The following is a 70,212-nucleotide window of genomic DNA, read 5'->3' on the forward strand; positions in this document are numbered from 1 at the left end:
GGTAAGGAAATTCCCCCTAGTTAAGGAACTCTCCTCTCGGTAATGAATTATCCCCTAGTTTCGGAATTCTCCCCGGTTCAGGAGCTCTCGCCCAGTTCAGGAGCTCTCGCCCAGTTCAGGAGCTCTCGCCCAGTTCAGGAATTATCCCCTCGGTAAGGAAATTCCCCCTAGTTAAGGAACTCTCCCCTCGGTAAGGAATTAACCCTTAGTTCAGGAATTATCCCCCAGTTTCGGAGCTCTCCCCCAGTTCAGGAGCCCTCCCCGCCCGCCTCAGAGCCGTGCTCGGGCCGGGCAGTCCCCGCTCGGTGCCCGCAGTTCCGGGCGCGGCCCGCAGGGGGCGCGCGGGGCGGGCGGCGCAGGCGCGCAGGGCGGCGGCCGCGGGCGGCGGCGGCAGCGGGGCCGCAGCGAGCGGGGCCCGGCCCGGCCCGTCCCGACCCCCGCCCGGCGCCTCCCCGCGCCCCGAGCGGCCCCGCCGAGCCCCGAGCGGCCCCGCCGAGCCATGGCGGCCCGGCCGGGCGGGTGAGCAGCGACACCGCGGCGGCCCGGCCGGCCCCGATGCGGAGCGGCCGCCATGCAGCCGCCGCCGCAGCCCTACGAGTTCCTGGGCGAGGAGAACGGCCCGAAATGGCGCGGCCTCTTCGTGCCCGCCCTGCGCAAGGTCAGTCCCGGCGCCGAGCGGCGGCACCTGCTCCGAGCCGGCCCCGCGTCCCCGCGCTCCGGGCCGGCGGAGCCGCGGCCCCCGCCCTGCCCGGGGGCAGCGCCCCGAGCCCCCCGCGGCTCCCTCAGCGCCGCCGGGGCCGCTGCGGGCCGGGGATGCTGCGGCCGTGAGGGAGCGGCGGGAGCTGCGGCTGCTCCGGCACCTGCGCTCGCTGAAGTTCGCTCTCCGCTTAACTGGGGCTCTCGCTTCCAGGGGTTGGTGTCCCGGTTTGGTTTGGCTTGGAGGGGATCTTAAATCTCATCTTGTTCCAACTGCCTGAAATGGGCAGGGACACCTTGCACTGTCCCTGTCCAGCCTGGCCTTGGGCACTGCCAGGGATCCAGGGGCAGCCACAGCTGCTCTGGGCACCCTGATAGCATTGCTGATGTGCAGGGGAATGGCATCCTTCATCTCTTCCTTCATCCCCTCTTTTATCTTCCTTCATCCCCTCCTTCATCTCTTCTTTCATGCTTTCCTTCATCCCCCTTCCTTTATCCCTTCCTTTACCCCTTCCTTCATCCCTTCATCTCCTGTTCCCTTCCTTCATCTCTTCTTCATCCCCTCCTTCACCCCTTTCTTCTCCCCTTCCTTTATCCCTTCATCCCCTTCCTTCATCCCTTCTTCATCCCCTCTTTTATCCCTTCCTTCGTCCCATCCTTCATCCCTTCCTTCACTCCTTGCTTCACCCCTTCCTTCGCCCCTTTATTTTTCCCTTCCTTTATCCCTTCATCCCCTCCTCCCTCCCCTCCTCCATCCCCTCCCCAGGTGTTTCTCCTGACACGTTCCAGGCTCTTTCCCGAGCCGGGTTCCTTCCCCGCGCTGTTCCCGACCCTCAGGTGACACCTGGGACAGCGGCCACCTGTGCTGCAGGGAGAAGCCACCCTGTGGCACATCTGCCACTGCACAGCTGAGAGTGGGGAACCACACAGGAGGTGAATTTGGGGTTTTTAGGATGTGTTTGCACAGCAGGGAAGCTCCAGCCCACCCCCTTTTCACCCCCAGTAGTGTAAAAAAGTGATAAATTGAGGCTGCAGGGAGCAGTGCCCTGCTGTAATTTGTAAAAGTTGAGGGTTATTCCATAATTCTGACCATCATTATCTGCTGTTCTGCATCTCTGGTGCTGCCATACAAATACTTTAGGCAATGGTGAGTTGTTTGTCTCTTTTTTCCCCAAGAATAGATGTAGTGATGCTGTTGGATAATGATTCTGTGTTATTTTTTTAATAGAATAAAAGATTTGCATTTGTTTTTGGTGTCTGTCTAAGTGGTCTTGTGGCTGGCATAGAAACCACTAATTGCCTGTCTGAAGAATCTGGATTTTCTGCTCTTTGCCCTAAAATCTCCTGATGGAAGCTGCTTTCCAGTGTCTTAGAGAATGCCAGGCTGTTCTTTTCCTGATCTCTCTGGAGCCTGACCTGAAGCAGCCCCTTAACCCCAACCAGCATCTGCCCAAACGTGAGCTAGAGCTGCAAAAAGATTCCCTTAAAATTTAGAGGTGATTTCATCATCCTCAAACACAATTACTGCAAAAGTTGTTGGGTTCGTGCTGCTTTACCAGTTCTATTTGTGCATTTGGTTTTGGTGAAAAAAGCAGAGGAAACAGGTTTGTGATGCCAGTAAAAATGTGTATTTGCTTATAGCCAGGTTTTTCCTCCCTGGGAAAGTTCCTTGTGTGCAGGACCCACCCTGGAGCATGAGGCAATCTGGCTGTAATGTGAATTTCTGGTGTGAACACACAGTATCAGTGAGTCAACCCAAAATTGTATCGTCAGCCTGCTGGGGAAGCACTCTCAGTGCTAACACATCTAAAAGATACTCTTTAATAAAAACAAGCGCTGGAGATCTTAAAATGGGCAGGAAATTATTCAAAATAACTATTTCATCATTTCTAGGGGAGCAGAAGAACTGGCACTGAATCCAGAGTGTGAAATCATCAAATTTTCTGTTAATTTCCCTATTCATTAAACATCATCACTACTCTTGGCAGATAATTAAAAATCCACTTGTTGGCCAGCTGAGATGGGATTTTTCCAAGCAGGTTGCTTTGTGATGAAAACTTTAAATAAACTTTAGTATTTTTTTAGTTAAACACCTGGAATAAGGGTTTTTTGAACTCTTAAGCTGTGTTTTTAATATCCTGGGCGTTATTACCCATTCCTGAAAGCTTTTCCTTTAAATGAGCACTTCTTGAAGAAAAGAAACAGAAAGCAGAAAAAGAAGATAAATTCTGGTTTTCTTTGTGCATGTTAAAGTGGAAAAAAGATTTAATTCTAAAATGCACAAAGATGTGGAGCTGGGTAAGGAGCCCATGCAGTTCACTAACAATAAAGAATATTTCTTTATTGCTTGGATTTTAAGTCCAGAACACGCTTTGAAGAGCTCCAGTCTCTTTATTATGCACTCAGCAAGTTTAAGGTAACTTCTTTTTATCAAACCACTTTTAAACTCTTGTTTTGCTTTAATTCTATGCAGTGGACACTTAAAAATGGTAAAACACATCAGTTCTTTCTTTAATATATGAAAAAAGGATGAGAATCTGTTTTTTGAGCAGTATTTTATATGCATTTATACTCTTTAAGATGAGTAGAGAGTGCCAAATTTTACCTTAGAGTGGGAGTCTTTTTAGGAAAAACCCAGAGCTAAATGGTAAAACATCTTTAAACCAGATTTTTTGTATTTTTATGCCCACATTCCTTAGCACTGGCACCTGGGAATCTTGTAGGTTGGAAAATTAGAAGCAGTTTCATGTATTTGCCTCTCTTCCAGCTGGGAGATGGACAAGCACATCCTTGCTCTAAACCACTTTATTTCTTTATTTTCTTCTGCTGCTGTGCTGGAAATGAAGCAGCGAGTGAGGGTAATTTGATATAAAATCCTTTCAACGTTAATGAATCAGAAGAAAACATTATTTTGATGTGATCAGTGAGGTTTGGTGACTTGAGCTGCCCTTTGGAGCAGGTAAATCACCTCTGACAGATCCTGAGAAAGGTTTTAACCTGGCAGCTGGCTTTGGGTTTTGGTTTTGGTTTTGGTTGGTTTGTTTGTTTGTTGGTGTTTGGGTTGCTTTTGCTTTGTTTGGCCTTTGTTGGGGGAGATGTCAAATGGTGAAACCCTTTTCTAAAGCTGCATTTTGGGTTTGGGACCACCTTTCCTTTAGATCCAGTGCCACAGCTTGTTCTTGCTGAATTCCAGATGGAACTCCCAGAGCTGAGTTATTTTACAGGTGGAGACTGGGATTCCAGTCCTCTGTGAATTATTGAATGGGATTCCAGTCCTGCATTAATTATTTTAGAGGTTCATACTGGGATTCCAGTCCTGTATGAATTATTAAATGGGATTCCAGTCTTATGGGAATTATTTTGCAGATTGATACTGGGATCCCGGTCCTGTGTGAGTTATTTTACAGTTTGAGACTGGAATTTCAGTCCTGTATGAATTATTAAATAGGATTCCAGTCCTGTATGAGTTATTTTACAGGCTAATACTGGGATTTCAGTCCTGTGTGAATTATTTTACAGGTTCATATTGGGATTCCAGTCCTCTATGAGTTATTTTACAGTTTGAGACTGGGATTCCAATCCTGTGGGAATTGTTAAATGGGATTTCAGTCCTGTATTAATTACTTTACAGGTTCATACTGGGATTCCAGTCCTGTGGGAATTATTAAATGGGATTTTAGTCCTGTATTAATTATTTTACAGGTTGATACTGGGATTTCAGTCCTGTGTGAATTATTGAATGGGATCCCAGTCCTGTGGGAATTATTTTGCAGGTTGATACTGGGATTTCAGTCCTATGTGAATTATTGAATGGGATTCCAATCTTGTATTAATTATTTTGATGATTGATACTGGAATTTCAGTCCTGTATGAATTATTTTGCAGGTTGAGACTGGGATCCCAGTCCTGTGGGAATTATTTTACAGGATGATATTGGGATTTCAGTCCAGGATGAATTATTTTACAGGTTGATACTGGGATCCCAGTCCTGTATGAATTATTTTGCAGATTGATACTGAGATTCCAGTCCTGTGGGAATTATTGATTGAGATTCCAGTCCTGTATGAATTATTTCGCAGGTTGATACTAGGATTTCAGTCCTGTATGAATTATTGAATTGGATTCCAATCCTGTATTAATTATTCTGCAGATTGATACTGGAATTTCAGTCCTGTGTGAATTATTTTGCAGTTTGACACTGGGATCCCAGTCCTGTGGGAATTATTTTACAGGTTGATATTGGGATCCCAGTCCTGTGTGAATTATTGAATGGGATTCCACTCCTGTGGGAATTTCAGAGGCAGCAGCTGAGTGTGTCACTCCCTCCAGCCCACTGGAGGTCCCAGTTTGAATATCCTGGATGTGAGTTGCATAAAAGGTTTTTGGGAATTGTAGTTGAAAAATTCACTTGTACCAAATACCTTCCATTGGTACCTGGAATAAATTTCTATTCCTTTTATTTTCTTTTCCTGATCACTCTGGAATCTGACCTAAAGCAGCCCCTAAACACCAACCAGCATCTGCCCAAACGTGAGGCAGAGCTGCAAAAAGATCTTCCTGGAACAGATTTTTAAAATAAACCCCATAGAATTAGAGTGTAATTTTGAAAATAGTGAGAAGGGTGAGGAATTATAGATATGGATTTATTCACCTTAAAATATTTTTGTGTGTTCTGAGCTTACATTTTACAAGGGATGGAGGGACAGGAGCCAGGGAATGGCTCCCAGTGCCAGAGGGCAGGGATGGGTGGGAGATTGGGAATTGGGAATTCCTGGCTGGGCTGGAATTGCCAGAGCAGCTGTGGCTGCCCCTGGATCCCTGGCAGTGCCCAAGGCCAGGCTGGACACTGGGGCACCCTGGGACCGTGGAATTGTCCCTGCCATGGCAGGGGTGGCACTGGGTGGGTTTAAATCCAACCCAAACCATTCCAGGATTCCATAATTAGGATTTGTGTCCACTGGCAAATTCCAAATGTATTTCTGTCAACAAGAGCTGTGTGTTCAGCTGCTTTGCTCTTTGTTTTTTTCTAAACTAAGTTCAGGAGCATCTCCCAGGGATTCTCCTTTTGGGTTTTCTCTGTGCTCCACACACAGTTAAACCCCACAGCTCTGCAGGCACCACATGTTGGGATAATCCTGGCTCTGGGCACTATTTGCATTTTCTAAAACAATTCCACCATTGCTCTGGACCACTCATCAGATTTCTAGAGCATGACTAAAGGGTTTATTCTTAGCAAATGTTGCACAGACAGATATAAAGGACCATTTTGAGGACTTTTTTTGAGTTTACATTAGTTCAGTGCTTCTGTATTTTTAAACATGTGGGAGTTTCTCTGTGGTGATGTGTGAGGTTGGGGTTGAGGTCAGGAGGTGCAGGGGTGTCCAGCTTTATTCCATGCATGTTTTCCATGGCAGGACCAGGCTCCCCTTGGGTTAGCATTATTTAATGTATTTTAACCTCATTATAATGGATTATTATTTAAGGCATTTTAATTTCATTAGCATCTATTATTGTGTAATGCATTATAATTCCAACAGGAAAGTTACTTGTTAAAAGAAATAGTTACATTTAGGTTTGAAATCTCTCAGGTCATTTAGCTTCTCATAAATACATTTATTTGAACTCAGAAGCCTGGACCTTTGCAGACCTACAGTTGCTCCAAACATGGATTTGAGTGACCTGGGCTAGTGGAAGGTGTCCCTGCCCATGGCAGGGATTTGGAATGGGAGGGTTTAAAGATCCCTTCCAACCCAAACCAGTGTGGGATTCTATGGATGCATCAGCCTGGAACGAAAGGGGGCTGCTCCTTTTATTTAAATCTTATTCTTTTCATGCTTTTTTGCATTGTAACAAAGTTGCTGACACAGGAATCTGTGGTTGCCAAACAGTAACAGGAGAGTTGTGAGCTGAAGGTGGATTTTAGGTCCCAGGTGTTCAGCAGGAACACGGGGATTTCATTTGGCAGCTCCAGCAGAAGGAACACTTCCCACCTGTGTTGTTCAAGTGGGAATTTGTGTTTGCCTTGGCTTGGGGAGCAGGCACAGGAGTTACAAATCACCAGAGCTGTTGGCTGCTGGGATTCACCTCCCTGTGGTGCCTTTGGGCTCCATTCCCAATCCCAACCCCAAAGGTGGGTGCTGTTCCCATCTTCTCATCCTCTCGCCTCCTGCAGTGTCTCCTGCCCGCCTCCTCCCGCTCTCCCTGGGTTTCAGCTCTCTTTGCACAGTGCAGCCCTTATCTAATCAGTTCCAGAGGAGCTGTGCAGTCTGGGATTTGCTTTTCTAATGACCTCACTGATTGCCTCTGTGCCAGCCTTTCCCATCAGTGCTTCCTGAGGTTACTCATGTGCAAAACCTGCTTTTCCTGCCCCCATGGCTGTGCTGCTGTTCACAGGGGTCCCAGGACGAGGGAAGAGATGAGGAGCTGACTCTATGTTTCAGAAGGCTGATTTATTATTTTATGATATAATATTAAAACTATACTAAAAGAATAGAAGAAAGGATTTCATCAGAAGGCTAGCTAAGAATAGAATAGCAAAGAATGATAACAAAGGCTTGTGGCTCGGACAGAGTCTGAGACAGCTGGGCTGTGATTGGCCATTAATTAGAAACAACCACATGAGACCAATCACAGATGCACCTGTTGCATTCCACAGCAGCAGATAACCATTGTTTACATTTTGTTCCTGAGGCCTCTCAGCTTCTCAGGAGGAAAGATCCTAAGGAAAGGATTTTTCATAAAATGTGTCTGTGACACGTGGCCCTGCTCTCCTGACTTTCAATGTCACCTCAGTGACCACTTGGTTCATGGGGAAATGACTCTGAGGGCCTTCACTGTCTCCAGATAATAGGAATTGTTCCCTGGCACAGGTGCCCAGAGCAGCTGTGGCTGTCCCTGGATCCCTGCAGTGTCCAAGGGATGGGGTTTGGGGCAGCCTGGGATGCTGCCAGGTGTCCCTGCCATGGCACAGGGCTGGGATGAGATGGGATTTGAGCTCCTTTCCACCCCAAACCATGCTGGGATTCAAAGTGCAGGTTGGACTAATTCAATGTGCCTCACTGAACCGTGCTCCTTGGGAAGGGTGGGGTGTAAAAAGTGGGCAGAGGGAGCCCCTGAGTGCTGAATTCAGAGCCCAGAGCAGCTCTCAGCTCCCTGTGAAGAGTTCTGGGAGAGCTGGGAGTGTCAGGGTTTGCTGGAATCTGAAATGCAGGGAAATCTCAGAGCTTTGGGCCTGTGAGCCAAAGATCAGAATTAAACCCAGGATTTGATCTGAGACCTTGGGAAAGGCTCCCAAACTGAGGTGCCAGAAGGGAGAATGTGGATTTGTAATTTAAAGTAGAGACACATTAAGTTCAGTGGAAGAAAGTTTCAAGTTTAGAGTTCAAGATAGAGAAATAAAAGTAGTTCCAGAGGTGAACAAGGAGTTTAGAATGCAGCACTGTGGGTTTGTGTGCCATAACATGAGTGTCTAAGAAAGCTCACACTGTAACATGGGTCCATAAGGCAAAATATTTAAGGATTGGGTGAAAAACATAAATATCCTTGTTGGCTGTGGTTTATTGGTCAATAACTCCTTTAAAGGTCTTGTACCTGAGGGCCTTGTGACCTTCTGAGCCATCAGTGAAGATGTGAGCCCAACTCACCCTTCCTGTACAAGATAAGGAAATAAATCACATCATCTAAAATCTCAGAGGTCCCATCTCTAACTCATTCCAAACTCCTTCAGAAATCCCCCAAGTGTAAATTCAGATGAGGGCACAGCCACCTCGTGGTGTTTCCCTCCCCTGTCACAGCCAGAGGCTGTGCTGGGCTCCCTCAGGCTTTATCTCAATTTCAACAAAGCATTTTATGGTTGGATCAAATCCAAACACTTCATTTTCCATCAGGTTTGAAGATTAAAATGCATATATATATATAGTTTGTGGATGTGTGAACAAACCCACTTTCAGCTTCTCCTTGACTCTATATAAAAGAAAACAATAATTAATTGGAGAAAGAAGAATTTGTGTGTATTTGTGTCATTATTAATGTTTTTTTCTGTGGGCACCAAGCAGCTTTCCCAGGAGATTTTAGGACAGCCTTTGATGCTGTTTCAGAGTCAGATCCTGTCTGTACCACTCATCATTCCTGCTTTAATTCACCCTCCCCTCAACTTCAATATACTGTAGGAGAAGATTATTTAAATAGCTAAAGATGGAAAAAAAATCACATTTGCACCAAAGTGGTGGAGTAAGATGATTTTTAATACCCCTGTACAGTCAGTTGAGGGATAATTTTATTTTGCTAACCATGCTTCAGTAAAAAAGCCAAATGCTGTACGTAGATAAAAATTCTCTTTTCCTGAAGAGGCTGCTTCATGCTGTTCCTCTCTCAGCATGTTCTAGTCTGATTTAAGAAAGACAGGCCAGCCAGAAATTGCTGTGCTGGAAATAAAATAAGAAATCAGTGTGGTTATTTTAAAAAGCTTGACAGTGCATTTTTATTGGGGATTTCTCTTCAAGTATTTAAATATTTGTGGTTCTTTCTAAAGAATAATGCTTGAAAATTGGGAATATCAGTGCTGTCCCCTTTCAATGAATAATGGAACCTTTAAGTTGCTCCATTTGATTCCCTTTGTCCTCTGGAGCATCATCCATATGAGGGATTAAAAATGCCTTTGGAGCAGATGTTTTGTGTTTCTTGTGGTCAGAGTTATCTTTAGGAGAGAAAAGATAAGAAGGAATTAAAACACCGATTAAAAAAATAATAATTAAAAAATTAAAAAAAATTAAATGAGAAACTTCTTGTTCTGAAATCTCAGGTAATACTGGAATTCCATTTTCTGAAAATGTAGTTTTGAATATGAGTAGAAGACTGGGATATTTTTACCAAATATTTCAGGAAGGTGAATCCAAGTTTTTGTGGTGGAATTTGCTGCCTGCAGACTCAATGTGCACATCATGGATTTGGGAATTTTCTGTTCTTGGAGGTTTTTTAAATGAAAAATCTCTTGTTTTGCTCAAGTGCTCTCTGTGGAACAGCTGGAGCTTTCTGGATGTGTTTTCACTATCAAAATAATTTATTAAGTAAAAATATATTCAGGTGTTGTAGCCAAGCTGTTGGTTTGTCTCAGAAAAGGCTAAAAAGAATTTCCTTGCAGATCTCTATTTTTCTCTAATTTTTACCTCACTTTTTTGTCATTTCAAATGAAACCCTTTGATAATTTTTTTTCTACTCTGGACTTCTGCATTTCCCAAAGTCTGAGACCCAGAATTCCTGTGAATTCAAAATCCTGAATTCAAATCCTGAATTCAATCCTGAACTCAAAATTAACCCTGCCATTATATTGGTTTAAAAAAAAAGGAAATAAGATCAGGTTGTTTCTAGTTTTAATACCATTTATCTCCATGAAAAGTTTTCATCCTCATCTTTTCTCAACAGACTCCTTGCTCTGAGGATTAATAATATCTCACTGAGAAGGAATTTTGAGGAGAAGCTTTTGAGGATTTTCATCAAATGCTCAGTGGAAGGGTGGGAGAATAGGGAAAAGTTGAAAGGCAAGAGAAGGAGCAGTTTAGGAATTTCAGTGTAAAATAAAATTATGTCCCCAGAAAGGGCTTAAGGCCAATTTTAAATGTCACCCTTGCACCTGTTATTTAATTTCTTTTCATTGGAACAACTTGGACTAAACCTGTGTAAATGACACTAAAAATTAGTTAGTTCTGCTAATCCTAATCTCTCTTTAATGACTCCAGACACTGCTATTTCATAGATAAAACAGGTAAAAAATCTGATTTCTGTGCTCCCTTCTGCTCAGACCTTGCAGCAGAGCTCTGGCTCATCAGTGCAACACCTTGTGGGTTGTAAAGGGTATTTTGACCCTTAAAAGAAACAATTCCCAGACAGAATTCAGCCTGGGCAGCTCTGGTGTGTTTATTCCATGCCAGTTTATATAATTGTGCTCAGATATTTCAGTGTGGAGCAGAGATCAGTGGATGTCCCTTCTGTGAGTACCATCCCCAGGAACTCCTCCTGCTTTTTTCCATACCCCGAGTGTTGATCAGTCTCTCCTTGCTTTTCCAGTCCCCTCAGTCAGGATTTGGGGAGTTCTCTGAAGAATAAATGTTCTCAGTCAGGATTTGGGGAGTTCTCTGAAGAATAAATGTTCTCAGTCAGGATTTGGGGAGTTCTCTGAAGAATAAATGTTCTCCCCTTGATCCAGTGGCATCTCATTGGATCAGCTGGTGCACAGCTTTTATTACATAGCGTTTTTGTTTTGCTCTGAAAAACACTGTCTTGAAATGGAATTGGTTTTTTCTTCTCAGCATTTATGTCAGAATGACTTCTCTGAAAGCCAGGGAGTGCAGAAGCACCTCTGGGAGCTTTCAGGATGCTGCAGACTCATTTCAAGAGGCAGCTGAGCTTCCAAATCCCCTGGGGAGAGTTGTCTCAACCAGGAGATGTTGGGCTTTGTTCTTGGTTTTGCTCCTTTTGAAGGAAAATTGAGTCCAGGACTTAGAGAGGGCCACGGAGGTGATTTGGGGGATGGAACAGCAATGAGGGAAGGCTGGGAGAGCTGGGAATGTTCATCGTGGAGGAGAAGGCTCCAGAGAGAGCTCAGAGCCCCTGGCAGGGCCTGAAGGGCTCCAGGAGAGCTGGAGAGGGACTGGGGACAAGGGATGGAGGGACAGGAGCCAGGGAATGGCTCCCAGTGCCAGAGCCATGGGATGGATGGGAGATTGGGAATTGGGAATTCCCAGATTTGCTATGGCTGCCCCTGGATCCCTGGCAGTGCCCAAGGCCAGGTTGGACACTGGGGCTTGGAGCAGCCTGGGGCAGTGGGAGGTGTCCCTGCCATGGCAGGGGTGGAATGGGATGGGTTTAAGGTCCCTCCTAATCCAGGATTCCATAATTTTGTTCCTAAAGTGAAGCTGAGATTCCCTGGCACTGTGGAAGGAGGGCTCTGTGCTCCTCTGCTGCTCCTCAGCCTTGCTGCACATCCATGTGCTCCCAAGGAAGTTTAGGGGATGTGCTGTTTTTGAAAGTTTGTGGCATGAGCTGGTCACAGCTGGGAACTGAAGTCAGGTACAAATAAAGTCATTTTCTGTGCAGTGAAGTCTGAAATAAGTGACTGGAGGGAGAACAGCTGAGGTCTGATTAGGGAATGGGAGTTCCCATCTTCTCCTGATCTTCCTCCTCTCCTGACTGCTCCTGTTCTTGTCAGTTCTCTGGAGCACCATTGAGGGTTCACTGCAGGGACACAGAATTTCACTGGATCTCCTTGCTGGGTCCTGCTCTTGCTGCAGTGCTGCTCCCTGGGACACGTGGCAGGACCTGAACCCAGCGCTTCCTGGTTTGCCATTGTTTTGTGAATTAAACTCTCACGTTCAGGAAGAACACAAAATGCCCTGGCTGTTGTTGGAAACCTGCCTTAAGGAGGAGCTTTCAAGGAGTGGGTTTGGTTTTCTTGAGGATTTTTTCTTTCTTTTTAGGATCTTGTGTCAGCTGGGAATCAGTTGTGTGAAGCAGAGATTCATGTTAGAGGCACAGAAAGCAAAATTACATCTACAGGGCTATAAAATAACTTTGTAACAAGACTGGGCAGCTGGATTCTAGCTCACAGAGGGCAGGGTTAGATGGGAAATTGGGAATTCTTGGCTGGGAGGGTGGGGAGACCCTGGGATAGAATTCCCAGAGCAGCTGGGGCTGCCCCTGCATCCCTGGCAGTGCCCAAGGCCAGGCTGGACAGGGCTTGGAGCACCTGAGCCAGTGGGAGGTGTCCCTGCCATGGCAGGAGAGGAACAGGATGCTGTTGAAGGTCCTTTCAAACACAGACCATTCTGGGATTCTCCTTAATTTGGAGGAAGCCCTCAGAGCCCCCCAGTTTTTGGGACCTGCTCCCTGGGCTTTGGAAGGGGCTGTACCTTTATTTCAGAGCATCAGAATTCAACTCAAAGATGTTTTTGTCTTGCCACCCCATTTGTCCTGTGAATACCAATGTGAGTGTGTCACATGAGTTTTTGGAGGTGATTTACATGGGATTTGTATGGGGAGAGGAGGGAATTTCCCTGGATTGTCTTCCTCACAAATCTTTTGGCTGTAGTTTGAGATCTAGTGAGCACTTTCCTGACTGAGAGGCTGCCAGGGAAAGCTGAGTGTGGACACCAACCCCTGAGTGCTTTTTTTTGTTCTTTTTAAGGTGGGATGGTTTGACTGGGGGGATTTTTAGTAGCAAAAGAGCCCTGCTGACCCAGGATGAGTTAATTGTGGCCCTTCCTGTAAGGGCACGTGCTGAGTTTGCCTGGTTTGGGTGTTCTGGTCTAGTTTAGCCTGGGAAAGCAAAGCTGGGATTAATCTCCATGAAGTGAGATAAGAGGAATTATCCTGCCTTGCCTTGGAGAGAGGAGGGAAGCAGCTTTTCCTTGCTCTTCCCTGGTGGGTCTGGGCTGCTCTCTGTTCAGTGCCCCAGGCAGGGTGAGCTGCTGCTGCAGGCAGTGACTCCATCATTCATTTATTCATCACATTTCTAGGGTTGGTAACGTCAGTGCAGTTACTCATCCAGGCATGAGTAACTCCCAGGTACCCACAGGGATGGTTTCACTCCAGTGCTGGCAGAAATCTGCCTTGCCTTGACACTCCTCCCCACCATCATGGCAAAACACAGAGTCTGGAATTCCACAGAGGTGCCAGCTTGGCAGGAATGGGAATTACCACCTTAACTCCAGAGGAAAACTTGTGAGAAACATGAAAAGTGTGTGAATTTGCAGCACTGTAATCCACAGCTATCCTGCTTTTGGTGGGATTCCTTTATAGGCCCAGCTTTCCATGAAAAAAATCCTCATTTGTGATATTTGCAGGGTCTCCAGGACAAAGGAGGAAATTATGAATCTGGCTCCATGTTCTTAGAAGGCTGATAAGATATATGATATATGATGTATGATATTACATTATACTGTATTCCATTATACTATATTACATTATATTATATTACATTTTACTATATTATATTATTATTACATTGTATTTATTATTACATGATATTTAATAAATTTAATATATATTTAATTTAATGTATATAATTTAAATATAGATTTAATATATTTAATATTATCATTACATTATATATTATTATTACATTATACTATACTATACTAAGACTATACTAAAGAATAGAAAAAGGATACAGACAGAAGGCTACAAAGAATGATAATGAAAACTGGTGACTCCTTCCAGAGTCCCAACACAGCCTGACTGTGCTTGGTCATTAAGTTAAAACAACTCACATGAAACCAATGAAACAATGACCAGTTGGATAAACAATGTCCAAAGCACATTCCACAGCAGCAAAACACAGGAGAAGCAAATGAGATAATTATTGTTTTCTTTTTTCTCTGAGGCTTCTCAGCTTCCCAGGAGAAGAATCCTGTGCAAGGAGGATTTTTCAGACAATGTGATGGTGACACTAATTCTCTGAATTGCTTTGGCCAGGTGCAGCAGCAGGTTCACCCCAACCTGTCAGCAAAGGAGGATTCCCTGTACTACATTGAGGAGCTGATCCTGCAGCTGCTGAACAAGCTGTGCATCGCCCAGCCACGCACTGTGCAGGACGTGGAGGTAGGACTGGGGCTCAGAAACCAGCCTTGGCCTCTGGAATTGCTGAAATTATTGGGGATATTTTGGGCAATGCAGGCTGCAAGCCCAGAGGGTTGAATTTGCAGGGTGCCCAGGATGGAGGAAATGATGAATCTGACTCTGTGTTCTTAGAAGGCTGATCTATTCTATTCTATTCTATTCTATTCTATTCTATTCTATTCTATTCTATTCTATTCTATTCTATTCTATTCTAATTATCATTCTAAAGAATAGAGAAAGGATACAGACAGAAGGCTTAACAAGAATGATAATGAAAACTCTGACTCTCTCTTCCAGACTCCCAACACAGCTGGGCTGTGATTGGTCATTAAGTAAAAATAATTCACATGAAACCAATCAAATAATGACCGGTTGATAAACAATCACCAAACCACATTCCAAAGCAGCAAAACACAGGAGAAGCAATCAGATAATTATTGTTTTCCTTTTTCTCTGAGGCTTCTCAGCTTCCCAGGAGAGAAATCCTGGCAAAGGGATTTTTCAGAAAATGTGCCAGTGACACCCAGAGCTTCCTGACACGACTTTGTGGCTGTCCCTGGATCCCTGGCAGTGCCCAAGGCCACGCTGGATGGGTTTGGAGCAGCCTGGGATAGTGGAGGGTGTCCCATGGCAGGGGTTGGAACTGGATGAGCTTTAATGTCCCTTCCAATCCAAACTATTCAGGGATTCTCTGATTCTATTTAGATTTTTAAAGCAAATTTAACTGGAAACTCATTTTTTTACCCAGTGCTCCAGGATGGAAATTGTGGGAATTTTTCCTCTTTGAGTGTGGGGAATTGAAAATCTGCAATTAGAATTTGGGAAGGATTCTGCCAAGTCCTGCTCCATCCCAGCCCAGGAGCTGCTTTAGCTGCACCTGTGGTTTGGAGGATCTGAGCTTGGAGCTGCTGTAAATTCCTCCTGTAAATGCAAAATGCTTCCAAGGATTTCCTGCTGTTGAATCCACAATAAATTTAAGAATTTTTCCTACGTTTTTGACATCAATATGCACAAAAAAAATTTAAATATTTCATTGAAAGGTTACTGTTGTCAGGCCTGGGTTGTGCAGCTGAGGGAATAGAGTTGGATGTTCCTGGGACTTTATTGGGCTCACTGAGGCTCTTGTATTATTGCAGCTGTCAGCTTTTGGGTCAGCATTCCAAAATGAGGGTTTAATGGAGTCTGGAGGGAGAAAATGCTTCCATGTGGCTGTGCCCCAATGGAGCTTTGTAGAGCATTAATTTTACATCAATCTGCAGGTCCAGGATTTTCAGCCTCATCCAAAATAATGTCTTTGTATGGGATCCTCTACGTGGAAATTAAAAATTACATATATATATATATATATATATATATATAGATATAGATATATATATATGACTATAAATTATATGTGTGTTACAATTAATATATGTCTGTATTAATATAAATTATATGTTTGTGTCATGGGAATGAAAGAAAATTTTATATATACTTAAATGTATATAATTGTATATTTTAGTATATATGTATGAAATGTATATATTTATGTTAATAATATATATATATAAAATAAATATTTTATATTTTTAAATATATGTATGTATGTATGTATGTATGTATGTATGTATGTATGTATGTATGTATTAGCCCAATCATTGCCCAAAGGGTTTTAGATTTTTATTAGATGCCCTTTATTCAACATGAATTATTAATTTATGGGGATTTTTTAATACTGATGCATGAAGATTATTGTATCACTAAATTAAAAGCAAAATTTAATAGTTCCTGAAGAACTCTTGGGATTGGATCTGCTCCTCAGCTGTTTTTAGCTGTAAAGGGAAAACATGAGAGCTGTGATCTCTGAAGTTTATCCTAAGATATTTACATAACAGCCTGCAGCTAATGGAACTGTTTGTCCAAGATGTTGTCCTTAAGTATTTGCCAGATCAAGGTCTAAAAATCTCAAATTAAAAATGTTTTATAAATAGAAGCAGCCCTTCAAATGGTTCCTAAAGGAGCAGAGGGAAGCAGTGTTGGAGCACAGCAGGCTTGTGTTGGGTTGGATATTGGGAAGGAATTCCTGGCTGGGATGGAATTCCCAGAGCCTGGCACAGTGAAAAGTGGCACTGGATGGGATTTAAGTCCCTTCCAACCCAAACCAGTCTGGAACTCCCATGATTTTAAGCTGGAGGATGGCTGAATGCCAGCTTAGCTCCATTTTTGGGAGGATGTCCTGGTAGGATCCCAAGGAAGGGTCATTTGGGGGCTGCTCTCCAGGTGGGAATGTCCCCTGGGGGCTGGTCAGAAAGCTGGGCATTAAATGGACACTGCAAAGGTTTAAAAGCTGCCTCTAAGAAAATCTGCTTTTCTGTTAGGTCTTGGGATATGTGCAAAAGTCATTCAATCAAAGGGGCATAAAAATTACACCATTTTTTTCCAGCTCATCCTTCAGCTTTTCATTCCTGCCATAAACTTGATCTGATGTAGGGCAAGTTACACTCTTCTCTCAAATGGGAACAATATCAATTTGGGGTTTTTTGTAGGCTGTAGACTGTTCAGTACTTCCTGATGGTGTTTGCATTTTGGGATCCTGGCTCACGGAATAGTCTGGGTTAGAAGGGATCTTAAAAACCATCCATATCCAACTCCCTACCATGGCAGGAACATCTTCCACTGAAGTGGAGACTGAAACCTCCCTGCTGCTCTTGAAAAGATCAGAGATTTTAGGAGATTTGAAGGATTCTTGGTGCTCAGGGGAGGGAGCTTGTTCAGCATTGCTGAAAGAGAGAAGCTGAGTTGGGTAAGGAGAGAACAATTAGGAGAACGTGTTGCAAACACTGAGGAGGAGGATCATTGCCTGTCCTGGAGGGGAAGTATTTTGCTGTGCTGATTTATTTAAACCTCCCTGGTGGCTGTGGCTGGGCTCAGAGCTGTCTGTGTTGGCAGGAGCGGGTTCAGAAGACGTTTCCCCACCCCATAGACAAGTGGGCCATCGCTGACGCTCAGTCGGCCATCGAGAAACGGAAAAGGAGGAACCCCCTCCTGCTCCCTGTGGACAAAATCCATCCCTTACTGAAGGTACCTCTCACCTTTCCTGCCCCCCAGCATGACCTTTCTTGTATTTCTTGAATTTGTATGAAATTAAAAAGTTTCTCTTCTTGGCAGAGGGAGTAAAGAATCACCACAAAGCTGAATTTATTGTAGTGTGTAGTGAAAGTAAATCCTGAAATTCATCACCTTCATTACATCCATGTGTTAATCCATTACTCTACTTTGAAATAGGATTAGTTAGTTTTTAACATAAACAAAACTCAAATACCTTCACTACTTCAGCAGGGCTGCTTTGATGCCTTTATTTGTTTCAAAATGCTGCAGAAGCCCAAATAGAAGAAGAGGGAACAGCAGATCCTGTTCCTTGTGTACTGTCAACCAAGATGTGTCAGTGTCCTTTCAGTCACTGCTGAATGTCACTGCTGCCTCAGGTTTAAAAATCAAGAGATCTGCAGAGGTGTTTCCAGCTGTTGAGAAAACTTAAGCAGAAATTAAAGCACTTTTTCAGGTCTCCTTGCTGTGTTCACTTACACAACATCTCAATTCCTGAGGACTAATGAGAGGGGGAGGGATGTGAAGAGAGGACACAGCATTAAATGAGATCTTCCTAAACACCACTGGTGTTCCTTGGTGAAATCTGGTTTAGAAGTGTGAAAACAGGCCCAGAATGTGATTTTTAGAGGATGCACCAACACATAATGAGAACAAGTCTGCCTTATTCAAATGCACCAAGTCAGCTGCATTCATTGGCAGCTGAAAGGCTGCAGGGTGCAAGCTGTGCAGGACATGGAGCACGTTCCCAGGGATGATGTCCTACATTTTGTCTCTTCAGACCTCCATTATTAAAGTTCCATTGTTTTATGGAGTGCAGAGTGCTCAGTTGGCATGGCAGGGGGTGGAGGAGATGATCTTTAAGGTCCCTTCCCACCCAAAATTCCTTGAAAGTGAAGCCTACTCTGTTCTCAAGAGTCCACATTAGGGTCAGAGTCCTGCAATAAGCACAGACAGAGATGGAAATTTAAATACAGGAATAATTCCACTCAAGTCTCTTCCTTAAATTAATTCTATTTTTAGGACTGTCATTTTTAGAAGAGGGATTATTTCAAGTTCTGTAGCTTTTCCTCTCTTAAAATACTGCAAAATAACACAAGTATTTACAAGCATCTCCTTGCAGGCAGATGTTCCAATTTCCATTTGATGTCCTCAGCCCTGGGTGTTCCATTACTGTAAATTATCACCACAGCCAAAATCCATTTCAGTAGAAAATTCAATGTGTTCATTGTCATTCTAGACAAATTTCTGGAATAAATTCCATTTGTTTTCTCTTGTTTTCACTTTGCAGGAGGTCCTGGGCTACAAGGTGGATTACCATGTCTCTCTCTATATCGTGGCTGTCTTGGAATACATCTCAGCTGACATTTTAAAGCTGGCTGGAAATTATGTTTTCAATATCCGACACTTTGAGATCTCCCAGCAGGACATTAAAGTATCAATGTGTGCTGATAAGGTAAGGGCTTGGGATTAAAACAGTGTTTAGAGGTGATTTGTTCCATTTTAGTTGATCTGGAAGGTGTGTTCAAAGGAGGATCAGTGGGAGAGCTTCTCTCCTTCTTCATGCCAGACCTGTCACAGCAAAAATTTTAAGTCAAAGGCAAAGCTTCTCTCCTTGTTCATGGCAGATCTGTCACAGCAGAAATTTAAGTGGAGCCTGCGTAAATTTTGGAACAGCAGGAGCCTTTACAAGCAGTATAAGGCCAGAAATGGATGTTGTCCTTCATTTCTCTGCTGTCACACCCTCCTGATGTCACTTTGTCATGGCAGCTCTCCTTCCTAGCACAGAAAAGACCTTTAGTTTTCATGCCCGTTAAAATGAGAAACATTTTTGTTCGGTTTTATCTTCAGCAGGAGGTTTTGTCCAAGGCTTATGCAAGATTCCTTGTTTTCCAAGTTGATTCTGCATGAATTGTAACTTGTTTTCTAGGTCGTGCTCACTTCCAAGGGGGAGAATGGCTTTGGCAAGTGCTGCAGCCTCCTGCTGCCAAAGTTGAAATATTACTCCCTTGTGAAAGTGAACACAGCAAGGATTGTATTAAAAACTCCAAGGATTTCTCTGAACACATTGAAATAGCTGAGCTGGAGGCACGTGTGAAGGCCTGGCTGGGTGTAATTCCTGGATTTCTTTGGCAGGTTTTGATGGATATGTTTGATCAGGATGAGATTGGGTTGGTTTCTCTGTGTGAGGATGAGCCCTCTTCTTCTGGGGAGCTCAACTACTACGACCTGGTGAGAAATGAGATTGCAGAAGAGAGGCAATACCTGAGGGAGCTCAACCTGATCATCAAAGTATTTCGGGAAGCTTTTCTGTCCAACAGGAGACTCTTCACACCTCATGTGAGTCCTTCATTGATCAGCAATGCTAATTGCTCCATTAGCAGCCAGAACTTACCCATTTTGCATTAACTGTAGGAGGTGAAATCAAATTTGATTTATTGGCTGTCAGTGAATAATGAGAGTTGGCTGTGTGTGAAATCCAATGGGGGAACTGCCATTAATGGAAATGGAGTTTAATGGACACAATTCCCTGTCAGATCCAGCAGCAGCTGGATTTGGTTATTTAGGTAGTAGTTTCACTTTTGCTTAAGACAAAAATTGTCATCTACCTGCATGTGCAGTGAATGCTTGAACTGACATCTACAGGCTACCCCTTATGTGGAGAAATTCCAATTAAAACAGCCCTTGGCTGTGGATTCTCTCACTGTGAAGGAGTTGGAGAAATGATTGAAATATTTGATTGAAATTGTCCTTGTGGCAAATTCTGTTCTCAGGAGGAGTAAGGAGGGATTGGTGGATCCTTCACAGGCCAGCAGAACCTGAGCTGGGATTTGTAGGTGGTACCAGCAGGTTCAGAAGAGGCAGCAGGAGCCATTCCCATCCCATGGATGTGGAAGTCCTTAGGAGCTGATGGAATTGTGCAGATGTGGGGTGGAATTCCAGTGAAGGTGATGGGAGCAGAAGGGAGCCATGCTTGGGAGCTGAGGAATATTTTTCTGGGAATGGGAAATTTCAGGATTTCATGTTCCCACAAGAGGATTCCCATGCTCTGTGCACTGCCTGGAGGTCAGTGGGAAGTTGGGGCAGAGAAATTTCTGAGCAGGGAATTCAGAGGAGGAATCCAAGACACTGAACTGGGGAAGGGACTCCCTCATTGAGTGTGGGGAATTGAAAATCTACAATTAGAATTTGGGAAGGATTCTGCCAAGTCCTGCTCCATCCCAGCCCAGGAGCTGCTTTAGCTGCACCTGTGGTTTGGAGGATCTGAGCTTGGAGCTGCTGTAAATTCCCCCTGTAAATCAGCTCCTTCCTCCTGTCTTGGGTGGGACAAGAGGAGCAGAGGGAGCAGGGAGGGCCAGGAGTGCTTTTCCAGCAGCTCCTGGGAAGGATGCTCTGGAAATTGGGCAAGGCTGGATGGGCTCAGGGAAGCCTGGAGGGCTGGGAACACCACAGAGCTTCACTTTTCCTGCTTTCTGATGGTTCCTATCTGCTGGAACCCTGGGAATTGCTGGGAATTTCAGACTTTCTGTGCTGCCAGGCTGTGACCCCCAGGAGAACACTGCGCTGACCTGAGGCCCTGGAGGAGCTTCCAAAATAAAATGATAGAACTGGGATTGTGGGTGTGGGGTTTGGATAGAAGTGTGTGACATCACAGGGTGGAAAACTTGGAGCTTGGGGTTTTAGAGTACAGAAATATATATAAAAAAAGATAGAAGTTTTAGGGTGGAGGCTGCTCCTTCACCTTCTTCTCCATGGGTTTGGGTGGTTTTGTGTATTTGGATAAAAAAGTCCCCATTGCAGGCAGGGGTGGTTGGTTATTGGGTTAAAAGTGAAAATAATTGAGGTGTCATTTCTTAATGGGACAGTTTATCCTTAAAAGGCCTTGCAGAGAGAGAAGTGGGGCTCCATTTTTAGTTTGTTAAGAGTGAAGTGCTGCAGAACTCAGGGTTTGTGAGACTGGGACAGAGATAAGAACTAATAAACATCTGAGTCCCAACAAGAAATACCATCTTGCACATTTAATCCCAGCCTTGGCAAAAAAGAAATTAAGACTCAACACCTCTCCATTTACCTCCTGGTTCAGACAAAACCCACTCCAATATTTACATGCTCCAAATAAATCATCCCAGGCAGGACTCAGCCCTGTTTTGTGTTTGCAGGACATTGATGTGATATTCAGCAACATTTCAGACATCCACGAGCTGACAGTGAAGCTTTTGGGCCTGATTGAGGACACTGTGGAAATGACAGATGAAAGCAGCCCTCACCCTCTGGCTGGCAGCTGCTTTGAGGACCTGGCAGAGGTTTGGTGTTTGATTTGGTTGGTTTAGGGGGGTTTTTTATGTTTGTTTTTATTAAATCACTCACACTGGGTGTAGTGGTTTTGTGACAGTGTGCACAGGGGTCTGAGGATGAGGGAAGAGACGAGGATCTGACTCCATGTTTCAGAAGGCTGATTTATTATTTTATGATATATATTATATTAAAACTATACTAAAAGAATAAAAGAAAGGATTTCATCAGAAGGCTAGCTAAGAATAGAAAAAGAAAGAATGATAACAAAGGTTTGTGGCTCGGACAGAGAGTCTGAGCCAGCTGACTGTGATTGGCCATTAATTAGAAACAACCACATGAGACCAATCACAGATGCACCTGTTGCATTCCACAGCAGCAGATAACCATTGTTTACATTTTGTTCTTGAGGTTTCTCAGCTTCTCAGGAGAAAAAATCTTAAGGATTTTTCAGAAAATATCATGGCTACATGGTTTTGGTTCACCAGTTTGAGATTTGGCCAATTTTGAGATTTCCCAGCCAGTGCCCCAAGGAGTGTGGAGGGTTCAGTGCTGGCCAATCCCCAGCACCCATTTCTTGCTGGGAGGGAGGACTGGGAGAAAGGCAAAGCTCAAAGCCTTCAAAGCGTCTAAAGAAAACTTCATTAACAGTAACTAAAAGAAAGAGTAATAATAATCACAGCAAAACCTTCAGAACACTTCTCCTCCCCCACAACCTTTTCTTTCCCACTGACAATGTGAAGAAACAAGACCTCAAATTTCAGTCAGTTTGCCTCCTCTAGAACAATCTTTTCTTCAGTTCGCTTTGGGAACTTTGCATCACTTCCCTGAATGTCTCCCCAGCAAAACCATGACCCAGGGATTGCATTCCAAATTCCCACCTGGAATGGGAAATACCTTCAGGGGCTCCAGGAAGGAGTGAAGTATCAGAGCAGCAATTTATGGCTCAGGATTGTAGCAAAAGTGCTGCTGATTCCCACTGAGCTCCAAAGTGGGTATTAAAGACAGAAATAAGGAAAAACTCTGCACTGGAATACAGTGTGGCTCCTACTGGAATATTATTCATTATTTTCTCAGTTTGTTTTGAATGGGCATTGAAATACTGGAAGGAAATTTTTTAAAATTCTCAAGTACTCCATATTGAAATTATTAAATATTCTTAAATATTATTTTACTTTAATCTGTCTTAATATATAATATCATGTAATATAATATAATGTAATATAATATAATGTAATATAATATAATGTAATATAATATAATGTAATATAATATAATGTAATATAATATAATATAATATAATATAATATAATGTAATGTAATGTAATGTAATATAATGTAATATAATATAATATAATGTAATATAATATAATGTAATATAATATAATATAATATAATATAATATAATATAATATAATATAATATAATATGAGATATGATATGATATAGTGGGCATATTATATTATATAATATAATGGGCATAATATATTTAATACAAAATATATTAATGTTATTTATTAATGTTATTTATTAATAATATTACATATATTAATTATTATTTAAGACCATATTACTATATAATACATTTACTATATTTTTAATCTATTTTATTTAATATTATTGTAATATTAATATTATTCTTAAATAATGTTTGGTTCTATTCTGAAATACAGAAGGGAGTCACAAAGCTGAAGAGGGCTAGAGCTCAGTTTAGTCAGAATTCCTGAAAAGAGGTGCAGAGTGACTCTGGAATTCAGCAGGGAGGTGCACAGGGAAAAAGCAGCATCTCAGAGGCAAAAGGACAATTCAGCTCAGAATAAACCACACAATTTGAATTGTCTGGGGGAAAACTCCTGGAGAGGATGACCAGGGTAGGGATGGAAGTTTTGCTGTCCTTGGATATGGCCTAAATGGAATCTCCTTTTCTTTGGGATGTGTATTAATCCCAGGTTTTGGCTCTAAAATGGGAGAGCAACCATATAAACAACAATTAGAGAGGAAATTAATTGTTCTGAGCTGACAGTGAAGGTATCAGGTGAACCATGTGGTGAATGGCAAATTTTTGGTTTTATCTTAAAATTATGATGTTTATTTTAAAAATTAAATTTTGTATTTATATTTGTATATAATTTATATCTATTTTATATATTTTAATAAGTTTCTATTAATTAAACTTTTTATTATATTAACTTTTAATTCTACTTTTATATATCTTCCATTTTTAAGATTTAAGGATTGCATGAACACCTCAGCACCACCTGGAGAATAATTACATTTTTGTGGCTATAAAAAATAGTGATTTTTGGGCACAGGTGCCACTCATTTAGGAAAAGACCATAAAGTTTGCTTGGCATTGCTTCAATAAACCACTCATGTAGGAAAGTCCAGTTGACCAAATCTTAGCAGTTATTGAAGCATAATTGCTTTATAATGATAAGGAGAAGTGTTTGATCAATGGATTAAAGCAGTTATGATATTGAAACTATTTTAAAAAACCCCTTAAATTTGAAATAGTGCAGCATTATCCTGGAAAAAAAAATCTGATTTTATTGCAAAAGCTGCTCTGAGTCATCCAGTGCTCTAATGGAAACAAATCCTTTTCAGTGAGTGAAAATCTCATCTGATTTTTCATTCACTGAAAAACTTGCAGAGGAAATGAAGCCCAGATTATTTTTCCAAGCTTTTTATGAAGGTAATATATTTGAATTTGTGAATTCAGTTCATATGGGGCAAGACCTGCTCAGTAAGTGAGCTGTTGGTTTGATCATCTCACAGTGAGATCATCTCTGTGTCAGTGTTTGCAAAAGGAATCATTAAAGAGAGATAGGAGAGTGTTTATTTGCTCTGCTTATCTCCCTGCCAGCATTGTTCATTTAGTGTTTCCATTGAAAAGATCCTTCAACTTCTTGGGAAGGATAATTAAAACCAAACAAGCCTTGCAAGCTAGAATCTTCCTGCTTTGTCTGTTTTTTTCTGCATCAGCTCCCTGGAAGGTTTATAAACATAAATATTGTCGTGGTTTTGAGATAAGGAAGTGTGGGGGAAATAAAACATTGGGTTTGTGTATGGGGAAAATAAAATATTTTTTGCTGGTGTGGAGGAAATTCAGAATCTGACGCCCAGAAGTGGGAGATGGATGGTTGAGAACAGGGCAGAGGGTTCCTCAGAGGATCTTCTCAGGGCAGCTGCTGAAACAAGGGGATTGTCAGCAGGTTGTAAATTTATTTTCTGCTGTTTGTGTTTCCATAAGAGGAGTTTTAAGTATCCACAAAGGAGTAAAGGTGGGAAGCAGTGCACACAGCAAGGGGTGAAATGGGCAAACCCCAATGCAGGGCCACATCCCGCACTGGGATCATTGCAGGGACATCAGGGTGATGCTTCCATAGAATCCCAGAAGGGTTTGGGTTGGAAGGGACCTTAAACCCCATCCCATCCACCCCAGCCATGGCAGGGACACCTCCCACTGCCCCAGGTGCTCCAAGCCCCAATGTCCAGCCTGGCCTTGGCACTGCCAGGGATGCAGGGGCAGCCCCAGCTGCTCTGGCAATTCCATTCCAGGGCCTGCCCACCCTCCCAGGGGAGAATTCCCAATATCCCATCCAACCCTGCCCTCCTTCAGCCAAAAGCCATCCATTTCAATATTCCAGAATTCCATATTTCACTCACTTCTGCAGCATTTCAAGCATAAAACCCTTTTTAAATAATTCATCTCTTTAGGAAGATCCCTAATGCCGTTCATTTTAATCTCATGTTCATAAAACAAACCCAAAACGTAAAAACACTGATTGAAGTCTAAGTGGAAGAAACTAAACCCACTTGTAAATGCAGTAAAAATATAAAATAATTCCAGAGGACAGCACAGAGTCAGGAAATACTGGCCTGGCTCCTGCAGTGGGTTTGCCCTGTGGATTCCACTGTGACTTGAGACCTCACCAGTGTTCAAACAAGCCTTTTGTGGGGTTGGCATTCCCAAATCCAGAGCCTGGCAAGCACTGGGGTGAAGAGAGGGATGTGCTGAGCCCAGCAGTGACTCAGGAGTGAATCAGTCCCTGCAGGGACTGGGATCAGCCTGACAGGCCCTGGCACAGCCCAGCTGGGAGCCAGGAATGATCCCTGCAACCAGAAATGGTTCCTGCAGGGATTCCTGCAACCAGAAATGATCCCTGCAACCAGAAATGATCCCTGCAGGGATTCCTGCAACCAGAAATGATTCCTGCAGACAGAAATGATTCCTGCAGACAGAAATGATTCCTGCAGGCATTCCTACAAGCAGAAATGATTCCTGTGCAGCCAGAAATTATTCATGTGGGATTCCTGCAACTAGAAATGATTCCTGCAGGAATCCCTGTACAACCAGAAATTATTCCTGAAGGTATTCCTGAAATCAGAAATTATTCCTGTACAGTCAGAAATTATTCCTGTGTGATTCCTGTACAGCCAGAAATTATTCCTGCAGGGATTCCTACAACCAGAAATGATTCCTGTGCAGCCAGAAATTATTCATGTGGGATTCCTGCAACCAGAAAAGATTCCTGCAGGAATCCATGTACAGTCGGAAATGATTCCTGTACAGTCAGAAATGATTCCTGTGGGATCCCTGCACAGCCAGGAATGATCCCTGCAATCAGAAATGATCCCTGCACAGCCAGGAATGATCCCTGCACAGCCAGGAATGATCCCTGCAATCAGAAATGATCCCTGCACAGCCAGGAATGATCCCTGTGCCTCCAGGTTTCCCTCCCATCCTGCTGTAGCTGATCCTGTGGAGTCACAGCTGCATTCTCCAAACCATAACTTTTGCATCCAAACCCTTGATGGCACTTGAGGACTTTCCCCTGGGACTGGTTGCTCTGTCCCAAATGAGATATTTTCACTGGAAAAGTGTCCCAGGTTTCCACATTGTCCATCCTTATGGACAGAGGGGAGGTAAAATTGCAATTCCGTGTGAAATGGGGTGAAAAGCAAAAACTTCTCTTGGTTCCCACTGCTTCAGTACAACAAACTTTGTGTTGGCCATGAAGATGGGGAGGTTGAGGAATTCCAAGAAAATTGTGGGCATTTCAAAGCTGGAAGTGAAATAAGATTGTGGTTTATTCAATATTTATTTTGCAAAATCAATATTTTCTTGGAAAGTTCCATCAGCTTATTCAAGGAAATTATTGTAGCAGCTGGGACAGAAATTGCTTGGATCCTTCACTCCTGTGTGTAATTCTGTTTTTATTTAGGAGCAGGCCTTTGATCCATATGAAACCTTGTCCCAGGATATTCTCTCTCCACAATTTCATGAGCATTTTAACAACTTAATGGCCAAACCTGCTGTGGCTCTCCACTTCCAGGTGAGTGCAAATGAGAAACACTGAATGGCTTTAATTCTCATATTTCAAAGGTTGGAATTCTGTCAGTAATTCTTTGCTTCAACTAAGGAAGAATTCCTCAAGGTCCTTCCCTTCCTTCAGTGTGGGATATTTTGACTTTGCCTCTTGCTGGAAAAGCAGGGCACAGCTCTGACCCATCCATGGGTGTTCTGCAGGTTTTTTCCTCCTCACATCCTGTATGAGAACAAAGGGTGAATTCTTACACTGCCACTTTTATTTTACCTTTTAAAGCCAACCACAGGCACACAAACACCATATTTTCATTTTCTCATGTGCACATCCAAGGCCTCCTTCAGCCCTGAGGCTGTGACTGGTTCTTTTTCTGGAATAATTCTGCAGTAATTCCTTAGTCACTGCAGGCCAGCAGGATAATCTGTGATTCTTTTATTGCTTTATTGCTTCTTTCTGCCTGTGTAGCAGATTTATTAATTAAAATTATTTAAAATTATTTTAATAAATATTAAAATTATTAAAAATACTGCTCAGGCTGGCTTGGTGTTCAGGAATGCCCTTAGAGAAGCTGCTGAGCAAGTGATGGGGCACTGGTGCTCCCAGTTAAACCCAGTTAAGCCCAGTTTGGTGGTACTGGGGCATCTCTGCAGGATGAGATCCCTCTGAGCCATTCATTCTGGGGGTGTTTCCTCTGCAGCTCCTTGCTGAGCTGGATCATCTCACTCTTAAATATTCCTCAATATTAAATTCAATATTCCTTCAATGTTAAGGAAACTCCTATTCAATATTCCTTCAATGTTAAGGAAATTCCTATTCGATATTCCTTCAATATTAAGGAAGGCTCTTTGCCTCCTGCCCCCCTAAATTTAAAGCTCAAAGCTGGAATTGAATTCTTTTATTCCAGATTAAATTGATATTTTAGTCAGGTGGTGAATCTGGCCTCCTTTCTGTCCCTGAGCTAATTCAGCTTCTCCTCAGGTGGAAGGAGCAGGAATTTCACCACTGGCTGGAAAAATCTCTCCTCATCTTACAGCCTGAATTACTGCCTCAGTAACCACTGGGAATGGAAAATATTTCTCATTTTTTAAGTGATAAACCTGTGATTCTCAGTTTCTGAGGATGATACTGTTTTCTGCAGTACCCAGTGAGGCCTCCATATTTCTGTGGGATATTGGACATAGTGGGAGTACAGTGAATATTCTCAATATTCCAGTGTAAATAATCCTGGTTTTTTTCCTTTCCAGTCCACAGCTGAAGGATTTAAGGAGGCTGTCCAGTATGTCCTGCCTCGCCTCATGCTGATCCCAGTCTATCACTGCTTGCACTACTTTGAGTTGCTGCAGGTAAATGGAGCCACACTCTTTATTTCTGACTGAAAATAATTATTAATGTAGAAAATCTGAGCTTTTAAATAGCTGGTTATATTTTACTTACTCTCTCTGAAAATTAAAATTATTTGACACTGTTACTTGGTTTCTGAAAAGTAAAAACATATTAAAAAAATCTTTAAAAGCATCTCATATGAACATCTAAACTACATTTTATTCAACAAATCTTTATTGAACTTGAATTCTAATATAGTTGAAAAAAATTTAAATTTCAATTTAAGTTTAATTTAAATTTTAATTTAAATTTTTTAAAATTAAAAATCTAAAACTTGAATGCACAAATCTAATTTCTTCCTTCTATGAGTTCTGAATTTTTTGTCCATTCAGAAGCTAAGCAGGATTCAGTCAGAATTCTCAGTCTCAGGTCACACTCCAGCTGCAGCTCTGTTTGTTTTTATTATTTCAGAATAATCCATTCTTAATATTCAACCACTTCTCCTGAGTCCTAGCTGGAATTAGCTGAGTATAATGTAAAAAAGGTTCTGTTTGCCCCATAGTGTGGAGGAAGTTTGTAATGCTTGAAGGGTAAATGAATTATTAACTAACAGGGATGAACTTCAATTCAATGGGTTAAACACCCTGTGGCTATAGCTGACATTTGGAAATAGCAGCAGGAATGACTCTGGGAGGTTCTCAGTGTGAAATCTGGTGCTGCCCAGGTGAGTTACAGGGATTTCCTTTGTGTTCTAAAAGATTTCCTTGAAGGAAGGAAGAAAATAGAATTTATCGAAAATCCAACCTAAATATTTCTAGGAGTTAAGACCAGGTCTGTCAGCAATATTTAGCACAAACTCCTTTTTTTTTTTTATTTCTACTTCATTTCACTCTTGTTTTCCTCATGTCTGCTGTGATTTTTTGCATATCCTGATTTAAATAAGTAAAAACAAGAGATTATTTCTTTTGACCTATCCCCAGTGAATGGATTGCCAATATTTTGCAGAAAAGTTGAAATTCCAGAATGGTTTGAGTTGGAAGGGACTTTAAAAATCATCTGGTTCCAGCCCCTGCCACGGGCAGGGACAGCTTCCAATACACCTAAATATGTGTGATTTCAGTACATTTTCAACTATTAAGCATTTCTAGTGATAGTCAGTGTAGAAAACAGTTCAAAAAAACTTTAAAAACCCCAAGAAATCTTAATTTTCTACAACTTCCTGACAGGAGGGTGGAGGACAGGAGGGTAAAGCTCTGCCAGGGCAGGTTTAAATTGGATATCAGGGGAAATTTCTTCGTCAGAAGAGTGTCTTCCAAAAGAATGGAACTTCCCTTTCCGTGATCATCACCTGTGTGGGACAATTCTCTGGAAATTGTGAAAATCTTCCAGGTTGAAAAGCCAGAACTGGGGCAGGGACCTGCCTGGTGCTGAAGGTCAGGCTGATTAATGCCCCATTGTGTCTCAGAGCTGGGAAAGTGCAGCAGGAGGAAATTTAAGGATGAAATTTAAGGATGAAATCACCTGCTGCCACAGCTCTGGGGGATTCTGAACCTGGAGCTGGTTTTACAAGTGTGAAATATGTGGGGTTTTCCCCTTTTTAGGGAAACATTACCACAGGTGCCCTATAGAGCAGAGTTTTTCTGCTATTTTTGATAAATGAGGCCTGGCAAAATCATTTTGTCGTGTTTTTATTTATTTTGAAGGATCATACATCATGAAAGATGATCATTTTATCAGTGAAAACATTTAAATTTGACCTTTATCTACAGTGTATGAGATTTCTGAGTAGAATCTGACACTTGGCTGTGTGACAACCTTGTGAGCACAGGACAGAAATCTGAAATATCACCCTGGAGAAATGGTCAATCCAGAGTATTTTGTTATGTTCCCATTAGTTACAGGTTTCAAATTTGCATTTTATGTTGTACTTTGAAAAAATCCTGAATATAAAGCAGGGATTTTTAAAAATCAGAGGGGTTTTGGGTATAAAAAAAGTATTTATTCAACAATTTTAATATATTATTGTAATAATTATAAATATTATTATTATTATAAATATTGTATTAATATATCATTATTGTTAGTATTAATAAATATTATTGCAATACTATATTATTGTATTATAATTACAATAATGTTATATTATTATTCTATGTTACATTAATTACATGACATTAGATGCTATATTAATACAATATATAACATTAAAACTGGTGGTGTTGCTTCTCTGTTGCCATTGCATTTGCCTCTAGGAATTATGGCTGAAGAAGACCAAAATGAAGCCAAAAAAGCAACAAAACACTCATATTTTCACAGTTTCAGTAGGTAGAGAAGCTCAGATTGAGACTTTTATTCCTTGAGAAAGTTACCAAAGGCCCCTTCTGAATTGGCAGGTGAATAAAATAATGATTTACACAAACAGGCCTCAATATCTGCTTTTTTTGCAAAAACAGCTAAACTGAAATGAATAAAATTAAAATGTGAAAAGCCTGAAAATTCTTTCAGGCTGTGGAACTTTTCCTCCTTGGTGGAAAAACCTTCAGGATCTGCATCAGAGCCTCCTCTTTGCCTGAGCAAAGGGCTCAAGGTCCTGGATGAATCCTTCCATCCCACAGGCACAGGATTGTCCCTGATTGCTGCTCCTGACTCATCCAGCAACATCTGAAATTATCCCTCAATTGCTTCTCCCACCTTCAGGATTCTGCATTTCACACCTTTTCCATGCTCTTTGCATTTCCATGGCTGGCAGCAAGGAAAAAATAGAATTTCCAGAGGTAGACATCTGATTTTTCCCTTCCCTGTACTGTTCCTCAGCTTCCCAGAAATTTTGAGCCACAAAACTCTTCCTTTCTTGAATATGGAGGTTGTTTGGGCATGGAAAACTAAAAATTTGGTAATTTAAACAACGTGGGAGTGGTCAAATCCTGTTCTCTCAATTAGTTTTAGAATAAACTGAGGGATCCCAGCTGAGGGAATGCAGTGGGGAAGGGAAAAGAAGGATTCTGCCTTGCCAGTGAGTGTAAGGAAGATTTCTCTTCAAGTCTGGAGGTAAAACAGAGTTTATCCCAAACTGCATGGCAAGTTGTCATAATTTTGCCCACCAGTTTATTAGCTTGAATTTTCCTTTAAAAAATTCACAGAATCCCAGACTGGTTTGTGTTGGAAGGGACCTCAAAACCCATCTCATTCCAGCCCCTGCCATGGGAAGTTCAGATGATCTTGGATGTAAAAAGGGTTAAAAAGAAAAATCTTCTATTTTTTCAGATTTTTAAAGTTTTTTAGGTACCACCTTAAAGAACCAAAAAGAGGAACTTTCAGGTTTTGCTCAAAGCATGTTGCTACCAGGTGGATGGAGATGATATGAAAATCTGTGGAATTCCCTAATTCAGGAAGTTTCTGCTGAGTGGTGGAGATGGATTCAGCCTTTATACAAAGGCAGTACACTTGTTCTCACTGTCTTTACATTTTTCTGTAGTAGCAAATCTTAAATTTCAGACTTTCTTTAACTGTTTGCTCTGTGCAAAATTCTTGAGTTTGCTGAAGGTGGCAGAATTCAGGATGATAAGAAGCAAACAGAGTCTTGCTCCTGTGTTAAATTTGGATTCTTGAGATGGACTCATGGAAGGAAGATAGACAGAGTTCCATAAACCAGCTCTGAACCCTAGGCTATTTCAAACCTTCAAATTCTTGAATTTAACCAGTTTGAAACAGGATGATGTTGATGATATAACAGGCAAAATAATATGTGACAATTAGCATTAAAGGGTTAAAGGGTGGGTAAATTAAAGGGTAAAGGTTTCTGAACTTGGTTAATAGCCACTGATTTTTCCTGAATATTCCTGATTTCTCCTGAATATTCCTGATTTTTCCTCTGACAGATCTTTTTAATTTCATGCACATGTGCTTTTGAGTGAGGTTCTATAAAAAGTCAGACTTTTAGTCAGTGAAATTTCACCGAGTGCTGCTGATAGCACCATGTGAGAAGGTCTTTCAGTCTTCTTACCCTGCTGGAAATGAGGCAGATCTGAAAGAAAATCAATGTTTGTTGTGTGGCAGCAATTGCAGGAGTGCAGTGAGGATGAAGAGGACAGGGAGTGCCTGAAGCAGGCCATCACTGCCCTGCTGAACCTGCAGTGCAGCATGGAGCGCATTTACAGCAAGCACTCCCCGCGCCGCCGGCCCGGGTAAGCACCCCAGAGCCTCCCCACAGCTGCCAGGGAGGGACATAAATCCCCTTTTCCTGCTAGAAAATCTCTGTATTTCTTTTTCAAGGCATGCCTTGTTGCCAGTTTTCTTTGTAGATGGGCAGCAGCTCAAAATCTTACCCACTTGTAAGAATAATGTGAATATTTGTCTTGGTTTGAAAGGACAGGTGTCTGTTAAGGAAAGCAGGAGTCTCTCCTGATATGGAAAATGTAAACTGCTTCTCTATGAATTATTATAAGTTTGGAATTAAGGGGTTTTCAGGTGAAGATGTGGGAGCAGAAATAACAGTTTTTATTAGAGAAGAAAATAAAAATAACATTTAAAAATGCAGTAATACAAAACAGTGACAGAGTCAGAGCAGTCCCTGTCCCCCTGTGTGTCAGGGGGTGGCACAGCCCCATCCCATGGGGGCTCAGCCCTCCTGCAGTGCCAGCTGTGCTGCTGCTGGAGCAGGGATCCTGCACAAGGGGGGAGTTTTCCTCTGCAGCTCCAGGGCTGCTGCAGATGGGCCTGGGCTCCCTCTGGCAATGCAGGGCAGCAGAAAGCTGCTCCTCTGGCAATGCAGGGGGCAAAGGCTGCTGTGCTGCTCCAGGCTCAGATTGGATCCAGGTAGGAATGCTTGGCTCCTCCCCTGGGCGCAGCATCTCCCCATGGGATGCTGGAATTGGATCAGCCCTGCAGGGACACTCAGTGGCCATGGACAGCAGAGATCTCCTGGAGGGAGGATTGGCTGTGGCAGAGATAAAGAAAAAACTGCTAATGAACAGAAAATAACTGCCCCAGCTCTGACAGATAGGAAATAGAACACACACCCCTAAACCACATCTTACAACCCAGGACAATATTCTACTCCTGCCCACCCAAAGCAGTGTATGTGGCTTATTTGGAACTTGATTAGGGCATTTTGAGGGAAAAAAAATCCCAATTTCAGCAATTAATTCCGTTGATTATTTTAGTCTTTTGGGATGGCAAATCTGGAACGTGCCCCCTGTGACTTTTTCTGTTCCTCCTGGCAGGGAGCCGGTCTGTCGCTTCTATCACCGGCAGATCAGGAGCAAACACTTGGCCATCAAAAAAATGAACGAAATCCAGAAAAACATCGACGGCTGGGAAGGCAAAGACATCGGGCAGTGCTGCAACGAGTTCATCATGGAAGGAGGGCTGACAAAAATCGGGGCCAAACACGAGCGCCACATCTTCCTCTTCGACGGGTTGCTGATCAGCTGCAAGGCCAACCACGGGCAGTCGCGGCTGCCCGGCTACAGCAGCGCCGAGTACAGGCTCAAGGAGAAGATCGTCATGAGGAAGATGCAGGTGGTGGACAAGGAGGACACAGCAGAGTACAAGCACGCCTTCGAGCTGGTGTCCAAGGACGACAGCAGCGTGCTGTTCGCCGCCAGGTCGGCCGAGGAGAAGAGCACGTGGATGGCGGCGCTGATCTCGCTGCAGTACCGCAGCACCCTGGACAGGATGCTGGACTCGGTGCTGCTGCAGGAGGAGAACGAGCAGCCCCTGAGGCTGCCCAGCCCCAGCGTCTATCGCTTCGTGGTGGCGGACTCCGAGGAGAACATCGTGTTTGAGGACAACCTGCAGAGCAGGAATGGAATCCCCATCATCAAAGGGGGCACCGTGGTGAAGCTCATCGAGAGGCTGACCTACCATATGTATGCAGGTATCCTCACCTTTGGGTTTTAATCCTTTCATCTTTAGGGTTTTTCCTGCTTGTAATGAAATGTAAAATGAGATCTGCAGGGAGTAAAAATATGTTATTAAATCACCTGGCTTTGCAGGCAAAGCTGTAAGAAATTCTGGGTATGCAAACCTTTCATCCCCAAAAATACCCACAAAAAAATTTCCATGTTTCATCCTGGCCAAAGCAATGGAGCTGTTACAGGCTGAGGCTCTGTGAAGGAAGAAAAGGGTTGAAGGTTATATTTATTATAGTTTTTTTTTTTAGCTGTATTTTTTATATTTATTACATTCAGCCCGGCACTCTGTGAAGTATCTGGGTTGGAGGTTATATTTATGGGTTTTTTTATTTTTTAAATTTTTTTGCTGTATTTTTCTATTTATTACATTCAGTCTGCCATTCTGTGAAGTATCTGAGTTGAAGGTTATATTTGTTTAATTTTTTTAAATTATTATTATTTCTTTTATTTTATTTTTTTTTTTTCTGTGTTTTTATATTTATTACATTCAGCCCACCACTCTGTGAATTATCTGGGTTGGAGGTTCTATTTGTTATATTTACTGTATTTTTTATATTTGTTACATTCAGCCTTCCACTCTGTGAAGTATCTGGGTTGAAGGTTATATTTATTATATTTACTATATTTTTTATATTTGTTACATTCAGCCTGCCACTCTGTGAAGTATCTGGGCTGAAGGTTATATTTATTATATTTATTTTAATTTTTTATTGTTTATTTCTTTAATTTTTTTGCTGTATTTTTAATATTTATTACATTCAGCCTACCACTCTGTTAAGTATCTGAGTTGAAGTTTATATTTATTATATTTTTTATTATTACTTACTTTTTAATTTTAATTTTATTATTTATTTTATTTTTCATTTTGCTGTATTATTTTATATATTATATTTAGCTCGCCACTCTGTGCAGTATCTGGGTTGAAGGTTATATTTATTATATTTACTGTATTTTTTTATATTTATTACATTCAGCCTGCCACTCTGTGAAGTATCTGGGTTGGAGGTTATATATTTCTTAATTTATTTTTTAATTTTAATTTTATTATTTATTTTATTTTATTTTTCATTTTGCTGTATTATTTTATATATTATATTTAGCTCACCACTCTGTGCAGTATCTGGGTTGAAGGTTATATTTATTATATTTACTGTATTTTTTTATATTTATTACTTTCAGCATGCCACTCTGGGAAGTATCTGAGTTTAATGTTATATTTATTATACTTTTATTATTATTATTAATTTTTTAATTTTTATTTTATTTTTATTTTGCTTTATTTTTTATATTTATTACATTCAGTCCGCCACTCAGTGAAGTATCTGAGTTGAAGGTTAATTTATTTTTTTTAATTCATTTTTTAGAATTTTTCTTTTTTATTTTAATTTTTTTATTTTGCTGTATTTTTTATATTTATTACATTCAGCCTACCACTCTGTGAAATATCTAGGTTGAAGGTTATATTTTTTTTTAATTTTTATTTTATTTTTTATATTTATTACATTCAGCCCACCACTCTGTGAAGTATCTGGGTTGAAGGTTATATTTATTATATTTACTGTATTTTTTATATTTATAACATTCAGTCCACTACTCTGAAGTATCTGGGTTGAAGGTTATAGGTTATATTTATTATATTTACTGTATTTTTTTATATTTATTACATTCAGCATGCCACTCTGTGAAGTATCTAAGTTGAAGGTTATATTTATTATATTTTTATTGTTATTCATTTTTTAATTTCTATTTTATTTTTTATTTTACTGTATTTTTTTAATTTATTACATTCAGTCTGCCACTCTGTGAAGTAGCTGGGTTGGAGGTTATATTTATTATATTTACTGTATTTTTTATATTCATTACATTCAGTCTGCCATTCTGTGAAGTATCTGAGTTGAAGGTTATATTTATTATATTTTTATATTATTTATTAAATTTTATTTCTATTATTTTTATTTTGCTGTATTTTTTATATTCATTACATTCAGCCTGTCACTCTGTGAAGTATCTGGGTTGAAGGTTATATATATTTTTTTTTCTTTTATCTTTTATTTTGCTGTATTTTTATCTTTATTACATTCAGCCTGCACTCTGTGAAGTGTCTGGGGTGCAGTGGATGGCAGTCCCCATCAGCATTTTTCAGCCTCTCAGTGTCTGAAAGGCCCAGAAGTGAGAACTGAAGGAGTTCCAGGAAGTGCTGGTGCTGAGGAGAACTTTGGGTCTCACTTTTGGGGGGCAGGGGGAGGCTGGTGCTGTTGGGACTGAGGTGCAGTTTTTGTTCAATTTCCCCAATAGCACAGCTGGTCAGGGAGAGGCATTCCTCAGGGTAGGATGAGACAGAGGTTTTAAGGGAATACTGGATGTGCAGTTCAGTATTTTTCAGGGAAATGCACCGAAGAACTGAGTGAAAATTTCCCAACCCCTGTCATTTCTGCTGTTTTTCAAATACAGTGTTTGCCTTACAACCTCAGTGTCTTCTCTGCACATCAAACTTTGTCTTTTATTTCTGATCTTTTGCAACTGGATAAAAACTCCCTGCTGTCATTTTCTTACTCAATCCTTACAGATCCTAATTTTGTCCGGACCTTCCTGACCACCTACCGCTCCTTTTGCAAGCCCCAGGAGCTGCTGAGTCTGCTGATAGAAAGGTGAGCAGTGATCCTCCTTTCTGAAGGCATGGAAAAGGGTTGGAATCACAGAATAAAATCCCAGAAGGATTTGAGAAAGGACCTTAAAACCCATCCAGTGCCACCCCTGCCATGGGCAGGGACACTTCCACTATCCCAGGCTGCTCCAAGCCCTGTCCAACCTGGCCCTGGATGCTTCCAGGGCTGGAGCAATCACAATTTCTCTGGGAATTCTATTCAGGACCTCCCCACCATCACAGCCAGGAATTTCTTCCTCAAATCCCATCTAAGCCTCCTCCCTGTCAGTTTGAAGCCTTTCCCCTTGTCCTGTCCCTCCAGTTCCTGATGAGTTTTGTGTATTTGGAATCACAGAACATCCTGAGTTGGAAGGGACAAAAATCAGAGATTCCAAGTGCTCCTTTCCTGCTCAGGACCTCAGTGTCAAATTTCAATGTTCTGTTGAAGTTTATAAACCAGGAACTTTAAAACGATGATCCAGGTTTTTAGTGCTTCCTTTTCCCAGTTTAAATGAGTTACCTGAATGAGGTATGAGCTGGAGCACCTGGTGTGCCTGGGCTGTGGGTGGTGATGTTGTGAACTGCTGAATTGGCTCACGAGAGAGTTGAGTGCACAATGGAAATGAGGACAGAAACGTTCCAGGCAGTTTGTTTGAAGGCACAGAATTAAGGTAAACAGCATTTTAATGCAGTGTGGTAAAGCTGCTCTTAAGCTCTCATCTAATCTTCCCTTAATCGTGCCAGCAGGTCCTTAAAAACCTTCTATCCCAGTCTAGACATGGTGTGACGAGCAGAGAAGCAGAGAATTAGCAGGGTGTGGAGCTGGGGTGAGGGGATTCCGGGCAAACCGGATGGCAGAGCAGCACCTGCTGAGTTTATATAAATAACATTTCTCTAATCTGCAGCCTGTGCACGGAGGGGTTGTGTTCTGTCCTGTTTGCCATCCCTGTGTGGTGTTTTCCCCAGGTTTGAGATCCCTGAGCCTGAGCCCACGGAGGCAGACAGGCTGGCCATCGAGAAGGGGGAGCAGCCCATCAGCGCCGACCTGAAACGCTTCCGCAAGGAATACGTGCAGCCCGTGCAGCTCAGGTGTGTGTGTGCCCCCTGCCTGCCCTGGCACTGCCAGCCTGGCCTGCCCTGAGCTCCTGCAGACTCTGATCTCTGCTGGAGACTTCAGCCATGTCTGCCAGCATCATATCCCAAATCCTGTCCTGATTATCCCAGCGGCTGCTGGAGCTGGAGCTGGCCCAGCTGGGATCCCCACCCACGGCGCCTGTGGGTGAGGGATGTGGAGCTCAGAGCGGGGCTGGCCACGCTCTCAAAGCATTCCTTGTTCCCAGGCCTGGGAAGATAATTCCTCTGTTCCCAGTTTTCCAGCCCTGCTGGTGTTTCACTCCCTTTCCCAGCCCCGTGGATGTGTTTGCTCACAGACAGGGAGACTCTTGTCTGTGCTGCACATTGCAGTGGGCTGCAGGGAATCTTCAAGGTCTTGCTGACCAAGCTAATTTGGGGAACAATTAAGCATTTCTAGCATGAATGAGAGTAATTGTTGCTCTGATTGGGGATCGAGACAGGAGCAGACACAGATCACAAGCAGTGTTTGCTTGAGCAACTTTTAGTCATTGCACTGATGAGTAACATCAAGATGTTCCTATTAATGGCACATTAGTTTTACTAATAGTAATTATTAATTACACACACAGAGAACCTTCAGTTACTCTAACACACATTCCTGTTGAAACAACAGCAGTTGACTCAAAGGGTCACACTGGCATGCCAGTACCTCCAAGGTGTTCAGAAAGTCACTCAGGTGTCCCATTTTTGTCAGAAACCCGTGTGCATATATATATATATAAAATATTTAAAAGATAAATCTGTGGGTAACCCTGTAGTTTTCCTCCACACAGAGCTGCCACCACCTTCTTGAACGTGATCCAAGTCACACAACCTCACCATAACCTTGGTCCTCCTGCATGCTGCTGGCCTTGGGCAGCTTATCAGGCCCTTGGTGTTCCCTCTTTATCGGCTCCTGGGGGCTCAGCAGCACCACAAGTCTCCACAGTTATCAGTTCCTGGCAGAGCTGCCTCTCAGCTTATACTCTCCCTGGTTTTGCTGGTTTCTGGGAGCTGTTTCTGATCCTTACTGTGTATTTCCAGCAGCTTGAAGCTGTCTTCCAGCTGCAAATGAGTGACTTTGAGCTGCTGGTGGATAAATTCAGCACTTTGTGCATTCCAGTGTTGTTAAAACCATTGACCTCTGCTTCAGAGACTACAATTTGGGAACAATTGAAGGTGTTTATCCCTTCCTTCCCTGCTTCCCTGCACTCTCCATCTTGTAGAAAATGCAGTGCCCAGGCATGAAAGGGCTTGGACACAAATGAGAGGGGATGGGAAGGAGGAGGAGCTGAGCTGGAAGTGCAGTCAGCAGATCCAGGCACTCTCTGCCTTTCCCAGAGTTTTCACCACGGCATCTCAAGGGCAGAGATGGATTAGATAAGATCCCATTACATGAAACTTGGATTAAAACTTTGCCTCTTGGAATGTGGCATTGATTTCCAGCCTGAATGATCTGTTTGGGCAGCAAGTCTTTTATGGGATAAAACTTATTTTTTACCTTGCACACTGGGAAGAGGAGAGTTAAGGAATTTTCCATGTGTCCTTCATTTGTCCTCAGTGTAGGGCTGATTTTTGCTCGGGTGATAAATTGCACCTGGATAAATCAAAGTGTTGAAGGTGTGAACTCAGCTTGTTTTACCTGAAGAGACAAACCAGTTTTTTATTCTGATTTATCCTGAGTGCAGGAGGCTGAAAAGCAGCTGGAGTTCACTTTTAGAAACTGATTTATTAATGCTTTGTGTAAGAAAGAGTAGAGAAAAATCAAGAGGAAGTTCAGTGTTATCCTTAAAGGATGTACTGGATCTAATCAGGCCTTTTGGGTCTTTAAAAATTGTATAAACAGGGCAGTAACAACAACTTTGAAGCTGAAATTTGTGTGTAGGAAGGAAATAATGACAAATTTGCTTCTTAACAAGTAGGAGATCCTAATTAGCTTTTTCATTAAAAAAAAAACCACACGAAGAAAAAAAGGAAATTAGAAGGAAAATTAGAAATCCCAATTTTATCTGATTTTGCTAAGTCTCTTCCTCTTCTGAAACCATCTCAATACTGTTTTTTTTATATTAGGTTTTAAAATAGCACCAAACTATATTTATGCTAAAACTATTCTTTAAAACCTATAAATTAGGTTTTAAGGAATAGTTTTAGCATAAATAGTTTTTAGGTTTTAAACCCCTGCCAAGCTCAGTCTTTGCTCTGCTCCTTTGTCCATGTGCATTTTGAGAGTCACCAACTACATGAATCTGGAACTTGAGTTTTGTAGGATTGGGGTTCATTTTTATGGGATAAGCCATGGAAGTCCTTTAAAAGAAACTTAATATTTTTTCCTCTTTCCTCAGAATATTGAATGTTTTCCGGCACTGGGTCGAGCACCATTTTTATGATTTTGAGAGGGATCTGGAGCTGCTGGAGAGGCTGGAGACCTTCATTTCCAGTGTCAGAGGTGCAGTAAGGGGGGGGTCCTATTCCTTCCCACGTTTTGGTACAACTTCCCAGCCTGATCATGGTGGATTTTGGGCCTGAGAATACCTTTACACACATGAGTAATTTTAATGCCCTTAATTGAGCTGTTTATGAGGCTCCCCTTTACATGAGGCAGCTTTGGCCTGGAGCCTAAACAGCTCCTCAAAGTGATTTCAAGCATTAGGATGATAATAATACTTTAAATATATTTCCTTCTGGACAGCATGGTCATCCTTGCTTGACTCTGTAATTTAGGCTCTCACCTTCCCCTCCTCCATAGAGAATTCCTTCTATTTTGCTTACTGAGTTTTTTCCATCCTGATTTTTCCCATTTATATAAAGTTCCAACTGAAAATCATTAATCTTTTAGAAGAGGCTATTGGGCCCATTTGGTATCTCTTCTCTATGAAGTAGATTTTTTTGGCATTCTCTGTGGAGGGCAGCAGTGTTGGCATGTTTAATCCTTATCCTGGTAATTCCAGGTTTTCATTTTCAGAGTGCCAGGTCTTACAGTGGGCAACATAATTCTGAGACAATTAAAAGACCCTGGACACAGGGTCACTTTTTTCCACACCAAAACTGTCAGAGGATGTGGTTAAATAGAACAAGTTTCACATGTATTTATTTGTCAGCTGATACAGGTGCAAAAACCCATAAGGAAGAAATAGAGAAATACAGAGCTGGTTAATTTACGTGCAGAAATGCAGAATTCTGAGTCTACATTCAAATTTCTGGGGAGCTGGTTTGACTAAATTACCAAAAGTCCTTTAAAATCAGAGTTTCCAAAATGGTTTGGGGTTGAAGGAAGCTTAAAGCCCATCCAGTCCCACCCCGGCCATGACAGGGACACCTCCCACTGTCCCAGGCTGCTCCAAGCCCTGTCCAGCCTGGCCTTGGGCACTGCCAGGGATCCACAGCTTCTCTTGGCCTCCCAGCCAGGAATTCCCAATTCCCAATATCCCATCTATCCCTGCCCTCTGACAGTTTGAATCCATTTCCCCCTGTCCTGTCCCTCCATCCCTTGTCCAAAATCCCTCCAGCCTGAGCTCCAGTTCCGAAATACATTTATTTACAAACTCAAAATATTCTCTCCCCAGAGATTGCTCTGTAACATTGGCGTTTATGAAAGAACACGAATTTATTAAAATCCAACACTTCTAGCAAGATCAATGCACTTTTCCCCTCTTGGACTTGTAGTTTAACCCTCCCCTCTGTGAGTTTAAAACCGAACTTACAACAGTGTTAAAAAACCTGTTTATGGGGGATTTTTTAAAAATTATTTCTCTTCTACAGGAAAATCCATGAAGAAGTGGGTGGAGTCCATTGCTAAAATCATCAAGAGGAAGAAAGCCCAGGCAGATGGGGTCAGCCACAACATCACGTTCGAGAGCCCCCCGCCGCCGCTGGAGTGGCACCTGTGGCGCGTGGGGCACGGCGAGGCGCTGGAGCTGATGACGCTGCACCCCATCGAGATCGCCCGGCAGCTCACCCTGCTCGAGTCAGACCTGTACAGGCACGGCCCCTCGCTCTCTGCTTTCCTTCTGTCTGGGTTTGGAAACAGGGGGCTGCTGAGGAGGGCAGGAGCCTGAAATGGAAAATGTAAAATCTTTGCTATTGTGTTTACGGGGTGTCCCGATGAAGGAAGGAATGATGAGTCTGACTCCATGTTCTCAGAAGGCTAATTTATCATTTTATAATACTATATTATATTAAAGAATGCTATACTAAACTATACTAAAGAATACAGAAAGGATACTTACAGAAGGCTCAAAAGATAATAATGAAAACTCGTGACTCTTTCCAGAGCCCCAAAACAGCTTGGCCCTGATTGCCCAAAGAGTGAAAACAACTCACAGCAGAATCCAATGAAACAATCACCTGTGGGTAAACAATCTCCAAACACATTCCACATGTGAGCACAACACAGGAGAAGCAAATGAGATAATAATTGCTTTTCTTTTTCTCTGAGGCTTCTCAGCTTCCCAGGAGAAAAATCCTGGGCAAAGGGATTTTTCAGAGAATATGAATGCCACACCCTCCCTCCAAATTGTTGTAATCTTGAAATTAAGGGGCTCTCAGGCAAAGATATGGGAATTGGAATAACAGTTCTTTACTAGGGAAGAAGATTTAAAAAAAAAAAAAAAAAAGCAGTAATACAAAACAAACCCCTGCCAGAGTCAGAGCAGTCCCTGTCCCCTGTGTGTCAGGGGGTGGCACAGCCCCATCCCATGGGGGCTCAGCCCTCCTGCAGTGCCAGCTGTGCTGCTGCTGCAGCAGGGATCCTGCACAAGGGGGGAGTTTTCCTCTGCAGCTCCAGGGCTGCTGCAGATGGGCCTGGGCTCCCTCTGGCAATGCAGGGCAGCAGAAAGCTGCTCCTCTGGCAATGCAGGGGGCAAAGGCTGCTGTGCTGCTCCAGGCTCAGATTGGATCCAGGTAGGAATGCTTGGCTCCTCCCCTGGGCGCAGCATCTCCCCATGGGATGCTGGAATTGGATCAGCCCTGCAGGGACACTCAGTGGCCATGGACAGCAGAGATCTCCTGGAGGGAGGATTGGCTGTGGGGGAGATAAAGAAAAAACTGCCCCATGGACAGCAGAGAGACTGCTCTACTTCTGATAGATGGGAAATAGAATACACACCCCCATTTTTAACCTAACACATGTTTTCTTTTCTTTTTTTTTTGGTGTTAGGATTGGGATTAAAAGTGCTTGAAATGGTTTTTTTTGTGTTTGGACTTAAATGTTTATTATTTTTTAGTTATAGTGTTAGAAGTTGGGAGTTTTGTAGTACTTCACTAATAATTTACAAAATGGCTTTGTTTAGCTCTTTCTGCAAGGTTTTTTAAGGGTAAACTGTTTAATTAAGAAATGACACTTAAATTATTTTTACTTTTAACTTAACAACTAACTGTGTTTTGCAATGTGGATTTTTCTATCCAAGTATACAATGCTACTTAAACTCATGAAGAAAAAGGGGAAGAACTAGCTACTGCTTTAAAACTTCTATCTTGTTTTAGATATATTATTATCTTTTAAAACTTTAAATTTTCTGCTATGTGATATTACACATTTCTGTTTAAACTCTACACTCATAATCTTAGTGCTATTATATAATTTTGGAAGCTTTCCCTATGGCTTCAGGTTAAATGTAGTATTTGTTTGGAGGTCAGTATCTTTCAACACAGAAAGTCTAAAATTCTCAGCATCCAGGGTTCCAACACTCTCACACCTTTTTTGTCATTATTTCAGCCAAAAAAATGCTCCTCATTCACACCATCAGTCAAAAATACCCTGGGTCTTCTGAGTTTACAGGAAGAGGTTTCTTTGCTGTGTGCTCTATGTTAAAATATGCAAAGGAGTGAAAAAAAAGAGTTTTTATCTCTATATCAGACTTGTGATAACAGAAATGCAGGGGGGGTAATTCAGGAGTCTTACAAAATTAAAATTATTAAATCCTGTTCCTGCTTCAGTGATGGGAGGTTTTGTGTTGAAACCAACCTGTTACTGCAAGTGCTTCACCTTCTTGTTTTCAGTTTTTAACTCTTTTGAAGTTGTTTTCTTGCCCTTTCAGAAAATTAAAAGTCACTCCTTTGTAATTTTCTTATCTGAAAATTCTTCAAAATTAGCCAATTTCAATGAAGATAAAAATGTATTTCTTTCTGTACTCGAGCACTCAAAAAGTTGAGTTTTGTAGTAGATGAGGTGGGATTGGATTTGTGAAATACCAGGACGTAATTAAGGAGAGAAATAATCTTTTAATGCAAAGACAGAAATCACAGTTTTTATTGATACTGAGCATTTTGCCTCCTGTTTTGTCATTGCCAGGGCTGTGCAGCCTTCTGAACTCGTTGGCAGCGTGTGGACGAAGGAAGATAAGGAAATTAACTCCCCGAATCTCTTGAAAATGATTCGTCACACTACAAATCTCACTCTGTGGTTTGAGAAGTGAGTGCAGGGCAGTGCCATTGAGCACTTTTCCCCTGGATGTGCTTGGGCTTTGCTGGTTCATTTCTGCCAAATCCTCCCTTGACTTTCCAACTCGAACATGTGTAAGATGTGATTACAGAAATTCATACTTGAGATTCTGGAGAGAGAGCCAAAATCTGCATGCTGGTTGGGTTTTCATGGAAAAATTTGATTTAATAACTCAGAAAGTGTCAGGTTTTATTTCTGAGTGTTTCTTAAATGCCATCTTTTGATCAGGTGCATCGTGGAAACAGAGAACTTTGAGGAGCGAGTGGCTGTGCTGAGCAGGATCATAGAAATCCTGCAGGTCTTCCAAGACCTCAATAATTTCAATGGTGTTCTGGAGATTGTCAGTGCTGTGAACTCTGTCTCTGTGTACAGGCTGGATCACACATTTGAGGTGAGTTTAGGGCATGGAAAAAGAAATGAAATCAGAATCCAGAGCTGGGTCCCACACGGTTCTGCAGAGAAATCCATTGTTGGCAGCAGAGCCTCCCTGGAGTAAAACAGAAAAAGAAGAATGTGAATAAAATGCTTTGAGTTTTGTGTGACTCTGAAAGGCAGCACAAGGCCTTGAACTTAAAATCAAATGTTTAATTTTTATTAAAGACCAAGTTTTATAACTTTAAAGTTAAAATAACAATGTGTTTTCAGTTATCTGGAATCTTTTCTTCAGGATCCATGTGACTGAATTGTTGGGGGTGCAATCCAGAGCAAACCATTGCCACAAGAGGTTCTTTGAAACCTTCATTTCAATTCCCAAATTTTGCTCAGACAGCCAGGGATTTACCTTGGATTTGCTAACCACGCTGTTGAGAACATTTCCATCCCTTTTTTTTTTTTTTAATTTTGACAACTCAGGCACTCCAAGAAAGGAAGAAAAGAGTTTTGGATGAAGCAGTAGAATTAAGCCAAGATCATTTTAAGAAGTATTTAGCTAAGCTCAAGTCAATCAACCCTCCCTGTGTGCCTTTTTTTGGTAAGTGACATCAAATTTTTTGTGTGGTGTCACTCTGAAGTGGAGTTTGCTGCAGATATATGGTTAAAAACTGTTTGTTTTTTTTAAATCAGGAATATACCTAACAAATATCTTGAAGACAGAAGAAGGGAATCCTGACTTCCTTAAAAGACAAGGGAAAGAATTAATTAACTTCAGTAAGAGGAGAAAAGTGGCTGAAATTACAGGAGAAATTCAGCAGTATCAAAACCAGCCCTACTGCTTACGGGTTGAGCCAGAAATCCGGGTAAGCAGCCATGAAAAATCTCTTTGGGGATTGGAGAGGGGAAAAATGCCAAATAATCTTCTAACACTGGACTAATTTTGCATGAATAGTGCTGATCAAAAGAGGGGGGAGCAGTGGCTGGTAGACAACAAAGAACCACACAAAGGAGTGGCCAAAAGTGGTGAAAAATGACATTTTGAATCACTGAATTACAAGTATTTCATTAAAATTTTCTCTGTCTGCTTATTTTTTAAATATTCTTGCTACTTGTTTCCTTCAGAAATTCTTTGAAAATCTCAATCCCATGGGGAAGATACCAGAAAAGGAGTTTACAGATTATCTGTTCAACAAGTCCTTGGAGATTGAACCTCGGAACTGCAAGCAACCACCTCGATTTGTGAGTTTTTCCTGAAATTTCATGGGATCAGAAAACACCCTGAGTTGGAAGGGAACCACAGGGATCATCAGGTCCAATTCCTGCAATATTTAATTAAAATTAAATTGCTACAATTCAGTGACCACTATGAAAATAATACACAGTTACCTCAATAAGCCAGGTGTATTTTATTCAGTATTCCTTATCCTGAGTTGATTTTCCAACTCAACTTGATTCAATAATACTTCTACTCCTGATGTTTGTCACTACTAAAATATATTACCTTTGTCTGATTTTAAAACTCACTTTTTCCACCCAAAACTTGAAATATTGCTGTTAAGTTTGTATTTCTTATCATACAGTCATATGATAAAATATGGAGTAATATTTTTCATCTCACAATATCAAGAAGTCTCATATTAATACTAATTAAAGTGTTACTTCTATACATATGTTGAGTTTTCTTTAAGATTTTTTCTGGTTTTGTTTTGTCTAAATATTTGATATTATTGCAAAAACTGCAGACTTTACCAGGTGCAACCCTTTTTGCTGAAGAAAATACAGTCCCATTTAAAGGAGTAGCAATTTTGGATTTAAAAACCCCAGCTCCTGGAGCTCAGAGTTCTTTTTATCAGGAAAATCACAATTTAGAGCACTTGTTCTTCATATATTATAATTGCCTGAGGAACTGGAGCCATGTCGAATTTTTTGAGAGAGCTATAAATCATTTTTGCCATCTCTTGTTAGAGGAATGAGTAAGATGATGTTACAAATGTGGCGAGAAAACACCAGAAATTGCTGTTGCAAAAATGCTTCTGACAGTAATTTTATTAAAATCTTTTCTAAAAATAGGAGTCCAGTCAGCTGGGCAGGAATTCTTGACAGCTCATGATTTCCAAAGAGAGAATCTTACTGGAATTTCAGGAAAATCCAGTTGTGGGTGCTGTAATTTGCTGGACACCACTGAAAGATGGGGGCATAATTCACTTTGCAAGGCTCAGCTTTGATCTGTGCTGGATTAACCCAAGCCTGACCAGGCTGGGTTTGTCCACACAGTGACCTGGTGTAGGAATTTTGTGCTGGATGAACTGGAGGACAGGGACAATGTGTTTCCAAGTGTGTCCTTGGTCCTGGATGTGTGCAGGGCCTGGTGACCCTCTGTGCTTTTGCTGTTTCCGTGGGGCTCTGCTGCAGCTCTGAGGGGCACTTTTAATTTCTATTTCCCAAGGCTGTTTTTCTCAGTGTTTTGTCCTGGCTGGCAGCAGAACCTGGACTCTTCATTCCTCATACTTGTGGGGAAATAAAAGATTTCTTCAGCTGCATCCACAGCTTCCCAGCAAAACTTCCAGCAAAAATGCTGCACCTCCCATCAGTTGTACCCCTGTGCTGCTCTTTGAGAAATACTTCAAAAATACCTCACAGAGCCTTGGGAATGCTGCAGTGGGGAATGGCAGCAGTTTTGGGAATGGTGGGGAATGGCAGCAGTGTTGGGAATGCTGCAGTATGGAATGTTGCAGTTTTGGGGAATGCTGCAGTGGGGAATGGCAAGAGTTCTTGGGATTTCTGCAACATGGAATGGCAGCAGTGGTTGGGAATGTTGCAGTGGGGAATGTTGCGCTGTTGGGAATGCTGCAATGTTTGGAACATTGTGGTGTTGGGAACAGTGTTGGGAACGTTGCAGTATTGGGAATGTTGCATTATGGAATGTTGCAGTGTTGGGAACCTTGCAGTGTTGGGAACAGTGTTGGGAATGTTGCAGTGTGGAATGTTGCAATATGGCAGCAATGTTGGGAACGTTGCAGTGTTGGGAATCTTGCAGTATGGAACGTTGCAGTGTTGGGAACGTTGCCGTGTGGAACGTTGCTGTGTGGAACGTTGCAGTGTGGAACGTTGCAGTGTTGGGAACATTGCCGTGTGGAACATTGCAGTGTGGAACGTTGCAGTGTGGAACGTTGCAGTGTGGAACGTTGCAGTGTTGGGAACATTGCATTATGGAACGTTGCAGTGTTGGGAACATTGCCGTGTGGAATGTTGCAGTATGGAATGTTGCAGTGTGGAACATCGCAGCGCTAACATCTGCCCTATCTCCAGCCCAGGAAAACAACGTATCCCCTGAAATCCCCCGGGATCAGGCCCAACACGGGCAGGCACGGCTCCACCTCGGGCACGCTGAGGAGCCACCCCCTGCCCCTGGAGAAGGAGCCCAGCAAGATCAGCTTCAGCAGGATCACCGAGGCCGAGCAGGAGACGGCGGCGTCGGCCCCCACCTCCCCCAACACGCCCTCAACGCCGCCCGTGTCGGCCTCCTCCGAGTTCAGCGTCTTCCTAGACATTGACCTCAACAGTTCTTATGGTAAATAACAACTTATCATGGGTTAATAATCGTGGGTGCTGTCCCTCAGGCTTCCCAAATGTACGCTGTGTGTGTGTGTGCCAGGATTTAAAAAAAATAAATTGCAAAATGTGAAGTAATTAAATTAATTCCCAGCGTGAGTTAAATTCTCCAGTTCAGGAATGTCTTACACAAGAAATTCTCATTCATGATTACAGTACATAAACTTGGGGTTTTTTCTGATCTCTCAGGTTATTCAGGCATTTGTTATGTGCTGCAGTGCAGTGGTTCTCTCTGGAAATGGTTTCATGGATTTTTTTATTTCCCAGGTAACAACAGCATCTTCGCTCCTGTGAACTTGCCTCAGTCGAGTGAGTGTTGGAACTCTGTTAAATTTTAACTCTGCCTTCCCTGGGTTCAGGAGAGCTCAGTGGGGACTAAAATCTGAAATTCTGGGATGAGAATGTGGGCTGCATTCAGAAGGGCTCCTTTCAGATCAGATGTCCAGTAAAGAATGTAAAGCCTGAAACTTAAACTGCTGGTTTAGTTTGGGTTGGGTTTTTATCTCCAGGCTCTCACATGATTTTCCTTCTGTTTTGAATGTCCTTGATGATAGTTTTGTTTGACTAAAGCTACAAATAAAGCAACTTGATAATTTCCTAATTCCACATAGTGAAAATAACTGCTCTGTTGCTGGGAAGGAAGAGACACATTTTGTACCACAGCTGTGAGGGATATCCTGCATTCACCTGGGTTTTTAGCTGTTCTCTTCATTTATTCCACACGCATTTTTTAAAATATGATAAATTTAATTTCCAGCTGGAGAGCACAGGCCTGATGTAGAAACAGAGCTCAGTGCACTCCTAAGAGGAAAACAAAGGTGTGACAGAAATCACCAATACAAGTCAAGGGTTGTGTTGTGTTTTAATATGAGGATTTTTTTTCTCCCTCTGTAAGAACTCACTTGGAGTTCCCTGGATTTATTTTCCTGTCTCTCAGCATTGCCTGCAGACTGCTGATGCCTTTTTTTGATACTGGACATAGGAGAACATTTTGTGAGGCCTAGATCTGATTAAAGCAGTGAATTAAAGGAGTTCATGCTGCTGGAGTTACTGGTTCATGTTGCTGTGGAGCACAAAGATCTTACTTGAGTTGCTTTGAGTTTGGCTTGATATTCCAGAATATGTTCCTCAGATATTGCACAAGGAGTAAAAGATCTGCTCTTCCCTCTCCAGAGACTTTCTTCAGCTCCTGGGGGAGCTTCCCTAAACTGAGTGATGAGCCTCAGAACCCTCCTCCACTTCCTCCACGAAAAAAGATGGATCAGGATGCTTCCAATGCTAAGGTATTGCTGTCCTGGATTGAATAACTGTGGTGATAAATTGGGGACTATCTAGAATCATTTCTCTTGGAAAAGATTGTCAAGTTCAACCATGGATCCAAACAGGGCTCTGTCAGTCTAAAAGACTTTGAGATGCAGAGCTCCAGTTTCCTGGTTTTAAGTTTTGGATTCCCAGTGTCCAAATCCTGCTAGGAATGTCAGGAACAAAGTGTTCACATTCCCATCAGGGGCACAGCTGCTGTGCTTCTGACAGCACCACTAGCAGAGGTCAGAATTCCTCATTGAATGAAGACTGCTCTTTATCCAAACATCTGGATAAGGGAAATGGCTTTAAACTGAAGGAGAGTAGGTTTAGATGGGATGTTGGGAATTGGGAATTCCTGTTTGGGAAGGTGGGGAGGCCTTGGCACAGGGTGCCCAGAGAAGCTGTGGCTGCCCCTGGAGGTGACCAAGGCCAGGTTGGACAGGGCTTGGAGCAGCCCGGGATAGTGGGAGGAGGGGGAGGAATGGGATGGGAGGGGAGGAATGGGATGGGATTTAAGTTCTCTTCCAACCCAAACCATTCCGTGCTCTCCATTTCTTACACCTATTTCTCCACTGCAGGGAAATTCCAAGCCGGATGACGATCCTCCAGCAATCCCACCTCGGCAGCCGCCGCCTCCAAAGATCCAACCTCGCGTTCCTGCTTACACCGCCCCCCCGGAGCAGCCCCTGCAGAGCCCTCCTCCTCCTCCCCCCCGGGACCCCGTCCCCGACACCCCGCCCCCGGTGCCGCTCCGGCCGCCCGAGCACTTCATCAACTGCCCGCTGAGCCTGCAGCCGCCGCCGCTGGGCCGCTTCCCCCGCGAGCCCGAGTGGCTGCGGGAGGCCGGCTCCGGCCCCAGCTCTCCGGGCACCCCTCCCAGCACCCCGTCCCCGCGGGTGCTGCGCCGCTGCTGCGTCCTCAGCGCCAGCCACAACAACCTGGCACAGCCGCCCGTGCCCCCCGTGCCGCCCCGGCACAACTCCAGCCCCCAGCTGCCCAAACTGCCACCAAAGACTTACAAAAGGGAGCTCTCCCATCCTCCTTTGCACAGACTGTCTTTGCTAGAAAATGCAGAAACTCCTCAATGACCTTAGCCATAGTAGTCATTGACACTGGAATACTGTTTGTAAAGTTCCTCTTTTTTTTTTTTTAATTTATTCGAGAAAAAAAAAAGGCAGTGTATTTTAGTATTTTCACAAATTATGCTCTTAAAGTGCTGCTGATCAAAAAAAAAAAAAAAAAAAAGGTTTAAATTGGAAAAAATTCAGACTACACACATTCCAGCCTGTGTGGTTGGACAGCATTACCCTCAGGTGAGCAGCAGCATTGCCTTGGTTCACATCCTCAGTGCCGACCGTTCTGCCAGGACACAAAATAGACCTTTTGCACTGTAAACTACACTAAGTGAATTTAAACTGACATCATTTAATTGCACTGAGCCAAAAAAAAAAAGGTGCGTCTGTGGAATTTTTTTTCAAATTTGAGCACTAGTGGCCTTTTTTTAAAACAAAGACACCCAGCGATGGGATGATCAAACAACACAAGGATCCAGAGCGTCACAGATTCGAAACCTCTGACCACTTGCCTTGAGGTTCCTGAGTGACAGCTCCTGTTGTGGAATATTCTCATGCCATGTCTTAATTGCCTTTGATTTGCTGCTGAAGACAAAGAAAAAAAAAATATAGGTTGAAATCTAAATACCAAAATATTCCTTTGATCTTGGTTCTTTGGAGAAAGGATGAAGGAGGAGTACCCGTCTCGGATATCGGGGAGGATCCCGAGTACTTCACGTGCGTCCTGTTCAGATGTGCCTTTTTTGTTTTGATAGGCAAAGGTGTCTTAAGCTAAAGAGTTTGTCTGCTGTTGTGGAGAACAAAGCTATGCGCCTGTACAATTGTTTATATTGTATATTTACAGATATGCTAATGACGTGTATAAATTGAAGTTGACTTCGAGGCCTATAACACAGTCTGCTACTCCTGGGACTGGATCCGGCCAGCAGCGTTTCCTCTGGCTTGGGACAGTCCTGCCTTCCAGACCTAGTAACTCCCTCTAGATCTACACTTAACTCATGAATCCACTTTGGAGATTGGTAGCATTTAAACCAGCAAACACTTAAAAGCTTTATTAAACTTTTTAAACTGATAAGTGAATGGAACTTTTCTTTGCCAGTCGAACAGCCATGTTTGAACTGGTGTGAGAGTGAGTCTGTTTTACTGGTAGTTCTGTAGCAGCATTTATAAAGTGGCCTTCACAAGCCACATTTTATTTACTGGTTTGTGGCCTTTTACTGTGCTTTGTATCAGAGTTCTTAACAAGATTAATAAATCACCCCAGTCTTAATTTTTAAGAGCTTGAGCAGTGCGTGTTCGTTGCAAGGACAAGGTTGGGAATTGCATTTTTGACAATACAAAATGCCCCAATTTTCCATGCTGCTGGTCTCACTTTGGCTCATCCCAGGCTTCCAAATCACACTCCAGCTTCTCATCAGTCTGCTTAAGCTGCTCCCATTGTCTTGGGCATTCCATTTGGAAAATTCTCCTTTTTGGAAAGCAGATAGGACTGAAGAGGGATGTTAATTAGAAATCCCCTGAGCTGGAAGGGATCCATCAGGAGTCCAATTCCTGGCCCTGTATAGGATCATACCAAGATCTCCCCAGTTTTCTCTTCCTTCCAATTTCAGATGTATTTTTCTATCTTTTTTTTTACTGCCTGTCTCTTCTGTGCTCCTTCCCTGAGGAAGAAGAAAGGGTTGGAATCCACTCACACTTTTTACAGGAGAGCTGCTTCAATTTGCTAAAAAAAGGTTCAAGAAGTCTCAAATTTGACATGCATGGACTGGGAGTGCAGGTAGGAAATGGAGGATGACTTGGAAAAGTGGAATTCTTTCTTAGATTCTTTGTATTAACTCTTTTGAAGTCCCCACCAGGAGCTATTGCTAAACAAGGAATAATATTTTTTCAGACTTTTCTGTGTTGTTGAAGAGGAAAAAATTCTCTGCCACATTTTAGAAAATACAGATGTCAGCTTTATGCCTTCCTGTACAAGTGCTTATGTCAGAACCATTTTGAATATTCCACAGTAAAATATATCATAATATGGCCATGGAAAGTGGTTAAAGGCAGTGAGATTCCCACCAGCATGGTTCAAGAGAGCAATAAATAACATTTCAGTTAGTTCATAATTAGAAGGGTAGGTAAAAAGAACAACAACAAAAAAAAAAACTGCTGGAAGGGGAAAATGTGAAGTTTGGGTTTGAAGTTGGTTCGTGTGGGAAAAGGCAATTCCCTCAGAAAACTTCTTCCCTAGGGAAGTCTGCTGACCACCAAGAGGCCTCATATTGCTCTAAAAGAAATTAAGAAATAAAGTAATAAAAAAACTTCTACATATCCAAGGGGGGAGAAAAAAATCTAAAACCTTTGCATTTCAAGATGTCAACACAGAATCAACTTATATTCAGTTGCTTGATTAAAACCTTTTTTGTGAGTTTATTAAAACCTTTTCGTAGGTTTGTTAAGACCTTTTTGTAGGCTAAATCCTTTTCTGTAGGTTTATTAAAACCTTTTTCATAGGCTTATGAAGACCTTCATAGGTTTATTAACCTTTTTGTAGGTTTACTAAGACCTTTTTGTACATTTATTAAGACCTTTTTTAAGTTTGTTTTAAAGCATTTTTGTATGTTATTAGGACCTTTTTTGTAGACTTACTAAGACTTTTGTAGGTTTATTAAAACTTTTTGGTAAGTTTATTAAGACCTTTTTTGTAGGTTTGTAAGACCTTTTTTAAGTTGCGCGAGGGCGGTTTGTAACAAAACCTTCAGGAAGGCTCAGGCTGGAGCGGCTCGGGAGGGATGAGGGAGAGGCTCCTGAGGGCTCCGCGCTCCCTCAGGGCCGCGGCTCCCGGAATCATTGAATCCATTCCGGCTGGACACGGCTGCCGAAATCCTGGAATCATTCCGCCTGGAACAGCCTCCATTCCCGTGGCTCACAGCCTCTCCCGCCGCCCAGAGCGGGCGGGCAGCGCCGTCCCCTCACGGCCCGCCCGCCATTTCCTGCCGGGGCGGGGCCGCGCCGCCTCAGAGCCGCGGCCATGGCGGGCTTCGTGAGGGAGCTGGAGCGGCGGGCCGGGCCGGCGCTGCGGCTGGAGCAGCGGGCGGCCGGCGGCGTGGGCTGTGTGGTGTGGGACGCCGCGCTGGTGCTCGCCAAGTTCCTGGAGACCGGCGCCTGCCCCCTCGCCCGCCGCCACGTCCTGGAGCTGGGCGCGGGCACCGGCGCCGTGGGCATCATGGCAGCCACGCTGGGGTGAGCGGATTCCCTGGCCGGCGCTGTCTGCTCCCTCAGACCCTTTGGATTCCTTTAAACCCTGTTTTCTGTGCTGTGCGGAGTGTCCCCTGCCATCGCGTTACTCCCTAACCACCTGTGTGTGTTACAGGGCGAACGTGACGGTCACAGACCTGGAGGAGCTGCAGGAGCTGTTGCTGGTCAATATTGAGAATAACAAGCACCTGGTCACAGGGTCCGTCCGAGCCAAGGTACTGAAATGGTTTGTATGAGCCTTTATTTAATGTCTCTGTTCAGCTTTAACGAGGATTCTGGGTTCAGATTGAAAAAGAGTTGGTTTAGATGGGATATAGGGAATTGGGAATTCCTGGCTGGGAGGATGGGATGGTCCTGGCACGAGTGCCCAGAGAAGCTGTGGCTGCCCCTGGAGGTGTCCAAGGCCAGGCTGGACAGGGCTTGGAGCAGCCTGGGATAGTGGAAGGTGTCCCTGCCATGGCAAGGAGAGGAATGGGATGGGATTTAAGTTCCCTTCCCACCCAAACCAGTTTGGGATTCTGTGATTCTGCACTGCCTTCATTAAATTGCTAAATAACTTCAAATACGGCTGTGAGAGGGAAACTTAATGTGAGAACACAGTAGTTAACGTTGTGCTCAATCCTTTAGTATGTATTATTACTAAAATTTCTTTTAACTTCTTGTTGGTATATTCTTGTTTGTTCTTTTTAGGGGTGAAGATGTAACAGAATTTCAGCCTCCCCCCGATTATATACTCATGGCTGATTGCATTTACTATGAGGAGGTAAATGAGGACTTTGCTAAACCTCTACAGAAAGGTTTCTTGGGAAGGGGGTGGGATCAGTGTGTTTAGTATGAGAAGTGTTCAGATAAATATTGTGCTCATGTCATGGTCCCTGTGGTTTATAGGAATAGGTAGAACAAAACTGGAAAAGGCATTTTTAATAGATGTAAAAGGCCATTTGACATAGAACCAGAGACTATATTTATATTAAAAATGCCAATTTGAATGTTTGTTCCCCCCCTCATTTTTTTTATTTTTGACATTGGGAATGGTGAAGCAAAACGTGAACTGTTGAAATCATTGGTAAATGAAATTTAAAAGTGCTAAGTCTGCTGTTTGGGTTCTCCTCACGCTTTCCTTGGGAAGGCAAAAGGATAAATCCTGCCACAGCTGAGTGGTTGTTGCAGTCTGCCTCGTGTCCTCAGCTGGAGCTTGTAGGATGTGCACAGAGAGCTGAGGGAAGCTGCAGGGAAAGGGAAATACCCTGACAAACCCCGTGTCCCAGTGCCCTTCCATTGAGTCCCTGCCTGTTGGTCCCATTTCCCTCCACTGTGGTCTGGATCTGAGCCATCCTGCAGGAATAATTGAGAAAACTCTCACTTTTGAAGCACACTGAGGAGTACTCATTGTTGTGTGCCTCAAGGAAGTGCCCACTCAGCACTGTGGGCTGTTTCTGGCTTGGATTCCAGTTCAGTTTTCTTGGTCAGTCTGGGAAATTCTTCTCCTGTGAGTCCCCTTTTCTCCTCTCCTTCCCAGCTTTTTCCCATATTCTTCTTGTCCCAGTTAAAGCACTAAAAATAACCAGCAGAAAAGTGAAACTGGGAGGTTCTCTCTCAGGTGAAGACTTTAGCTAGAGGGTATTGCAGCCAGTGAAATGAACTTGAAATCCACGTGGGAAATGTTTAACGTTTTCTGGGCAGTCCTTGGAGCCCTTGCTGAAGACCCTGAAGGACCTGACAGGCCCTGACACTTGTGTCCTGTGCTGCTATGAACAGAGAACTATGGGGAAGAACCCTGAAATTGAGAGGAAGTACTTTGAAGTAAGTGAGTTTTAAGCATATTTTCTTTTAGGCTGCTCCATTGAAAGCACAGGGAAAATACAAAGTTTTGCTCAGGAACTCAAAACTCCTCCTGAGTGATAGAGGTACTTCTGAAAAAATTCCTTCTCTCTAATGAGGGCCCATTAACAAGTGTTTTAATTGAATATTCCAGCTGTATCTTGTGTGCAGGTGAGGAAAAGCAGCACAGGGAACTCCTGTGGGGGGATGATGGTCAGTGCAGATTTAACTCTGCACCTGTGGTGACTGCTGAGAAGCAGCTCTTGTGCAGGATTATATATAATAACTGTAATACTGCAAAAAAGAAAATGAAAAGGGTGAGAATTCCAGGGGATTGGTGTTAATCACTGCAGCCGTTTGGTAATTAGTGCCTCACACTCTGGTGGGGCCCTGGCAGTGAGGAGGGCCATGCTCAGCTCTGCTGAGGTGCTGCTCTCACAATAAACTCACCAGGTGTTGGTGTTTCTGGCTGATTTCTCTGGTTTTTTGTGATTTATTTCCTTCCTTGCCAGGTTCAGGCCAGGCAATCTGAGCACAGCCCAGAGCTGATGCTGGGGGATTTTAGACTGGATTTTTTCTCTGCTCTCCCTTTCTGTTCAGGGGGTTGGCAGACAGGCAGGTGCTGTGGTTTGGCTTAGCATTTTAGGGATTGAAATAAAATCATGGATTCACAGAATCATTTAGGCTGGAAAAGTCCTCTGAGATCATCAAGTTCAACCATACCCCAAGTACTGCCAAGGCCACCACTAAGCCATGTCCCCAAGTGCCACATCCACCCATCTCTTAAATCCCTGCAGGAGTGTTTTACCACAAGCTTAAATCGATTTTTCTGGAGTATTGCAGGTGTCTGTAGCTTTAAGTTACTGCTGGAGCAGTTTAAATGAGGGTGAAGTGCTGCATGGTGGGCAATGTCTGGAATGGTTGTGGAACTGTTCTTTGTGGAACAGCTGCTCCAGAGGGACTTTGAGCTGGAGAAGATTCCCCTGGATAGGCACGACGAGGAGTATCGGAGCGAGGACATCCACATCGTGAGCATCCACAGGAAGCACATGGTAGGTGCACAGGATCCAGGATGCTTTGGCTTGTTGGGAAAGGACCTTAAAGCTCATTTCACTCCCCCTCTGCTATGGGCAGGGACACCTTGCACTGGAATGGTTCATGGCACCATTGGCAATTGCTGCCAAGAATTCCCAGAGCTGCTGTTTCCTTGGCACAGCGTGAGCACTCCAAGGGTGAAGCTCCAAACTGACTGTGAGATTTGGGACCCTGTGGAACCACAGCCCTGCTGTACACAGGAGCTGCTTTGTTCCCAAACCTGGTGCTCCAGGTGCCAGCCCTCCTCTTCAGCACTACCTTTGAACTTCACATGTCTCCTGCTTCCATGCACTGGTGGGGTGGGATCTCCAAACTGGAGTTTAGAGGCACCAAAGTAATAAAAATAAAATGCCTGGTGCTGCTTTTGGCACTGTGGGCTCTGCTGTGCCACCCTCTCCCCAAAACCAGGCTCTAGATGTGATACCCAGCAGCTGCCAGGATTGCTTGGATCGTTTTGGGGTTAACTGATGAAGCGTGAAGAAAATATTTTGCATATTGTGCTGATACAATGTGCAGGCTCAGCTCTTGAACAAAACCAGGCCACTTACAAATCTGTCATCTTTGTGAAAATCTCTTGACAGAATCCCCCATCGTGAGATCTTTGAGCACAGGATGTGTCCCCTGGCAGAGCTTTGGAGCAGCGGGGATGGGATAACAGCACAGAGGGACTGTCTGCATCTGCAGTGTGCTTGTGACTCATCTGCGCCGAGCAGCTTCTGGCTGCCGAGGTGTCTGACAGCGCCTTCCGGCCGGACAGCTGCGGGCTGCCCGTGTCTGCGGCCCGGGGAGGCGGGGAATGGGGCCGGAGCGGCCCGGGCAGCGCGGGGGCTGTGCCGGTGCCTCTGTTGAGCGCTTCTGGGGAGCGGCGCTGCCGAGCGCTCACCGAGCCCCTCCGAGGGCACCGCGGGGGCTGTGCCGGTGCCTGTGCTGGGCGCTGCTACGGGGGCTGTGCCGGTGCCTGTGCTGGGCCCTGCTACGGGGGCTGTGCCGGTGCCTGTGCTGGGCCCTGCTACGGGGGCTGTGCCGGTGCCTGTGCTGGGCCCTGCTACGGGGGCTGTGCCGGTGCCTGTGCTGGGCGCTGCTGAGCGCTCACTGAGCCACTCCGACGGCACCGCGCTGGAACCGCCCAGAGGGGAAAATGGGAGCGGTCAATAAAACTTTGGCACGGGAGTTGGGTTTCAGATGTGGGTTGTTCATTCATCCTGTGCTTCCTGTGTCAGTCCCTCCTGGGAGGGTCATAGCAGGAGCTGGGGCTGTCCTGGTGGTGGTTCCTGCACAGATAAAACACCTGTGCAAAATCATTCTACCTTCTGTTTTCACCTGTGCTTTTCTGGTGCAAGGATCTGCAGAGTTCAAGTTTGACACCTTCAGGTTATTCTGGTTAGCAGGTTCCTTGTGGCTGTCGGTGTTTCTGCCTCTTGGAGCTCAGTGGTGGCTTAGAGGAGGAATTTTGCAGGAATTCTCACTTTTCTGTGGTGGAAGCAGCTGTGGAAGTTGGGTCTGTGACAGAGGCACGAGTTTCTGTGGCTGAGTTTTCTTTAAGAAACTGGTTTTGTTTGCAGGCTCCCAGGAGTTTCCTGCACCTGCCCTGAGTTCAGGCTCCCTTTATCTCCAGTGAGAGAATTCCTTGCAAACTTCCCACATCCTAAACCACTGTCCTGGCTTGCCGAGCGATGATTAGCGAACACGAGAACTTAATTTGTCAAACCACACGTGTTATTTGTTACCTTGTTATGAAAAGAGCTCTTAATTACCCAGTGGCCTGCAGGAAGGGATTTACTGGAATGTTTACACCAACGTGGCTTCCCAAGTGGAAGCTCTTATTGCAGAAAAATGAGGAGAAGATGCCCAAATCCCAGCAGTGGTGGGGATGATGTCCCAAAGCACAAAGGGATGATGTCACACTGGGACACTGGCACCCTGCTTGGTGCTGGGGGTGGTGCAGAGGGGAGCAGCCTTTCCCAAGGGTTTGGAGCTGATGGAATAACTGTATTTTATCTGCAGGATGTGTGGTATCAGCACTTCCTTTTGCACAGGGCTCGGATCTCTTCAGAAGAAGAAAAAGGGAAGAAGTTGTGCATTTTCTTCCCTGCTGGCTGCTGCTCTGCTGTACCCTCAGCTTTGGGCCTGTGTCACTCAGGTTGTGACTGTCCCTGAGTGACAGGGACCTCGTGGGAGGGGGCTGGGTGGTGTCACCCCCTGCGTCACCTCCTGTCACCGGCTGCACCCAGCAAGGGGGATGTAAAACCCAGCTGCTGCTGCTGCTGCTCTGCAGCTGTGAGAGGAAACTGCCGCTAACCAGGGCAGCAGGGCGGGGCCCTGTCCCCAGAGCCACCACGTGAAACTGCTGCTTTTTGGGGAGAAAAAAGGGCTCTGGGAAAGGGGATGAGATCCTGCTGGGGCTCAGCTCCACCGTGGCTGAGAGGCTGCCTGCTCTGAGCTAGGAAAGGGTGTGGAGCTCTCATGGAAAATGGGATGTGAGGGAGGTGGTGATCCTGCCTCTTGCCAACCTCTCTGTTCTCTCACCTGTCCTGTTTGTCCCAGTTGGACTTGTCCTGATTCCTTGGAGAGTTTTGGTGCCACTTCCATGGAACTCAGGGGCTCTGTGGAGAAGTCTGGCTGTGACAGAGTCAGGCTCTGCCCAGCCTCTGGGGCACAGCAGGTGCTCAGGACAATTCCTGTCCCTGGCACTCCCTCCTGCCGTGGCAGCCCAAATCTGTCCCAGCTCTCTATGTAAGAGAGCTCATCCTTGGGCTCTGCCCCCAGGCTGGCTGTGGTGGGAACCAGCAGCACCAAACCCACCCCATCCCCGCTGGGTTCCCACCCTGTGCCTCACCTTGCTGAGATTTGTCCTCACAAGAGAGAGCCTGAAACCTCCCTGTGCTGCTGCTGCTGAGGGAGCTGCTTTAGTGTCACAGGCAGAGACATTTGGGACTTTGAGGCGTTTGCCTGAAGTCATGCTGAAATTGTGGATAATTTCCTGGCACGGCTCCAACACCAGCCCCAGCCGTGGGAAACTGTGTGGGCTGTGGTGTGGAGGTCACGCAGGATTTTCCTGGGAGAGCTCCTGTGCTGGCTCAGCCCCCAGCCCTGGAGGGTGCTCTGCCCTGCCCCGTCCCTCTGGTGCCAGCAGTGGCAGTGCCACCGTCCCGTGGTGCCTCTGGGGCTCTGCTGGGCTGCTCACTGCTGGCTGGGGCAGCCAGGGGAGCTGTTCCAGCTCCACTTGGATCGAGGGCACACGGTCCAGGAGGGAGCACGGTGTGTGATGCCAGCTCAGCATCGGCCACATCGCTCACTGATGGCTTCTTGTCATGGTGTCAGGCACAAACTGCAGGACCCTCAATGCTCCTTGGGTATTTTTCCCTTTTCTAGGACAAGCAGGAGATGCAGGATAGCTGCCAGGAGCAGTGCTAGCGTCCAGCTCTGGCCATCCATGAGTGATTCCTGGTGCTGCTGCAGAGCCCCTGGGACTGTGTGAGGCCAGGACTGCTCCCAGTCCTCCCTCAGGGCTGCTGGCTTTGCTTGGGAAAGTGTTCTCCCCAGCTGTGTAATCGTTTTCCATGGCCTGTAGTCCTGGACAAATGGATTCTCCTCTTAGAAAATGCCACTCCTTGCCTGCAGCATTAAGGAAAAGGGTTTTTATTCCAGTGGCTCTGCTCCCCCCAGCTGCAGTGGGCTCCCAGTCCGTTAAACGGTGCCTTGGGTGGATTGTGTGGCTGCTGCTGCTGTTGTGCCACTTCCTGAGCCCCAGCCAAGGAGCAAACAGCACAGTGACAACGGCAGGGTGACAGTCACTCAGCAGCTCAGTGACAGGAGGTCACATCTGGGGGCTCTCCCGTCCCTGCTGCACCTGCCCCACACCTCATGGGGCCCTGGGAGGTGGGCAGTGCGTGGAGGGCCTGGAGCAGGGGGAATGGCTTCCCACTGCCAGAGGCCAGGGTTAGTCTGGATATTGGGGAGAAATTTTTGGCTGTGAGGGTGGGCAGGCCCCGGTGGCACAGGGTGCCCAGAGCAGCTGTGGCTGCCCCTGGATCCCTGGAGGTGTCCAAGGCCAGGTTGGACAGGGCTTGGATCAACCTGGGATGGTGGAAGTTGTCCCTGCCCATGGAAGGGAGAGGAACAAGATGAGCTTTGAGGTCCCTTCCACCCCAAACCATTCAGGAATGTCATGATTTCAAACCCCAGGTGTTCTGGCAGCCCAGCCTGGGGGGTGGGGACACTCCTTGGTGACAGTGGTGGTGTGCATGTGGCTCCTTGCCCAGCACTGCCCCACGAGTGCCTCTAGGGTGTGTGGGATGCCAGGAGAGGGATCCCAGCCTTCCCCTCCTGCAATGGTGTCAGTTTGATCTGCTTGCTGGTGCAGTGTCCTGTCATCCAGGGGTGGGGAAGCCATGGGACCACAGTCTTGTGATCTCCTTTCACATCCTGAAACAACAAAAAAGAAAGTTTCTTTTCTGAGGCCATGCAAACCGTGAGGTTTGTGCAGCACAGGGGCCCTGGAGCTCCTGTTCCTGCGCCCATGAGCAGCCAGAGCTGTGGTTTCCAGCCCCCAGGGAGTGACCAGGACCTCCAGGGTGATGGTGGCCCATGTTTGTGTCCAAGTTTAGTGTCTTCTTCTGAGGATCAGCTTCTCCCAGCCACCATCCCGTGTGAAGTGGAACAAAGATGACAAGGAGCAGAGAAAGCAGTGGCTGGAATTCTGTCAAACTGTTTTGACCTGTGGAGATATTTTTGGCAGAAGTTTCCCAAATTCCCCTGTGGGATGGTTGTCTGGGTCCAGCCCAGGTTTGCCATGGGAGGTTTCTCCCATCCCTGAGAGCTTTGGGACCTCGTGCCCTTGCAGCACCTCCATCTTCAGCCCTGTAATTATCCTGTGCCAGTTATTCCTGCCTCACCATTCCCCTGAGGAACGTGGGAGCAGCCGAGGGCTTATGGGGTGACTGGGATCAGGAGGTGAAACAGGGCTCCTGCTTTGGTGTGCCTGTTTCTTAATCCTCTTGTGCTCCTGGGTTTGCTTTCTTGGGGGTTTGTAAAACAAGGAAATCTCTAAAACAGGAAAGGCTGTGGAAGTGAGAAGGCAGGAGGGAAGTGGGGGTGCCTGGGGAAGCAGCCGGGCTGGGCTGTGGTCCCTGGGACCCTGCCAGCGCCAGGGGAAGTGCAGGACAGCCCCGTGTCCCTGTGTCCCCGTGTCCAGCAGGGCGGGCAGGACGCGTGGCAGAGCCCTCTCCGTGCACGCTGCCATGAGTTCACCCATTTCCTTCCTCTCCCTGTGACCAGGAGGAAAAAAGCCGCAAAAAGCCACGTTTTTCTCTCTGGAGGAGGGTTTGCTCAGAGTGATGCAGCGCTGGCGGCCTCGAGGCCCCATCCCGGCACGTCCCCATCCCGGCATGTCCCTGTCCCTGCGTGTCCCCGGCCGTGCTGAGCCCGCGCTTCCCATTGTGCCCGAATCCTCTGACTCATCCGTCTCTGCTCCGCTCCGGTGCCATCCCTGGCGCGTGGCAGCCACCGGCTCACGGCCTTTCTGTCCCCCTGGGGGCAGCGATCGCTGTTTCTGTCCCCTTGGGGTGCAGCTCACGGTGTTTCTGTCGCCCTGGGGGTGCAGCTCACGGCGTTTCTGTCCCCCTGGGGGCAGCTCACAGTGTTTCTGTCCCCCTGGGGGCAGCTCACGGTGTTTCTGTCCCCCTGGGGTGCAACTCACGGTGTTTCTGTCCCCTTGGGGTGCAGCTCACAGTGTTTCTGTCCCCTGGGGAAGCTCATCGGCAGCTCACGTCGGGGCAGCCATCGGCCGCTTCTCCTCCCGCTCTGCCCGTCCCGCCTCCAGCTCTGCCCCAGCGCAATTCTGGCCCGACACCCTCCGAGCAGGGCTCTCCTCCGGTTTGGATCCCTGCATCCAAACCCCCCGCTTTGGATCCCTGCATCTAAACCCCCCCGCTTTGGATCCCTGCATCCAAACCCCCCCGGTTTGGATCCCTGCATCCAAACCCCCCCGCTTTGGATCCCTGCATCCCCCGAGGGCACACCGTGCTGCTGTGCCCGTGCCGGGGCTGGATGTCTCCCTGGCTGCTCCCTGCCTCTCCACACACATCCGTGCCCTCGTGCCAGCACCGGCTGCCGTGCCCAGAGTGCAGCCCGGAGCCATTCCCAGTGCAGGAATGGGAATCTGCTCGGAAGCTGTGGATGAAGTTGGTGACAGTTTCTGTGGGTTTTGCTGATGCCTGGTGGGCTCCGAGGGCTGGCAGGGCTGTGTGGAGCAATGTTGTTCACCCTTCCGTGTGGATTCCCAAGCTCTAGCCACCCTTGCTATGTTCAGGATCCCATAGGATGCCTTAAATAATAACAAAAACCCCAGAAATAACCTGGAACAGCTGCCCTCAGGCTGCTGCTTCACCCTGCTGAGCATGTTCAGGTGCTAAATCCAGCATGGCTGGTTTTGGGGCAGGGCATCACATTTTTGGGCAGTGCACCATTTTTGGGTGAATACATCAATTTTGGGATGCTCATTTTAGGGAGAGCAGCGTGGACTTGGATGTTGCTTCCCACAGCATTTTCTGGCACCTGCAGGACCCTGAGACTCCTGAGAGCTCTGGCAGGAGAGGAAGTGAAGTGGGGTGGGACAGGTGGGCTCTGTGAATCCCACAGGAGCTGGAAAGCTCCCACTGGAGCCAGGAGGTCCCCAGGGAAGCTGAGAAGATCCCACCACCCACACCATGGCTGAGTCACTCCTGCAATTGTGCTTTGCACCCACCACCCCGTGTCCTCCGTCCCATCCAGGTGCCCAATTCCCTTTGGGTTTGAGTGCAAGGAAGGAGTTAAGGAGCTACAGGCTTGTGTGGATTTGGGCCAGATATTTAAAGATCCAGGGCTGGCAAGGGAAAGGGAGGTGTGATACTCTCCAAACGCTGCCTGCAAACACCTCAGAGGCTCCCCTGCACTCCCGACGGCGGCTGCTGGGGGAGAGGCACAAAATGCCTTGCTGCTATTTTTAGCTCTTCCACGGTGTCATTAGAATAATCTGGGATTGGAGAATGCTGCTGTGCAAAATTACCTGCAAGGTAGAACTCGAAATGTGAAGGTTTGGGATGCTGCAGGTTGAGGTGGTGGGGATGGAGAGGACACACATGGCAGTGGTCCAGTGGGGGCTGCCCAGGGAGCCCCGGTGGTGACAGGGACAATCCGTGCTGCTGTGACACAGCAATTAATAGACACGTCCTTAATTACATCCCAGGAGAGGGGGTTTAAATAGAGACAAGGCACCTGCCAGGGTGGGTTATCCAGGCCAATGGGACGTGCTCAGCCCTGGGCCAGTGCTGGGGACACCTTTGCAGCCTTGTCAGTGGTGGCACCAGGCTCCTCACCCTGTCCACGACAGTGTCCCCTCAGGGCAGCCCTTGCAAATGCTGTCTGGAGCCCGATGTGTTGGGAATAAAATACACCAGGAAGGGCTGAGCTAAATGGAGGAGCTCAGCAAGGCCCTGTCAGGGAATGTCCTGCTGAGCCAGGACCAAACCAGCAGAAACTACACCCAGAAGTGGCTCCCTCTGACCTGGAGCTCGTGCAGGAGTCACAGCCCTGGGCACTGGCCCAGCTCACAGCCACTCTCAACCCCCCTCGGGTCACCTGCCCTCCTCCTCCTCCTCCTCCTTTGCCCCTTGGACAACTTGGCAAAGTCCAAAGCTAAACATTAGCTCAGGTGTGGGAGCAGCTGCCAGTGGTCAGTGTGCTGCCCTCAGCCTCCCCTGGCTGCTTGGACCTCGTCCCCTGTGACTCAGCCTCCACGTGTTTCTCCACCTCATATGAGGCACAGCCAGGTCCTTGTGCAGCCCCTGGGGCCAGCCAGCATTTATTCACCTTCTACCCAACCTGTGCCTGGAAAAGCAGCATCTCCCTGGCACATCCTCCATGCCCCCACCAAAACCCTTCCTCATTGTTCTGTTGCCTTGCCGTCCTCCTTTCTATCCCAGGAGCTTCACCATCCCAAAATTATCTGATTTCATATCCCAATTGCAGCTGGAGTTCAGCCTGGCAAAAGCTGCAAATCCAAAGTGCTGGGTTTTTCTTTGGTTTTTCTTTTTCTTCACTCTGGTTCTGGTAGGGTTTTGCTGGGACCATCCTGAATTTGTGCTACCTCCATGCTGAGTCTTTTTTTCTTCTTAGCTAACAAGATCATGGGAAAATGACTTGGGACCCTTGGGAGTGTGGCCAGGTTGGAGAACATCCTTCCAATCCCCAGCCATCCTCCTTGTCAGGTCGGAGGTGGACCAGAGCATCTTCCTCTGCAACCAGACATGAAACAGAGCTCAGAGGCTCATGGCAAACCCTGAACAAGTGGAAATTAAGTCCTGGAGGCTGAGTGGGACCACGGAGCTGTTTGGAGTGGGGTCTTGGAAGCTGGTACCACAACCAAGCCAACTGGGAAAAAAGAATCACCCCCAGCAGAGCGATGGCCATGACCCCCAGGCCACCTCCCCTCCTCACTCCTTGGCCAGACACAGCTCCCTGCTCTCAGGTCTGTTTTTTGGGAATAAACCCCACTCAAGGCAGGGATGGCTCCTCCACCCCACCCACCCACCCGTGCCGTGGCTTCCTTTGAGCGCCAGCAGAGCGCGGTCCTTGCGCGGTTAATGGGATTTGGCCGCTGCGACAGAAGGGCCTGGAGGGGATTAGGGCGAAGGGGAGGAATTACAGGCGGGGCCGGGAGCCGCCTTCGGGGTCTTTTGTCCCCGAGGATTATTGGCAGCGGCTGAGGACAGGGTTGGATGTTCAGGAATTGCAGTCGGTGTGATGGTGGTTGCTGTGGTGGCTTTGTCACAGCGCCGTGGGTGGCCCCGGCGAGGGTGTGGGGGACAAGGGGTTGACCCCCTCCATGGACAATCCTGCAGCTCTCCTCAGGCTGGAAATGAAGGATGCTCCAGGTGCCTTTGTGGGAAGGAGGCTGCTCTGTCTTCATCCAAACCCAGGGCTTGCCCAATGCACTGGACACAAACACCTAAAAAGTGTTAAACTAGCAGAAAAAAAAAAAAAAAAGCTTGATGGTGGTACCAGCACTTGGGATTTTTGGCAATTCCCAGCTTGGGGAGGATGCTGGATCTGTTCCAGGTCATCTGGGAGCTGATAAACAGCCAGATCATGGTTTATCCAACCAAACCCAAAATTCAGAAGCCAGTGTGGGTAAGAAAGCAATGTAGGACAGTAGCTGGAAGTCACCAAGTCACCTCCCTGCTCAGAGGCCAGGTATCCCCTGGATGAGGCAGATTTATGTTGAGGCAGTGTGGGAATTCCAGAGGCAAATCCTGGGGGCAAATCTCGAGGACTTGGTGAGGCAGCAGGAGCCTGTTCAGTCCGTGTCACCCTTTATCTCGTCAGGGCACTGCCATCCCCTCCCTCCTCCCATATTTATTCTGGGAGACTGGAGAGAGCACGGCTCGTCCTGTCAGGCACACTGCAGGACCCGAATCCATCGGGGAGGGCCGGGAGCTGCTCGGGGCAGCCGGAGCCGTGCAGGGCGAGTTGGAGCAGCCCGGGAACAGGAAATACCTGCTGCACCTCATGGCAGGGAGTACGGGCGTGCCCAGGGGGCGTGGGTGCCACGGACTGAGAGACTCTGCTCCCAGACCCTGCTCCCAGACTGGTCCCAGACTCAGGGCTTCAGCCATAAAAACGGGAGGATGAGTGACCAAGGGGTCAGGAGAAGTGCCCTTTGTACCATCACAGCCCCACCAGCCTGCCTGAGGAAAGCCAGAAGTCTCCTTTTCCACCCAAATCTCCTTTTCCAGCCCAATTCCCAGGTCACAACCAATATCAACAGGTCTGGCAAAGCCAGGAATGTGATTTCACTCAGGGAGAACCGGGTGATTCCATGGGGGTGGGTGGCAGCACGACGGGCTCTGGGCTCTGCTGTGGGCTCTGTGGTCAGCCCGACAATCTTTGGATGTTTCCTGCAGGAGGGCAGGGAGGTTTCACACTGCCCAAGGCGGTGCTCAGCGTCCACCGTGCAGGAGTTAATTGGGTTTTCTTTATGTTAATTGTGAGGGGAAGTGAAGAATGCCCTTAATTAATTGGAGGGCGAATCAGCCGTGCAGAACGGGCCGGATTTACCAACCCATGCACAAAAATCCCGGCTCTCCCCCTTGCCATAGCAACGGGAAAACACGGGGGATTCTGCTCATTCAGCCAAAAATCCAGCTGGGACACCCTCCTGTGTTACCCTCACTGGTGAACAGGCCCTTCCCAGGGAAAATTAAGACTCCAAATAATATTTTTTGGGGATTAAAAGACTCCTGGAGAGGTCTGGGTGCATGGAATGGTTGGATTTGCCTTGTGCTGAGGGGCCTTGGTGGGATTTGATGGGACCTGTCTTGACTGGAGGCATCTTGTAAGATCCAGTGCTGAGCCCTGGGAAGGTTGGTTGTTCCAGGAGGGATGTGCTTCACTCCAGGTTCTCCCACCCCTCCTCCCAGCGTGACCTAAATCCATCTGCACAGGAAGAGGGGTGGGACTAACATGTTCCCCTCTGCATAAATAATAATAAAACAATCTGCCCTAAAAAAATAACACAATTCACTCTTGTGAATCAAACTTTGGGAGCAGGGAAAGGCTTTGGAGAGACCCCAGAGCTCGCCTCCGCAGCCGCTCCCAGTGGGAAATTCGATGTTTTCTCCACTTCCATTCCAAGCCTGAAACATCCTTGCCGAGACAGCTGGTTCCACAGGTCCAAAAAAAAACCCCGTGTGAGTATGAAAATCATATTGAAAAGAGCTGAAATTTAATTAGGTCACATCCTTGTGATCTGGTGATGCAAATCAGCGCCTGGCACACCGAGGCTCTGCCTGGAAAATGTGACAGTGGTTAATGAGGAAAGCACGCCGGTGGGATTTCCCTCCCAGGCTGAGCAGCTGGGGAAAACATCAGGAAAACTTTGCATCCCCCTGGATTGCTGTCAGCTGAACCCCTCCTGTGGGGCTGCTCCTGGCCTGGAGCAAAGCAGGGGCTCCCAGGCGGGGCTGCGGCGCGGGCGATGCTCACGGGCATCGGGATGAAGTCAGTCCCTGGATTGGCATTGCCATTCCCACTGGAGCTTGCCCAGGGAGGCCAACGGGCACTGCCAGCCCCAGCTGTGGGATGTGGGTCAGTACTGACCCTCTGATTCATCCACACCCACTGGGGGTGCCATGGATTGATGAGCGGGTGATGAAGTTCGTGCTCCAGTTTGTGGTGCTGAGATTGACCCCCCAGCATCTCCATGCTGGGGCTGGTCCCACCTTCCTTTTGGGGATAAAATCCAATGTTTTTATACACGCTGTCCAGGACATGTCCTGGGTGTAAATCCATGGGGAGAGCTCCCCACAGGACCCTTGGGGGATTTCTCATGATCCCCATATCTCTTGTTGCCTCTGGGATCAAGCAACTCTCCACTTCCAGCTTTGGCTCTGGAAAATGAAAGGAAAACCTTCTCCCAAGCCCAGCAGCAGCTTTTCCACCACATTCCCGTGATCCAGCCTCCTGCAACCCCACTTGAGATGTCTCAGATATTTTACACACACTTCTAACTCTCAGTTTGGGAGGAGACAGCCAGGCCACAGCTCCATTGCTTGGCAACAGATTTCCTTCCCAAAATCCCACCCCAAACCTAAGTGTTATATATAATTCAGTGGGAAGGCCCGCAGGCAACGCCCTGAGAACGCTGCTGGGGCAGCCTGAGCTGTGAGAGCTCTGTGGAGGGGATATTTTGGGAAGAGGGAAGTTGGTGCCGGGAAGACACGGCTGGGAGATGGGGAGGTGTCCCCAAGGGTTCACACTCATGTAAAGAAAGGGCAGAAATGCCCAAATCCAGTTCCTGAGTCTCCCACAAACCAAGAGAGGATGATGTGTCTGCCCAAAAAATAACATGGCAGCACTTGGAGCCACATCAGAGCCTTCTTTTCCTTGCCATGAGCCCACAGCAGCCCAGAGAAGCTGTGGCTGCCCCTGGATCCCTGGAAGGGTCCAAGACCACTTTGCACAGGGTTTAGAGCAACCTGGGATGGTGGAAGGTGTCCCTGCCCAAGGCAGGGAGTTGGAACTGATAAGCTTTAAAGTCCCTTCTAAACCAAACCATTCTGGGATTCTGTAATGTGTGGTGTCATCGGGTTTATCTGATCCATAAAATCTGGGATTCATTCAACACAAACAGAGATAAATCTTTCCATTTATTTATACTTATATAAATACATATGAATCTTTGCAATTGGAGCCAGTAGCAGTCTTTGGGGTTTTTACCCCTTTCCCTGAGCTCACCCCCAGCACAGAAATAGATTCAGATCCAATTTAAATCCACATTTAAAGGCATTTCCATCCAGCTCCGGGCCTGAGCACGGCCCCACGCATGGACTGCAGCCAAGCTGAGCGTGTTGGATGTTGGCTGTGCTGCAGAAACATCATCCCATTCTTCTTTCCAAGAGCTCCAAGCTGACAAAGCAGCTGGCTGGAAAGATGCTCAGGGAGCTCCAGCCCTGGATCACCCAGCCCTGGCAGCTGGGAAGAGCTGCTGGTCCTCCTGCTCCAGTTGGCCTTTTCCAGCTTTATTTTGAGGGAGCAGCACAGATCCCACCAAAGCTCAAGGAGAGGTTTGGGAGCTGCTGGAGGATGCCAAATCCCCAGCCTGCTGCTTCTCCTGGGTAATGGATCCTGCAAACCAACCAGCCCAGACAAGGCCTTTGCCAGCACAAGCAATGCCAGCACAGCTGGAGTCTGGATTTCCTTGTGTATTTGGGAAGCAGCTTCTTATCTTGCATTAATTGCTTTGTTAATTACCCTCATCCCCCTCACAGCGTCTCTAGGGGAGTGCCGATGATGCGCTCGTTGGCCACGCCGGATCACCGGGGTTTTTTTCCCAAACCCGTTTATTTATTAGCTGGAATTACCTCCCAAACTAACAGGATTGAATATTTTTGTTCCACTTGGCCAAGACTTTATAGACCGTGGAGAGGCAGAAATCGCTGCCACACACCCACAACGCGGGCAGAGGCACCGAGGTTGGGGACGGGGCAGCCGGATCGAGGTCCCAATCCCAAAGGGACCTGGGCAAGCAGCAGTTTGGGCATCGTTTTTCCCCCGTGCTGCACCCAAAATCCCGGCTGCTGGCACTGAGCTGACTCCAGCCTCGCTGTGTGTGCACGAACATTCCTTGGCCATGCGATCAGACCGGAAAAGATTGCCTTGAGCCCGGGAACCGCAGCGGGAAGAGCTGTGCAGTCAGCGGGGCGGGAGC

General features: G+C 45.2%; 2 protein-coding genes across 3 annotated transcripts in view; both read left to right on the plus strand.

The window, feature by feature from the left end:
* Positions 1–494: 494 nt before the first annotated feature.
* On the plus strand, positions 495–51,882 carry SOS2 (SOS Ras/Rho guanine nucleotide exchange factor 2). The gene is made up of 23 exons (XM_030949531.1): positions 495–658; positions 14,164–14,289; positions 17,236–17,367; positions 18,683–18,847; positions 19,528–19,731; positions 21,552–21,695; positions 26,910–27,020; positions 28,256–28,354; positions 32,391–32,518; positions 33,557–34,212; positions 36,816–36,897; positions 37,860–37,982; positions 40,349–40,452; positions 41,766–41,985; positions 44,296–44,415; positions 44,674–44,836; positions 45,298–45,415; positions 45,508–45,680; positions 45,940–46,056; positions 48,127–48,388; positions 48,697–48,738; positions 49,603–49,712; positions 50,313–51,882. Exons 1-23 carry the CDS (start codon positions 572–574, stop codon positions 50,820–50,822), a joined length of 3,996 nt encoding a protein of 1,331 aa, XP_030805391.1. The 5' UTR covers positions 495–571; the 3' UTR covers positions 50,823–51,882.
* A 1,932-nt stretch (positions 51,883–53,814) lies between these two features.
* The window catches only part of VCPKMT (valosin containing protein lysine methyltransferase), a 16,500-nt gene continuing 102 nt past the window's right edge, over positions 53,815–70,212 (plus strand). Inside the window, exons 1-6 of one of the 2 annotated variants that reach the window (XM_030949660.1) lie at positions 53,815–54,035; positions 54,166–54,276; positions 54,741–54,813; positions 55,734–55,853; positions 56,819–56,923; positions 57,548–58,940. In XM_030949660.1, the coding sequence (XP_030805520.1) occupies positions 53,824–54,035; positions 54,166–54,276; positions 54,741–54,813; positions 55,734–55,853; positions 56,819–56,923; positions 57,548–57,562 (636 nt within the window). In that variant the 5' untranslated portion in view covers positions 53,815–53,823 and the 3' untranslated portion in view covers positions 57,563–58,940. Of the gene's footprint in view, positions 54,036–54,165; positions 54,277–54,740; positions 54,814–55,733; positions 55,854–56,818; positions 56,924–57,547; positions 58,941–70,212 lie in introns of those variants that run through there. The other variant, XM_030949661.1, reaches the window with a different exon arrangement.

This window comes from Camarhynchus parvulus, chromosome 5 (assembly GCF_901933205.1).
Source record: "Camarhynchus parvulus chromosome 5, STF_HiC, whole genome shotgun sequence".
NCBI classification, from domain to species: Eukaryota; Metazoa; Chordata; class Aves; order Passeriformes; family Thraupidae; genus Camarhynchus; species Camarhynchus parvulus.

Excerpts from the sequence above, each read along its gene's own strand:
- SOS2 (XM_030949531.1), top strand. The coding sequence starts at position 572 with ATGCAGCCGCCGCCGCAGCCCTACGAGTTCCTGGGCGAGGAGAACGGC. Across the intron at positions 45,681-45,939 it reads GGGTTGAGCCAGAAATCCGG|AAATTCTTTGAAAATCTCAA; the intron begins GTAAGCAGCCAT and ends TGTTTCCTTCAG. Across the intron at positions 46,057-48,126 it reads GCAAGCAACCACCTCGATTT|CCCAGGAAAACAACGTATCC; the intron begins GTGAGTTTTTCC and ends CCCTATCTCCAG.